Source organism: Poecilia mexicana, unplaced genomic scaffold (assembly GCF_051168715.1).
Source record: "Poecilia mexicana isolate PSO_F unplaced genomic scaffold, ASM5116871v1 scaffold_4, whole genome shotgun sequence".
Classification (NCBI taxonomy): Eukaryota; Metazoa; Chordata; class Actinopteri; order Cyprinodontiformes; family Poeciliidae; genus Poecilia; species Poecilia mexicana.
Genome location: NW_028263373.1, coordinates 20,436,021 through 20,508,109, shown reverse-complemented (window position 1 = coordinate 20,508,109; position 72,089 = coordinate 20,436,021). Strand labels below are relative to the sequence as shown.

General features: G+C 36.6%; 2 protein-coding genes across 2 annotated transcripts; both read left to right on the top strand.

Moving 5' to 3' along the window:
* Positions 1–14,992: 14,992 nt before the first annotated feature.
* LOC106909001 (BMP/retinoic acid-inducible neural-specific protein 3-like) lies at positions 14,993–64,967 on the top strand. Its single transcript, XM_088005266.1, has 5 exons — positions 14,993–15,246; positions 37,237–37,427; positions 40,659–40,843; positions 56,439–57,208; positions 64,190–64,967. The coding sequence occupies exons 1-4, from the start codon at positions 14,993–14,995 to the stop codon at positions 56,649–56,651; spliced, it is 843 nt and encodes a 280-aa protein (XP_087861392.1). The 3' UTR covers positions 56,652–57,208; positions 64,190–64,967.
* LOC106932440 (BMP/retinoic acid-inducible neural-specific protein 3-like) lies at positions 56,858–70,973 on the top strand. Its single transcript, XM_088005265.1, has 4 exons — positions 56,858–56,882; positions 56,972–57,208; positions 64,190–64,412; positions 69,857–70,973. Exons 1-4 carry the CDS (start codon positions 56,858–56,860, stop codon positions 70,971–70,973), a joined length of 1,602 nt encoding a protein of 533 aa, XP_087861391.1.
* The last annotated feature ends 1,116 nt before the right edge of the window (positions 70,974–72,089 follow it).

Genomic DNA, 72,089 nt, shown 5'->3' with positions numbered 1-72,089 from the left:
CTCCACACATTTTTTATTTTTTTATATTTTTTTTATTTTATTTTTTTCTGTTGCTGTTGTAGATGTATTCTGTGTGGTGAAGATGATGATGGCATGTGGGTAGGATACTATTGCTATTTCTATTATCATCTTCTTCATGTTTGTTCTTTGGTTGATGGTATATGAGCTATACTGCACCTCACTGCTACTTTTTTAACAAACCAACAAAAAATATTAAACCTTTCACTACATTTTCTGGTAAAACTCTGGATTTTCGTGACACCAAGCAGAATACTAATAAATACTCAAAATATCAAATCTGTTTTCAATAACATTTTTATGCCTCCACCTGAAAATACATCTTAAAATGTTAGACATTTTAAAGCTGATGTCCCAATGAATTTTGGCTTTGTCATTGAGTGGGTTATATTGGAGAAAGGCTTGTTATTGCCAGAATGGCAGCAAGGGTTCCTGGAACAGATTGTTTTCTGAAACCAGACGTTGACCTTGCCTGCAACAAGGACATCCAGATATTTATGCAAGATTGAAAATAAAAACAAGGTTATTGAAGAAGACACTTGTTTATGTTAGAATCTGTAATGTAAAACTATTTCATTGCCATCAAAATGACATTGATAAATGGCAAAATATAGTGATTTCACTTAATATTTAAATATGTCTGAGAGTAAGTCTTTTCAGAGTTATTTTTATATGAGAACATTTCAAAAGAATCTTTGGTAATTGTTAAATCTAATACATTTTACATTTTTATTATGAACACACCTTAAAGTGAAACTCACACCCTATCTTTAAGTTTCTTTGCAAATTGTGACATTTTAGTTTGACATTATTTTGAATTTAGGGACAAGGGTGTACAGAAAAGGGATGGATTATTTTTGCCTTAAACATGTCTCACTACTGGCCTCTCTGGTAAAACGTTTCTCAAGAAGTTGAATTTTCTTATTGGTTGCAGCGATACAACTTTGTGACTTTGGGTATAAAAGCACAGCGCTCATTCCCATCTCTTTTTGCCCCTGCTTGCCCATAAGTGAATATAGAATAGAGTTAGTTTAGCAAGTGTTGCCGTACATGGTGACTGGCAAGCAGTCCCAGTTTTACAAATGTGTGATTTATTTGCAATGTGGACACAGAGTGGGATGGGTCTCCTCTCCTCTCACTATTAGCAAAGGTATGGTGTTGAGTGGATGATTATGTGAGACTGACAGCAGTGCTGAGGAAGTGGGAGAAGCTAATGGCAGCTAATGGCCGCTCTTGCTGCTCTTTCAGAAGAGACATGCCGCCTGCAGTCAAGCTGCAGTAGAGCATTGTTGCCATAAAAGTCTCCAACAACACAGAAAAAGAGTCGTTAGATTTATCACTAGTTGTTTTGGGGGAAAAAAATCACTAGAGGAGTCTGAAAAATTGATAAATGTAGCGACAAAGTGGATATGTTGACAACAGTACTTCTTTGGTCCTGATTACAGCCCCACTCGCCCTCTCTTCTCATCCCACACTCGGCCATGTCTCTTGGCTCCGACCACTTTGCTGGAATTTTTCAAAATTTGCTAGCTGCAGGGTCAACGCTGTCAGAGGAGGTTTAGCTACACTTTAAGTGGGAATGAAATACTTACACTCACCCATCAGCAGCATTACAAGGAGTCTCCCAGGAAGGTTGTATTGAACACTTTATTTACTCTGATTGTTTGGTACTGTGTGAAGAAAAGAACTGTCTTGTAAAGTAAAGAACCCTATTAGTAGATATTTAATGCAGATTACATTTATTTTTGAATATAAATATCTGCCCTAAATGCTACTCATATTATAAATTAGATTTGCTGACAGTATTGAGACTTTTGTTATTTTTGCATTGACTTGTCTGAGTTGTGACTTTTGTCAATCACTTAACAACCAAAATAACAGAAGGGGCAATTTTATTTTCTATACAATTTGGAAAGGAATATATCAGTAGTTGTTGTTTAATCTCAGTACTGTGAGTTTGATGAACTCCCTCAAGTTTTGTTGCAGTCATGTTAGTTTATCTAGCACACTGATATATGCTGTAGCCATTCTGAGTGTAAAATGACACATCTTTAAGTGTAATGTTTTGCCAAAAGACATCATTTGTCCTGCACCCAGACATCTGAATTTACTCTATGGATTCAACAACTACATTAATTAAGCCACAAATATTAAATAGTCACAAAGTAAATAGTCATTTTTGACAAAAGTAAAGGAAATGTTATAAGTACAATTCTGCCTTTGCAAATCTAACTTTTTATCATGCTTATGAGACTAGACAATATTTAGGGTTTAGAATAATGTGACAAGAAAAAGTCAGTCCAAGTTTGACCAGTTCGTATACCGTGGCTCTTTTTATATTTGTCTAATTTTAAGTTAGATGTAATGCTGAAGCAAAATAGAAAATGCTCTTTTGCAATTTGAAAAAAAAAAAAGAAGAAAAAAAAAAGAAATAGACCCTTACTTCAGAGCCAATATGAAGCAAACACAGACTTTTGTATTTTTATCAGGTAGATTTAGCAAGTTAATGTGTTGTACACTTTGAATCTTTTCTCCCCACACTTGTAATTTGCTGTTTTATTTTCTCTACCTCTCTCTGGTCCTGGTTGTGACAGTTTAGGTCTCTGCAGTCTCCCCTGCATCAGTCATTCTCCAGCTACACCTTCAGATCGCAACATTCCATTTCTCTGGTAAGTGTTTGTGATCTCTTGTAATTTTTATTTTTTTATTTTTTTTTCTACACTGTCCCTTTGTTGATGGCAGCTGATGAGGTCTTACAGTGCCAAGGCTTTTATCCCCTTGAGATCAGGTCCCATAACAGCATCTGGCCATGCCTCACAGCTAGACTCACACAAAGTCTGCCATACAAGCAGTTACACACACAATGCGAACTACGCTTCCCCAGTTCAGTCCATCTTACAGCTGAATTAGTTCTGACCACTTGTCCATCTGCCGTCCCTTGTCCCTTTACCCTACTGTCCTTCATTGCCTGGTGCTGAAAAGTCCTGCTGCTGTGAAATGTTTTCATATTTTACAGTCTATTCTTGAGAAAAAAAAAAGAACATGTGCCAATAGTTTGGCAGAACTTGAATTTAAAGATGAGAAACACTGGAGCAACACACACGATGTGGTGATCATTTTAATTGCAGTTTCAAAGTTTTATTCTGCTTCTGTATTGTTCAAACTTTCTATTCCATTCCTTATTTAAGTCATCACATCTTAAACATAGCTTGCAGTAATAAAGAAAGAAATGCCTGCACCGTATGGAATAAAGAGCAAGCTTCTAGGTAACTAGAGAAGAGAAGAAAAGAGAAGAAAAGAGAAGAGAAGAGAAGAGAAGAGAAGAGAAGAGAAGAGAAGAGAAGAGACTCAAAGCCCTCGACTCAGGTGGAGTTTGCATGTCATTATAGCGTAATGAGTTAGCCGATGCAGCTTCTGGCCCAAAACAATGGTGACCTTAACAAGGTTATTCATAATGTGGGCAAACAATGACCATAAAATTACTGCAAACATCTTGTGCAGCATAGTCCAACAACTGAACATTCCAATATTTATCTCATTATAGCCAAGATTTCTTTTTCCACTGCACTACTTCTGAGGCTCTCACACCACTTCTCAATGGCTCCCAGGTTTCCTTGCTATTTCAAAATGTCAAGAATAAAGGTCTAAAGCTTAAAGCTACACAGCTTAAATCCATTGTGAGAGAGAGGACCATAATGGTATTTGCATTCATGGAAAATCATCAACATATTGATGTTACTTATTGGTGCATGCAATCAGAAGGACACTAAAATTAAAGGTGATCACTACTCTCTTTCAGAAAATGCTCAGATATGTAGCTCTATTTTAAGAACAGCAACACGAAATTGGCTGAGTTTCTATTTGAATCAATCTAACCAAACTAATGCAAGAATGGCTGCATTTTCTTATACTATAATAACAAGACTTACAGGTAAACATGCTTCATTTTAGCCAGTGGCACACAATGGGGAGATATGAACATGGTAAACCTAATATTCACATAATAGTCTACTTATGGCATGACATTTCTGCACATTTTGCACAGAAGTGTCTTGATTAAAAAAAAAAACAATAACAAAAACAATTACTAGGCCACCAGGCACCACTGTTCTGAAAAAATGGCAAAGATTTTTGAAATTATGTCACCCCTGGTTATTTTGTGTTTTGTATGGGGAGATGTTTTGATTTTCTTTTCATTTGGTTAAGGAAAGAAATATTTGAAACATGTACTATTTCCATAAAATATATTTTTGGCAAATTTAGATTTTCTTGTATTCCTTCCTTTTCTAATACTAATACTTTTGGTGTCTCCTTATGAATGAACACATGGGATAAGTTCTAATGAAAATGTGTCGTGCACTTTTAATTTCAGAGTCAATACTTACTAAATGATATAAAAATATTGTTGTGTTTATTTGCTGAAATTTGCTGCTTTTACGGAGACACCAGTCAGGGTGGAAACATATTTTAAGCACGCTTTACCTTTCAACAACATTATGCAAAATCTCTGGGGATAGATTCAATAAAACCTGATTTAGAGATGGCACATGAGTGCTTGAAATATGTATTATATTTTACAGCAACTCACTCTTTTAATTGAACAAAAAAGCATCTAGCCTTGGTTAAGACTGTGTTCCCAGCAATTATGACATACAATTGAAAGTTACAGTAAATGTGTTTGAGTTTTGGGTTATTGATTAAAATATGCATGCAATAGAAAATCACTTAAGAACTTCCCACTGCCAAGACAGAGTTATATACTAAACCGTGGAGGATTTATTTATACTTCCATGACAATTACATTGGATGAGCAATTTTCATACAATATGCACAGCATGTGGATGATCATTGGAGAACTGTTGGGTGTTGCTGCTGGACACTGCAGTCAGAGGACTCTTGGCTGGGGTCATTGATCAGTAGCCAGCCACTAAAAGCAGGAGCTGGGTATTTTATTCCTCTGAGTAATGTTCTCTATAAACCATGACAATGTTGTTATAATACTGTTTTTTTATTATTATTCAGCAAAAGTCTCCCAATGGTAAATTGTTTTCCTTTCAGTCTCTGGAGGGAATGAATTGTCCTTGGTCCACTCAGCAAACTCAGCATACCATCAAGAAGAAAAAGCATGAAAAAAAAAAAAAGAGATGAAAAAGCAAGGAAGTCTAGCAGTAAGAAATGTAGGTACTGCTAGCCAGGCAGTGCTATTAATATGACATGAAATAAGAAGAATGTGATATGAAATTTGTTTTCAATGTTGTTATTCTTAAGCCTGTTTATGTCTTCTGTGCATACCGTAATTGAAACTTATACTTAGCACTAAGTACTAAGACGTAGTACTCAGCATAAGCAAATCTTCTTGTTACTGATTTCTTTGCTTCCAGTAAACAAAACGTTTTGTTTCTCATGTGTTAACTGGCAGGTCATATGAGTCTTTCATCGATTCAGACCCTTATTTTGTAATCCGTTTGCTGTCATTTTGTCCTCTTTACTTACACTTTGTAACCATGACAGGTTACTAATATATGCAATTTAAAATGTATGTTTTATGTACATTTTAAATTGTCTAATTTTCAAAAGCTGTTGCCTAAAATATGTAATATTTTATCTATTTAAACTGTGGAAAAGGTGTAAGAAGAAAATCAAACATGGAAAAACAAGTGATAGGTAAAAAAATGGTTTGTAGCAGAATATTTTTGAAATCTCTGCACTTAAATTCTAAAAATAAATAAACAAATAAATACAAATATTGAATTAAAAAATGGCACTTAAAACAAAACCTAAGAGCTGCATTTAGGCTTTTAGTTGCTTCATCTTTTGTCAAATAGTGTCAAAAGAAATTATTTTTAATTGGTTGCCTGTTCAGAAGAGGGTCTTAAGAAAGGCTAATGGTTCTGATGTGTCAAATTAGGCAAAAAAAAAAAAAAAATTGCAAAAGGTTTTAGTGGTGAAAGCATATTTTAAAAGTCTTTTTTATCCATGTCAAAACAAAGAAAGGAGATTAAGGGAAAGATGCAAATACAATTGTCTATCCTCAGCACAACACTGTGGAGATTTCAACTTTGCTTGGGATGCCGTTTATACTTTTCTTTCAGTAACTGAATGGTCAACTATTTGTTAACAACAAACCATATATAAACTCAAAAGTCAAGAAGGGGTTAAGGTCAATTCACTGACAGTAATTGTGGTTCTTATGAAGTCTTGAATCATTGGAGCAAAATGTTAAATTCTTCCAGTGGAGCTCAGTCATACAGGTGATGAGATTCAGACCCTGACAGTGCGGAGAACATGGTTAGCTTTGAGCTTAATGAATAACAAACCTTGGCTTGAAATATAGAATATAATAGATACTTTATTGTTCCAATATGGAAATTCTACTCAGTGAGTGACTACATGACAGAGGCCATTTACATCAACTTATAAACAAACAAAAAATAATCAAATAAGACACGCAATCTCAATCAGACACATTTAACCATAGTCAGTGTGAAAACAGAGTCAGTAACAACAACGTCCTCTGCAGCTTTGCTTCATACTTCTTAATTATGTGTCAAGATATCCAATCTCGGGAAAAATGAAAAACAAAAACAGTGAGTACGTAACTGTTTTAAAAATGTTCATGTAAAAGAAAAATGAAAAATGAAAAGCCCACTGCTTCAATGCGTTTATGAAAAAAATTGCTTTTGGTATAAAAGACCTGTAATTTTTGAAAAGGATGGATAGCAGTCTAAAAGCGGTCATAAGTGGATGCTTCTGGTCAACAAGAAGGGATTTCTGCTTGTAGATGTTATGTCAAGTATATAACACATTTCATGAACAAAGTGTTCAAAGTGCTTTACATCATAAATATATAATGTTTTTTGAGTAGGAAATACATATATTTAGCAATATATATAATTGTGAAACAGGCAATAAACATTCCATTTTATCTAATACCATCATCAATACACATAAATATGTAATCAGTAGGTTCAATTTCCTATTGATTAAAAGCAACTCTAAAAAGGTGGGGGGTTTAGTTTTTATTTAAAAGAACTGAGTGTTTCAGCTGTTTAGAAATTTTCTGGAAATTTGTTCCAGATTTGTGGTGCATAGAAGCTGAATGTTGTTCTCTGTGTTTCATTTTGGTTCTGCGAATTTAGAGATCTAGAGAACTTGACCCATGGATCAAGTTCTCTAGATCTCGCTGAGACATTAGTCCTTCAATTCTGACTTTGTGACTTTGTGTTTGAAGTTATCCATACTAATGCCCAGCAGCTTCCTGGGAGGGGACACTGCTATTCCACCAAGCCAGAATGTGATTCAAATCCTTAAAGTTAATATCAAATAAAACCAGCATTTTCAGAAAGTAAAGCTTTGTTGTCCCGTAACTCGTGTCTGTCTGCCAATGATCCTGTGGTATCTAGAAGCAAAAAGTATTTATGTAGCAGGAGAACAAGATGTAGCCAACAACAGATGTACACACACCAGGGACTACTTCTGCAGCTCAAACCCTACAGGAAGGAGGGAGAGGAGGGGAAGAAGACAGTTTACAGTGGCTATCGAAGGATAGATTTTGGTATTTTCATGTACATGGTATGAGCGCACGTCTCTCTTTTTTTAAATTGCTGTTTATAATTTGGTATTTTCATGTCAATATTTGCATAGTCAGTTATTACTTGCATCAATAAATTGAAAGAAATGCATTGTATCATAATGAAGCAATGTACTATTCACAGAGTCAATGATTTGTAATTCAATTAACTACAAATGAGCTAAAAAAAAAAAAAAAAAAACATCCCACAGTGGGATGTATGGGTCATTAAAGGGAACCGTTCACTAACTTCTGCTGGAGTCCACTACAGAAAAATAAATAAATAAATAAGAAATCCATCTGAGATATTCCTGATTTCTGTGAAGGAACATAAATCATCAAGACAAAGTAACATTGTGGAAATGTATGTAAAATGTATACACTTGCTGACTGGACTGCTGGCTGATGCTGGTATTTTTCTGTGTTTATTTATTCATATGCTTTCATTTTTTTATGTCCAGTGGCAACTCAGAATCATAAATCTTGCTGTTCTAAGTTCCTTTCATTTGTTTTCTCCACAATCCTACTGAAAGATGTGACATGATTTCAACAACTTTCCTAAGAATGTGAATATGTTGTGTATCCAATCTATATTATACACAGTGATATGTGTTTAAACTGCAGCGTATTGGATGTTACATGTGCTGGAGTTTGCCATCTGCTAGAGAGGAATGTATTTTCCCACTCAATGAAAACCCAATAATGTTTGCTGTTTACTATGCAGCACAGTATATTTTTCAATCTGCGAAGCTAATGGTTTCTCAACTGAAGTGGCCATACTTGCAAATAACAATTTTGCTTGTGCAAATGAAGTCAACTCCCTGATGAGGTGAAAAGTCTACCAGCTCTGACAGTGGTGAATGATTTTACAGAGACCATCACAGGATCTATGCACATCTATGAGCAGACATAAAGAGACCCGCTGTCGCTGCAGTCATGACTAAAATTATGAACGTCAAAACCATTCAACTGTAGAAGCAACAAGAGGGAGACACCAGACATTTAGGAGCTTATGATGAAATTCTATGTAAATAATTTCCTATGTGTATAAACTAGGAAGAAAAAAAAATACATTACAGTGGGTTGCTGGAATATACAGTGAAGTAAGACTACAAGGCTATTAATACCCAATGAAGTTGCTTTTATTTTGTTACTTGACAATCAAAAATTTCAGTTGAGTTTATTCGCAGTTTTGTGATTTACTGAAGCAGAAATCAGCCTCTTGATGAAGCCATAAGAAAGACAAAATTTTCAAGATTTCTTACACATCAAAATCTAAAAAGTGTGGTGTGCATTTTTACTCAGGTTCCTTTCTATAAATAACATATTTGAAGGAGAAGAATATTATACATTGTTTAAATATTGTCAACTTACTCAAATAATGACCTACGTATATCATTTATTGCCAAAAGTAATTTTGACCTCTTTATTGCCAAAAGATGTCTTACTCAAAAAATGTACTTAGACCATTATTTTATAAAGGTAACAATAGGATGAGAGTAAGAGGTTTATCCATCCATCCATCCATCCATCCATCCATCCATCCATCCATCCATCCATCCATCCATCCATCCATCCATCCATCCATCCATCCATCCATCCATCCATCCATCCATCCATCCATCCATCCATTTTCTTTACACCCTTGTCCCTCAGTGGGGTCGGGAGGTGCTGGTGCCTATCTCCAGCTAACGTTCGGGGCGAGAGGCGGGGTCACCCTGGACAGGTCGCCAGTCTGTCGCAGGACAACACAGAGACACACAGGACAAACGAGGTTTATTCAATAAAAGAAAAATATGTCTGCTAAAAAATAGCTTATTAATTTGTACCTTCTGCACAGCAGTGTGTACAATGTGTAAAACACATCGCCGAATCAAAAACACCTGCAGCAGTTAATTAGTCTCTCTGTGTGTAATGCAAGTAAAAAATACAATACGTAAGAAAAAATGTAAGGAGGAAGTTAATAAGGCAGTTTATGCAATTAAAATAAAGCAAGCGTGAAGATGCTCCACAAAGAGAATGAGAGAGGAGAAGACTGGTTTCTTTAATTGATTAATAGAAAGTTTGGTGACCGAAATAAGCAAAGACTAATCAAGATTCTGATTAAAGTATAATCAGGCCTACAGTTTCTGCCGTAGCTATACATCTGACCCCGAAATGGTTTTCTTTACAGATGTCTGCAAACATTTCATACTTCACAAAAAAGACCATTATAATAACACATTGACAGAATAAAATAAAGTTTTTAGCATACTGTCTTCATTTAGATCCATTTGAGTTAAGTATGCAGAAATTGGAAAACGCTAAAGCAGTTTATTCCATTGTGTTTTGCTCACACTAAAAAAATGAACAAAAAACGAAAAACAAAAAAAAAAAAAAAAAAGCAGGTGAAGCCCACAGTGCTGTGACAAAGCATTGTCAAAGCCTGACAGGTTCTCTAGCTAATTAAAACCTCTGACTCATTCTGTTCCCTGATCACTCCTCACAAAGACTCTTGAGTGGCTTCAATAGGCACGCGCAGGCTTAAGTGAATGTTTACCTCCCCTAATGACTATCTGTCTCAGCGCTGAGCAAATGGAAGTGCTTTGGTCCTTCACATAACTTGCAGGGGCTAGAGAGCCACACAGATGAGTCCCCAGCAGCAGGTTTTTGGGGTCATCTACATAACTACAAAAGGCCATTTGCAGGTTGTCATTATTTTTTGCCGAGTGTAATAATTGCTGAACACCACTGGAATTCGCTGATTCCCTAACATAAGGAACGGTGGGAGTCCGTGTTCTCATCTCTTCTTTGCTGGGAGATAATGGTCTCTTTGGAAAAAAATCTGAAAATGGATGGATCTTGGGGGAAATGACAGGGGCATCTCTCAATAGATCATAAGACTATGTAAGTAATGGACATAAAAATTATTTTAAAAATCTATCTATGTACATTTTATTTTAAAATGTCCACAATGAAATTTGATTATGACATTCAGTTTTTTTTTTGTTTTTTTTTTGTTTTATATATATATATATATATATATATATATATATATATATATATATATATATATATATATATATATATATATATATATATATATATTGCATTAATCAAACCCTTCTTAAATTGCTGAACAAGTTTTTCCATTTCCCACCTGCATTGCATTGAATGATTTACGTTTGGTGCTCAAACTCAAAGTTCTCAGTGTAATGATCATGCTGTCATCAACGTAATCATTTCATTGGCAACAGATTCTGCATGAGTTCAAGGTGTGGGTCACTCTAAATAATTACTATTATTTTTTTTCAATAGTAATTAATAATATAATTACTATTGATTCCTTAATTAATAGTACTTAATTATGTGCAGATGGAAAGAAAAACCATCCATACACCCATACATGTTTTTCCTTGCAGGGGTATGGGGATGTGGTGCGTGTCTTCTCCAATCATTGGGTGAGAGGCGGACTGCATCCAGACACGTCACCAGCCCATCACAGGCAACACAGAGACACAAAACAATACATGCACACACTCACAACTAAGCACAGTTAAGAGAGACCATGTAATCTAACAGTCATGTTTATATGGGAGTCTAAAACCAGAGTAAGAATCAAATCTGGTCTTCAACCCAAGACCTTCTCACTGCAAGACAACAGTGCTACCAACTTTCCCGTCATTCACCCATACAAGTCCAAAGTCAAAGAAACTTGAGATGCACACAATCCACTAAACAAATTCACAATTCTAGATTAAAAAATATTACGGGCTACACAGTGGCACACTTGCAAAAAGAAGGTCTTGAGTTGAATGACCGTCGACTCATTCAATTCTTTCTGCATAGAGTCTCTGGGGTCTTTTTGCAGAGTTTGCGTGTTCTCCTTGTGCATGCAGGGTTTCCCTCTGCATCCTACAGTCCAAAAACATGACTGTTGGGTTAATTGCTGTCTTTAATTTCTCCTTTACTGTATTTGGTCTCTTGGGTGTGTGTATGCATTGGTGTTTGTCCTGTGTATTTCTGTGTTGCCTTGCGATGGACATGTGACCTATCCAGGGTGTATCCCACCTCTCGTGCAATTACCGCTGAAGATAAGCACCAGCCTTCCTGCAGTCATGCAGGTATAAGCGTTTATAGCCAATGAACAGATTGAAATATACATTTTCTAGAGTTGCTAACAACTGGATATACAACTTTTGCTGTATTTTCTTTCCAAAAGATTAGGTTTATCCAAAGAAATTCCAAAAAGTAATTTATCTCATGTGTACATTTTGGCAGGTATGTGGACAGCAGGGGTCTGGTTTCTATTTCCAGTTAACAAAAGCATTAAATGATTACTTAACTCCTAAATCTACCTGGAATAAATAATATTTAGGCTTGACTGTTTTTACATGGTAGTTAGTTAGATTGCAATATATCCCATTACTAGGCTAGAAAAACCAGAATTTAGTAGAATGAGCTCAAGAGTGTTGCTGGGAAAATTACTTTTTGGGTTTCACCCAACGACCTGTCAGCCCTGTGACTCAGTCTTGGACAAATGAAAGACAATTGTTGATGGATGAATGGATGATTGGATGGATGTTTCTTTCTGGAACGCAGAGACGTGCAGACACAGACAGAAATAGGTTTATCTAAATTAGGTATCTTCTCATTTGTCACAAATTCTAATCAAGAAAGAGTATGGACTTTGAGATTGTGAAGCTTTTAAATATTAATATTTTATAATGTGATGCTTCTTTTGTTCTCCGGTAAATAAGTTCTTTTGCGTCATGCTTACACATGTTTTTGTGCATTTTATTATCAGTATCTCTGCCAAAGTACACATCTTTTTTAGGAGGTAGAGAGAAATCCAATTATGTATGTACTGCTATGACAAACGTAGAAGTAAAATTCTTTCCCAGTTTACAAAATTCAAAGCCCAGCTGAAGAACGGATGTCAGAATACAGTTGCCAAGATTCCACTTTTGAGATATTTGGTTACCAGGGCTTCAAAAGAGCAAAGCATCGCTCCGTGTTACAGTTCACTGCTCAGCCACAGTGACCTGCACATTTTGCACACCTTCCTGGAGCCTTAATGAGCACTTTTCAGTGACATTGTCTTTGATCTCTCTCCCTCTTTGCACTTGGTTTACATCCACGTGGAGCAGGCGGACAACCTTATGTTGCATCAATTGGCAATCAATTCTCCTGCCTCGACAGCCTCGGCTGAAAAAGAAATAAACAAGCACACTTGCCTCTATGCACACTCCAGTATTCTACATATTGGGAAAAGCATATTCTACTCTTGCGCACCAACACTCTCAAACTGATGAAAGATTTATTTGAAATTGTAAATATGACGTGTGGGACTTTGCTTACACTCTGCTTATATGAGTTTTGGGACTCTGAAATCTGTGATGTTCCAAGAACTGCCTAAAATGCTGTGTGAAGCCATCCAGGTAATGAGCCATGACACTATCCACTATGTTTTATTCAAAACTTAAGAACAAGCAGTGTGTTTGGGGACAAAACAAGACCCGGTCAACCACCAATGCAGTGTAAAAATAAGAGGAATCAAATTCCCTGTATTCAGAAACAGCACTACAGACTAGAGATAGCCTTTTCCTATTAGTTGTCCTTCACAAGTCCTCATTGCTGCAAGGCAGGGTCAGAGGAAAAAGGCACCCAATCCCAGGACGTGATGATGAAACCGTGACAAATCAACTCATTCTTTCACTTCAGATTTTGCAAGTCGCTGCGCCACGGGATTTCAGCCTCTCTTTGAGTTTAGAAGCTGGCGAATCTGGAGACTCAATGGTGTTCATTTCTCTAATCCAATCCCTGTATAAAACCTCCCTTTGAACGTCTGCGGAGAAGCTGAAAGGCAGCACACATCCTTCCCTCGGTTCGCCTGCTCTCTGCCTCTCTGATCCACGCTCGGTGTCCGACGCACAGGCGCTCGAATAGAGCAGATCTAATTAAGTTTGCTGATGGTGAAAGTGATGATTATTCTGGAGCATATAGAGAGGAGGGACGACCAGGGCATTGAAGATACCGAGAACAACTCCGGAGTGTGTGCGCGTGCGGGGGTGGGGTTAATGTACTACGGCCATTCTCCCTTATAATCGTCCTCGTGAAGAGTGAAGAAAAAGAGTGCCACCTTTCTTAACGGCGTTATCCAACTAATTTTAGCTATATTTTTTATATGAAATAACATCAGTTTTAACAACTACTACTTCACTTCTTTTGTATGGTTTCTAAAGCAATGCCACTATAAATTATTTCTTAGTAATGACCTACATTTCTCAAGAAAGGCAGCTATAATCCAGAACTTAATTTATAGCAGTAACGTCTTTTTAATTTGCTCTAATCATTTTTACTTGCATTCCAAACAGACAAGATATTTATCCCCATATTTCCTCCCTGCATGTATTCTGTTAATGCAGACTGCAGGTGCCCTCCATCGGTTTTCTAAAACTAAGCACCCAGTTTACCGTTAACTGACCATCCCCGCATCCTGCCTGCCACCCTCTCTTCTGAGCGCCTCCTACTCTCACTTCCTCCAGTTACGTCCCAGCCAACCGGGAGTATTCTCGCTGCTGGAATACATTAAATTGCAGCGGTGTGGGTAGAGCGCGCCCTGAATGCCATTCACACATCCCGCGCGCAGGGGAGCTCGGTCACCGTCAGAATCATCGGCGGATCTCCGTGCGCTCTGCGTGCGCCCCGAGCGCGCTAGAACTGTCTCCAATCAAACACTGCACGAGTTAGAGGACGGCTGCTTACCCCGCTTCAGTGGACTTTGCTCATTTGTTCATTAGGAAGATGCGTTAAAATAATTAGCACACCTGGAAGAGCCGAGTCTCTTAAGTCTCACATCAGCGACTCACTTTGAGAGGACTCACAGAAGCCTCGCTTCTGAGCGTCTTGGGAGGTTTTCAGCTGGAAACATAACGCATTTTTAAGGGAGGAGATCAGGCTTCAGCTGTTTAGTTCAACTTGCGCAGTCTTTTTTTCTTCTTTTTTTCGTTTTTTGCGCGCAACCTTTCTCCAATGCCCCCCGGTGTATGCGCACCAAACTTCACGATCCTATGAGGGGATTTTGCGGAGATTGATTCCGAGCAGTCACGGACCAAAAAGACTTACAGAATAAGGTAAGGACACAACAGCTGAAGTACGAAAAGTGATTGCAGACGAGAATATGTTTAGTCTTAAGCGAAACAATAATTTATCTTAACAGTATGGATTGTATAATCGCATTCAAAAGTGGTTATTCATTTATTTTTGTCACTTATATATTCAAGGCGAAATAAAAAAAAGTAGTGTTTCTCTTTTTTTTTTCTTTCCTCGGTGTGATCTCGCTCTTCCTTTCTGTCTGTCCTCCAACAGGACTCATTAGGAGTGCAAGGAGAATGAAGAGTCACCGGGGCCGGGGCAAACACCATGAGTGGCCCGTGGACCTCCACTAGACTGACGGCCCTCATGTTTCTATGGAAGTGGTTGACATTAAGCCTGCTCCTAAGCTGGTTGTCAGGGGGGGCCAGTGCCGCGGACTCTGCCGGCGCTGGCTTCAGTGGCTCAAATGGACCCCTGGGCTGGCTCCTGTCGGAGAAGGGTCCTTTTCACAACTCGCAGGAGTTTGTTGATTTCACAGAGCGCTACCAGCAGGGATTCACCACCAAGTACAAAATATACAGGTAAGAGTTTGGAGATCTGAACTCTTTAAAAAATATTTTGTGAAACGTTGTCCTGCATCCTAAAAGGAATAAACATTAAAGAAGGTCTGCAGTTACTTTGGCTTCTTTTGTAGCCTTCCCCTGGGGGGCGGGGGGGGTTGTTCAGCAAAGCATAGGCAAGAGATGACACTATGCTTTTCTTTTCACCACAAAAGATGCAGATTTAGTAGGTGGCAAACAGAGGGATGAGGGACTGAGAAGATTACTCAGTGGAGTTTTGCATACAAATGAAAGCTCTGCGTGCCTTCTGCATAGATCTAAGCTTCTCTCCGTGCTGCTGCTCGCCTCCTTTTTAGTAGGTAGCAGAGGCATATGGTTGGAGTCTGATACAAACTCTAAATGGTGCATATCAGTGGAAACTTAAAGTAGAGATACCACAGGAGGGTTAGAACAAAGCAGTGGGATGTTACAGATATCTAACTGAGCCTGTTGATGTGTGACAGTGGGTAGACCAAGTGGCTTTAGAAGTGTGTGTGGTGATTGTGTGCGAAGACCCAGTGGGTTATTGTTTGAAAGCTGTATTCAATGTATTGTGGCATTTTCTGTTTGGACCAGAGCACGATTTAGAATGCAACAAGGCTTATTCACGTGTAAACTCATCAAATGTAAATTATGGTGAGTTGAATATTTCTTTCGTGTAAATGATTCAAAACAATTTCCAAAAAATAATAAAGGATTGTAAATTGTCAGATTGTTCAAGAATTTATATTTTACCATCTCAACCCTTGTCCAAAGTTAAAAGGAAATGTTCAGGACAGCAGAATATAAAACGAGCTGCATAAACTATAAAATGGAAATACTCCAATCAGTGGGCCTGGTATCAGAACAGACATTTTATTTCCTTGATTGACAGATCAGATAGTTGAGATGGAATTTTATTTCCGTATCTACTAACAAAAGAACAACTAAGAACATTGACATTTTTGGTGTATAAACACATAAATTAAAAGCATAATCCTTTGTAAATAAAAGTTTCAGAAAACCAGGTCACAGTTAGGGAGGAGGATGGTATCTCCCCTGTTCTGTTGTAATTAAAAGCATTTGCTTGTAAATAGGGGGAAAAAAACACTACATTTTTGTCTCTTCTATGTGTTTTAGTTCTTAGGAGAAATTGAAATCTGAACGTCTTATTTCAAAGAAAACCTGAAAACTGGTTTTGACCAGTAAAAAGCCTGAACTGTGTGTCTCTGCTGTGAATTTACTTTTGAGCGTTCAAATATAATAAGACAGTTAACACACTTGATGTGTTTGTCCCCATAGCCTTTTTTCTTCTTAGGAGAGAAAGACATCTGAGGCGTTTAAACATCATCCCTGAAACCCAGACTGATTAAATCCTTTTAGGCTGGTGGTTCAGCAAACATCTGTGTCAGTCAGTGTGACCTACACACAGTGCATACTGTATCTGAAAGGGCAGAATCGTGTTTGTTATTGTGCGTCCTGTTGCTCTGAGGGATGCGCGTTTGTATATAAAAACATTTAGTTAAAAAATAAAAAATCACTACGTAAAGGTTGAGAAATTCCTCTGATCTGCTGAACTCCCCCTCCCTGGAAAAAGCTTGTCATTTCGAATTAGCCCAAACCAAATGATGGTTTTCTTATTATACTAAAGTTCTAGTGTGCTGTTTACCCACCGACAATTTTCATCAGCGGATGCTGTGCAAGTTGATTGAGCATGACTGGCTCGGCATACTTGAGTGTCTGGACTCGTGGCTGTATGTGCAAGGTAAGTGTTTTGATGATCCGTGATGAGGGTGTCGCCACTGTTCAGGAGGAGGACTGTTGCCAGCTGAACAGAGACTTGACTGACACTGGCATTTAGCAGCTGACAGGGGCAACAATGCCAGGCAAAGAAAGAGAATGTAGCTCTGTTTGCTTCTCTACATCCATCATTTCCTCCCCTCTTCCATCTCCGCTGGGGTCCCCTTTTTGTTTTGTAGAACGGCTTCATACCTTGTTGCCCCCCCTCCTTACTTTTGCATTTTGCACCTCAGCCAGGACATGAAAAGCTGACAGATATTAGCATACATTAGTTAAATGGATGCACAAGATTAACTGATTTACATAACAGAAAACCAGATGTATTTTCTCATGACTTGTATTTGAAAAGCCAAGATGAAAGCTTTCCTAAGGACAAAAATAAGTGGAAATGTAAGCCTCATAAGTCTACAGTTGTCTTGTCCCTTAGGTTTTCTCTGGCCTTTGGAGTTTTCTGTTAAAAAAATTAAAGAAAACTCTTTCTAATTACAGCAAACTGCATTTGAAGTTAAAGTGAAAAGGTTAAATATTATATTGTTGAAGTAAAAAGATAGTGTTCCCACGTTGTCATTTGCTTCCCACTGCTTTAAAAAGGCAAACCTTTTACAGCTTTAAATATCTTGCACTTTTAACACCAGGCTCCATCAGAAGGCATTCAACGACATTGACAAATTAAATGGGAGCAATCAGTTTTTTTTTTTTTGGTATTGTATGAGGGGGAATAATAGACTTACAGTTTCAGAAAGAAAATTTGAGCCATCAAAGTATTTTAATGTTTTTCTTTTTCTTGGGCTTTCATAGTGAAGCAGTTGCTAACACTGCTGTCTTGCAGCAAGAAGGCCCAGAGCTCTGAATCCCTACTGGGAGCAGTGTAAAGTGTGGGTTTTCTCTTCCCACAGTCCAAAAACTTGCATGTTAGGCTAATTAGTTATGCTAAATTACCCTGGGTTGTGCCTGTGCGTGTGTGTGTGTGTGTGTGTGTGCGTGTGTAGGTGTGTGTGTGTGTGTGTGTTTGGTTGTGTGTGCTGGGTGCCTCTATGTTGTGTTGAGATGGACTGGCGACTTGTCTTGAGTGTACCCTGCCCCTCGCCCACTGGCACCAAGCAGTGTAAAGTGTGCAAGCACTTAACTGGGTGCAAATGGGAGGTACATGTTTGTTTTTTTCAGCAGTGTTGCACTTGTTGTATATATGATAAGCGTAGTTAATGCATTTTATACCATCACCACTATACATTTGAAATTCTGAAAATAAACCTGATTTCGCATTCAGCCTTTGAGAAGAGCAATCTTTACCATTTCTACACATTTTACCTGTAAGAAGAGAAACCAGATTACACATGTAGAGTGAGAAGTAGACCCTAATTAACCCAGATCGACAGCAAGTTAATTTAAGAAAATATATTAGTAACTAATCTATTTTCCGCTTTATTTGTATGTCTTACTCACTTTTTCTATCTTTTCTCCCCCTTTGGGAAATGATTTCAAACCAATTCCTTTCCCCTGCTCATAAATATTCTCCAGAGCTCAGTTGGCCTTTCCCGTCAGGGGGCAGGTGAGAGGTAGTTGAGGATTAAGGAGAGATCCAGAGGAGTTAGAGTACAAATGGGGGGGGGAGTTTTATCCCCACCTGCTGGTCAGTCCCTTCACCGGAATAACCCAGGGAATTATCTCTTTCTGCTAGTTTTTTATTTTATTTTATTTTTTTTTTGTTTTAACAAGTTCTGAATCTTCTTGGAGTCGTAATCAGAAGAGGAATGGCTACATCGTTTTACACTGGCAAACCGTCATTTGCTGCAAGGTATTAAGGGGAGATTTAATAGCTTAGAAATGTACAGCTCTCGGTTGCAGCGTAGCAATGTAAAGCACCTGAAAAGATGTGATTCTATAGCAAATCCTCTGAGTGAAAGAAGTTTTATAAAAAACTATTATTCTTTTTAAGCTCTTAAGTGCAGTAATAGCACACATAGATGGATTCATTGAGTTCAAAAGCAGTGAAAAACAAGCACAGACGCACTTAACGGTATTGCTTCCGCTGTGACTGCAGTAAAATCCACCTGTATGTCAGACATAATGGGGTTTTTAAAAAAAGCTATTCATTCATTCTTTTTTTCTGAACTGTGGGTTACAAACCTCCTAACTGCTTTGTTGCTTTTATTTCCCATTGAATGTAGCCAACCGCTTCCTTGTGTCCTTGTCAAGCAGATGTACTTGGCTACATTGGGAAACACACAGCTGAAGCAGTTAATACAAATTTAGATTGTCCGTATAATTCGTACCGAGAGCATGGGGCTGAATTAGAGATGTTTTCTCGAACCCGGTGCCAACAAAACAGAGAACTGGATGTGAAATGAAGAAAAGCATATTTCATTTAATGATTTAGGAGCTGGTGATGTTGTGAAACCATCTCCGCTTGCGAGAAGTTCTTACCCCATAATTTCTTGGGTGCAGTGGAGCCATATGAGGACAAAGTAGCATATTAGTCAAAATGTCAGCACCTCCCTTCTTCTTCTTCATGGGCCATAATTTTTAAATCACGCCTCATCTCTTTTGTTTTCTCCTCTCTTTTCCCTTGTCAGCCCACTGGCGATTACATTGACTTCATTTGATGTAAGGAGATGTCTCTTGTAATTATGGTCTGATTAGTGTTTCAATTATACAGGCATGTTTGTGGAGAGGTTGGGCTGCTGAGGCATGATTTCACAACACCTGTCATTTTGTGTTGCCTGTTGTACTTTATCTACCTCCTGTTTATTGCTTTCCCATGGAATTGTGAATGCTTTAGATGAGAAAGCACATTTAAAACAGATTATGAAATGGGATGGAATAAATGGGCATAGAGCTGCAATGAAAAAGCAATGAAGAGAACGGAGAGGGAAGAAGAATACTAGAGAAAAGCGATTAAGGAATGCAATACCGTAATGCACAGCAATGCTGCTCGATAAACCATTTAGAGTATAGATCTGCACAAATTCATATTTCATATTTAAGACTGAAGAATAAAATCTTACTTTTAAATTATGTGTAATTAACATAAATATGTAATGGATCACAATGAGACTTGGTGCATTTACATGTTTAATTTCGTTGTGATCTATGAGACATGCTGCGAGTTTCTATGCATTCCTAAATTAACTTTGTGAATGCTTGGGAGTCAATGCATCACAAGACATTTTGCTGTTGGGGCGGCGGTACATCAGAGATTTGTTTTGACTGCTACCACGGAGACTAGCAGTAATAAAGAAAAATACTACAACAGCCAAGATAAAAAGTTTTGTTCTGCCACCCCTGGCAGTTTACATTAAATTCAAATGCATCCAAAGCCATATAAATATGTGGCTCTCTAAAACACAAACTAAGGTTATCTTGTGTGGATAATGAATATTTATTCATAGAATTTAATGGTAATCAAATAAATGTGATTTTTATCAGTTAATTATTATGACTTATGACAGTCAAAGGCATTTTGCTATTTTTTTACACTAATGCTGGACTTTTCTCACATTTTGTCATGTTACAGCCACAAATTTCAACATATTTTATTGATATTTAATGTTTGTAAGACAAAGTAGTACATAATTGTGATTTGGAAAGAGAACATCTCACGGTTATATTTTTATCAATAATAAAAAAAAGAACCCTTCAGATTCTTTTTTTTTTTTTTTTTTTACTGATAAGAATCTGAATGGTGTGGCATGCATTTGTTTTCAGCCTGTCTGAATCAGTGTTTATTTGGAACCACTTTTCACTGCAAATACGACTGCCACAGTGTTTTTGGGCATGCTTTTCCCAGCTAGAAGAGCATCTACAGATAGAAGAGTTTGCCCAATATTTTTTTTTTTTTTTGTAAAATAGCTGTAGCTAAATCTGATCAGATGGGAGCCTTCTCCAAACAATCTTTTTTATTTTCTCAGCTGGATTTATGTTTGGACTTTGACACTTACAGCACAGTCTGGGCTTTCTCTCCTTGACTTGGATTGTCTCTAGTAGGTTTTCTTCCAGGCCAATCAGCGAACAGAATGGAAGGTTGTGAACAATGATGTTGATTTCTAAGCTGTTTTAGAATTAGAGTCTACTTGCAGTTTTTGCATTGAGCAATGAATATGGAGGAAATGAATGAAGCTATTCAGTCCTTGTTGGCCACACTTCAAAACATTGAATTACCATTAACTACTGCCTTGTTCGGCTCAGTTCATCTCTCTTCCCAGTGGAAGATGGCTGTTTACAGTGCAGGCAATTCCCAGTAAGCACAGGCAAACATTTGTGACTGGATAAAATTGAAAACCTCAGCACAATCCACTCCTCCAGGAGGCAGTTATTTCTCAACAGCCAAGTGGCCAGACACTCTGTATGAAGAAAATAGCATGAAGAAAGGGTTGGTTTTCACCAGGTTAGTGTAACTCAGTTTTTCTTCTAAATAATTAAACTGTAACTCTGATTGATTATTTGGAGTCAATATCCTGGAGGCAGGAGAGATTCCTCATATCTCTCTGGTCTCTTTCAGCCATTAACAGACTTTCATAATTGTCCAGCTTCTCTGTACTTACTAATAAAAGGCATTCCCCTAGCATGGCACTGCCACTACCATTCCTCTAAGTCCATATAGGGTGTTCTGAGTGATGTCCATTGTCAGTGTTTCGTCACAGGTAGGGTTTTGCATTTAGGAGAGAAATATTTCTTGACTGACTAGACCACCTTTCATATGTCTTTTTACTTTCTTCCTTGTACATGGCTTGTGATGGACTAGGAACTCACATAAATTATGTTCCGGCCAAATTTCCACAAAGGACAGATTTGTGTACTGTGAGTTCTCAAATCTTTTTCATGAGATGTTAAACTTTACATCTCTCCCAGAGATAGCGCGAGCCTCTTCACAGTCAGAGTTACACTTGAACCATACTCTTAATTTTGGATGATGCATTTGAGCTGCAACATGAGTGGTTTAAAACTTGTTTTTAAACCGGAGTATTTATTTCAGCATTTACTTCAGTATTTCTGTAACTCTTCTCATTAACCTTTTGGAACTTTTTCTTCCTCCACGGTTAAAAGTCAAGAAACTTTCTACGGTCTTATTGAATTGTTTAACATTTGATAAAAAAAAAAACATTATTTGTTTTAATAATGCTGCAAAACTTTAACTTGCTTCACTGTTTCACAATAATGTAGGTATAGTTTAATTTGGAACAGCAAACTGTGTCAAAATGCGTTTGAGCCTTTTAAATGTCCTCCAGATTCAATGGAGAGGCTCTCTAGTGTTACTATAACTAAAGCGAAGGAAACGTTTGTTGTGCTTTCAGTCTGTTGCAACAGATTTGGTGGAGTTCCAGGTGACAAGAGGTTCAATAAAACACTTTGAACTGGTTGATTGTTATGAGGCAATTATTTATTACCTAAGCCTAAAATTGGCAGCAGTAAAAATGTCACAGTCTGTAGATAGATCAGCTTCCTGCCATAGACTGAAAATACGTATTTTAAGGTAATTACAGATTCCGCACTGACAGTAAGGAGTGTGCATGTCTGATCGTCTTGTCTGGTAGATTGTGACCCATGTATGATTAACTTCACCTCTGTACTTTTTCAGTAAAATTTAAGTGGATTAGAAAAAGGAACATGTAAGCAAGTGAGCAGATGCTAATTGATCTGTCACTTCAGCCCTTCTGTTATGGATTTCAACTTTCACAGTATTTTTGAAATTCTTCCAAGTGACTCATTAATAGTTGTTCAGTTTGACCTTCATTGTTTAACTATTTTGTTGACTGAATTACAAGCTTCTTTTTATCTCACAAGAGAGAATAGCCCAAGACTTATGAGGGATTAAACTAACCAAATCTGATGGAAAGGAATTAATTTGAATACGTCTTTCTTTGGATGTATGTAAAGGTGTTGAGAGTATAGTGAAATATTTCTTGTCAGAAGACTGGAAAAGCTATGAAAAACCTTGCAAATGTGAGTTTTTAATCTGTTATTTATGCTTCTTTAAATTCAGAACACAGCTTTACACCACTTATTTTTCACACTTCAGACATGGGTTTGCAGAATGAATGATTGACCTTCAGTACAACAATCTTGCATGCTGTTTCCAAAGACAGAATAGATGTTATTTTATATTTCTTCACATATACACTGTTCCAAGAGCAGCTGGCTTACCGAGAGAAGAGATCCAGTGGACAGTGGCTTTCCATAGTTTCATGTTTGGAGGTTTAGGACAAAGCCAGAGAAGATTGTTCCTCTGGATCGCCAGCAGCAATGGCAGTGACAGGGAATTCATTCTGTGCAGGGCTTATGGTTTCTGACAAGTGGGTGATGAGGGAGTTATCAGGGCCAGAGGTTCATGAAAGTAGTCCTTATGAAAGAGAGATTCGTAGTAAATTAATTTATAAATAGAGACTGCAGGATACCATGAAGAGACACCTTTGTTACCTACTTCATTCAATTCTATTATTTTTATTTTTTTTTACTTCTTCCCATTCACTATCCTTTTCTTATTTACATTCTGTTGGAATTAGAGGGGGTAATTGAGGTTCATGCTCTTCACATTTAGAACTCACCTCGGCCCAGCAGTGCTGCCAGATTGAAAAAAAAAAAGAATCTGATAACAGCTGTGCTACAGGAAAACAAGCGAACACATAAACACATGGTAAACACTTAAACAAAAAATAATCTAAGACAAAAAAAGAAAACTCTTAAGTTGGTAAAGATGATGAGTGAAGTTTTACCAAACACGGGAAACAATTGCAATGCGATGACCAGCAGATTGGAATTTATTCAACCAATGCAAGTACATTCTGATTCATGTATGAAGATCTAGCACTGATGATTTGAAATTACACAGTAATGTGGGGAAGAATGCCAAATAAAGTTCTTTAACTTCTCATGATCTCTCTTTAACTTGTGTTTAAATTTTGGAATAAACCAAAACAAAACATCACCATCCGTCCGAGTACAAATATTATGAGCAGGATTAGCGTTTTTTTTTTTTTTTTTTTTTTTTTTTTGTTGTTTATTTGTTTAGGTCATTTCAGTTTTAGAGTTAGGATTTTAAGTATCAGAAACCTTCTTTACTTTATTTCGATCTTTAAAGTAAGGACGAATTCAGCAGACAACCTGAATATGTTGAACCTGCTTCATAGCTTATGGCCCCTGCTGAGACCGCCAGTCTCTTTTCAACATATTTTGACAAATTGCAGAAAAGAAGAGGTTTTAATATTTTGCGTGAAACAATTTTGTCAAATTGTTTCTGTTTTCTAAACTTAATCTATCCATCCATTCATTGTGTTTGCATTTATTTCAGTTTCTTCCCAATCAAAATGACAGCAGTATGTCTTGTGTTTTTTTTCTTTTTTCTTTTCTATTTTTATCATTCTTGGCTATTCTATTAACATAATGCATGAAAAATAAATCCATTGTGCGCTGTAAAATGGGATAGATGTAATATACACATTTAACCAAGGTTTATCATGATTTTTTTTTACTTTAATTGTCAAGATGTTAAATGTGCCTTTCGAGAAGTAATTGGCTGAATAAGAAACATTTATCCAGTTCTCAAGTCGTTATTTACTTAGATTCAGTGTTCACAGCAAGTGCAGTTGGAAAGAACCACAGAATCTCTGACTATAGCACATTATTGTCTTTGCTCTCTCTCTGTTATAATTGTATTTCATTTGAGACCTTATACAGGAAAGGTCGTAAATAACAGTTTTACTGCACCTGCTTAGCTACAAAAACAAAAAAGGAATGCAAAAATAAAATAACCTTTACATTTCATAAAGTGCTTGGAATAAGAGTACATTTTATTTCAACCACTAATTGTTGCTACGCAGATATAAGCATAGTGTTGCATTACTCCAAGTATCAATTTAAAGCAGAATGACTTGTTTGTTGACTTGTCAATTTGCCTCTCTCGTGAATTACTCCTACAGAATTTGGCAGTAAAAGCGTTTTAAACATCTATTATTCAAGAACACAGAAGCGTCTTACAGAATTTTTTTTTTTTCTTGTCGTGTGCTTAAAATAAACTGGTCAGAGCTTGAGGGTGTAATTATAATTTTTGAAGACTTAACATGTCTTGCCTGTTATTGACAGAAACAAACATGAAGTCTTGAAAAGAGGGATTTACTGTTACTGTTGACTCATGTGCGCATTGCTCTCTTTGTGTTTGCACGTGTGTGTGTGTGAAGTTAACTGTGTGTATTGATAGTGCACATCTCCCATTAGGAAAACAATTACATTCCAGGCATCCTATGTTTTGTGCACAGTGATCAATCTCTTGTCAACAGTATCATGATCAATTCCAGAACAAAAGAGCTTAGCAGCTTTCCTCTCAGTAAACAGAGAGAATCTTGCAGCTTTGAACCACCACTTGTTCTAGGGCAGCGATGATATTTGCGTTACCAACAAATCAGTACCATATTTTAAAATAAAACTCCTACTTATGTTACATTAAACTTTTTTTCCCCCACTTTGTAGAGTTACAGAATGTCACAACAATGACCTTTGCTTGAACTTCCTCAACAATCTTGTCAGAAGCTCAAATAAAAAGAAAATCCTATGTGGAAATCCATCTGTGTGCTTTTGTACAGCCTTATAAAAAAGCTTGGTAAAGCTGAACTGGAAAACATACCAGGTAACACTTTATTTGACGGGGTGTGTATAAGACTGACATGACACTGTCATAAACATGACATTACCAAATATGAAATATTAAAAAATTGTTTCAACTGGTAAAATGATGTTATGTTTGAGGGGGGGGGGGGAAACAAGTGAACAGACATTTTTATTATTTTGACGAGGATTTATTCTCACTGCATTCGTTGAAGATCTTCGCTAGAAAGAAAATACACGTGAATGCACACAGGATTAACAAGATAAAACTGTTAAAACTCGAGGGAATGGAGGAAGTAGCAGCAGTTCCACATTAGGTGTAGAGTATGAGTAACCAGTTTGAAGTGTATGAATATAAACGTCTCAATGGGCAGCTGTAGCATGAAATTTAGATGCAAAAATGTAAATTGATTTCTGTGAAATGTCTCCACATATTTTGCGTCTGTAAATCCACACTCTTCAATACGTGTAAGTATTTTTAGCTCAGTTGCGCTACAGCGATGCACTCAGAGAAATGCATTTTTCACTTCAGCCTCACAGGGCTAGTGTTATGCTGTTGTCAATGATTTGCTCCAAAGAGAAAGAAAAGTAAATAGCCAGACAAAAAGTGACATGTCAATAGCATATTAGGGTAGACTTTGGTGTTCCTGAGCGATAAATTATCCTATTATGTCATATGACAAAAAGGGACAATTCTTCTTACACTGTTTTACTTAGAAACAAAACTCACAGTTTTTACTGCTACCCGAAACCTGACCTTGAATTTTCCATTTTCTGCAGTGAGCTTGCAACTACGATTTAAATGTGTGTTTTCTTTTATTGCTGTCAGGGTGCACACATTACGGTCATTGCGGTCACAAAAATCCTAGCTGCACATGAAAGTCTGCATAAACTCCTGACAGACCCTATTGTGCAGGGACAGATGGTGAAATTTACATTACACAAGCTTTGTGACAGGACGCCTAGTCGAGCAGACAGAGATATATCATTGAGTTAGAATCATAAGTGAACATCCTCTGGAATTTATAATTCAGTCTAACCTAAAAAGATGCTTTTTTTTCCCCGTCTGAAAAAACAAGATATTGGGAAATAAAAATTAAAAGTGGAAGGGATTTAGGGTAAAGCACTGATAGAGAAAATCTTTCATCTAAAATAACCATATGAAAACATTTGCATTTTACCTTGAATCTGTGCTCTGTGTCCGTTCAGTGTGGCAGGCACTCCAACTGCGGATTTAGTTCACTTTACAACTTGCGGCAAATATGAAGCAGTGTCAGATATTTTTTGTTAAAACTCTGCAGTTCAGCTGCTGCTGTGATAGAAGTCTGAGTGTCATACAAATTGAGTTTTACCACAGCTGCCTCCTTTCCTTCGTTCCGTCCTCCTCTCAATTGTCACTGTCAAGATTTGATCATATCATGCTTTCACAGTGTGTTGTGTTCAAATCCCTGTATGATTTTTAAAATCACACTGCGAATGCTGTTCATGAATGAAGGTTATGCGGATCGGGAGATGAATAGACGGATTGAGGTCTCGACTACAGAAATGCAGGTCCTGCTCCATTTTTTTAAGGCAAAAAAGAGCTGATCCAAAAACTAAGCTCTTGATTTGCCAGATTATTTACATTCCATCATTCACCTGTAGTTATGTAATGTAGATCAGCCAACCCTAAGTCTGATCTTTTGAAGAATTTGTTAACCATTTCAGCAATTATGCTATTGAGAGCTGTGGCTCACCGGGCACAGTGGTAAGCTACATTGTGGTTGTCCTTCAACACAAATGCCAGCAATTTGATCCACAAGTTAAAGAGCCTCTGGGAAAAGCGCTGAACCCAACATTGTCGCTGACATTCTAATCAGTGCATAATTGCAGGTTGAAAGTTTTGACTTTATAGAGTTTAATGCATATTGTTACAGAAGTGGGGAGTGGGAAGTGTGTGTGTGTGTGACCTTGTTTTTGATACAGTGCAAGGGCCATTTTCCTAATGCATATTATGTTGTAAGAACTGACTGCTGCTAATGGGCCCCATAAGGAGCACAAGAAGAAGTGCTGTTTGGACTCCTTTACTCCAACTCCTTTAGAAAACTTATGTGTTTGTTTAGATATTTTTTCCCCCCAGATAAATAAAAATTTCATTGAAAAAGTTTTTGTTTTGCTTTGTTTATTTCCACCCATGCTTAATGTTAAAATTTGTTTGATTAATTGAAAACAACAAAGCCCCAACGGAAGAAATTTCTGAGGGGACAAATACATTTTCACAGCGATTATGCAAACATTTTAATATCCAAGTATTTTTGACTGACTTTACATGATTGCTGGATTAAAGTCAGTGATTGCTGGATTTGAGTGATATTGCATAACATTCTGTAAAATAAATGTCGATATTGAACATGACATTTATGCATATGCACATTTATATATTTTGGTAGCCTATTACAATAGCAACATGGGGTTAGCGGACGCTAGCCCCGTTGCTAAACTTAGCTAATGTCTGCCTTGAAAACCATTGTTGGAATTTCTGCTCTGGCCTTTCATTATGGAGCTTGCATGTCTTTTTTTTTCTCTATGCATGCAAAGGTTTACTCTGGGCAATCAAATTTACCTACACAGTCCACAAACATGTCTACTAGGTTAATTGGAGAATCTAAATTGCTCTGTGTGCATGTGTGTGTGTGCGTGTGTGTCTCAATGATTGTTTGTCTCTTCATTGAGCCTGCAGCTGGTTAGCTTTTCAGGGTGCATGCCGCCTCTTGTCCATTGGCAACTGGAGATAATCACCAACCCCCTAATGTCCATCTACCTGCCTAATAAAATCAGGAATTGAATGACTTTATGGATATATTTATGTTAAGAAATGAAATCTAAAAGAATTAGAAATGCAATAAAAATAAAATAGTATGTTCAATTGGCAGCAACTCTAATAAGCATATGCAATATGTTCGTACTCTACTACTGTGACATTATTACTATTATTATTATTATTATTATTATTATTATTATTATTATTATTATTACTATTATGTTGATGATGTAGTTTTTCATAATGGTATTGATGTGCAAATAGTATTCAATAAAATTCATGCAGTTATGATGTAAGGGTTTTGAATTGCTAAAAGAAATTCTCCAATAGCCATATTTAAAGTTAACAGGAATGGTTTAGAGTGTGCTTCTTAAAAAAAAAAATCAGATTTAAGGTGTTAGACATGGATTCTTTAAAAATATAAAAGGCTTGAAAACTTAAAAAAATGAGTGAGAGCGATTCAGTTGCCTTGTCGACAGAACCTCTCAGTAGGTTTTATAGGATTATTACAAATTAATGATCTGATGTTTGTTTGAAGTTGTTTTGATAAACTCCTGGTGGCAATTCTGTAAAGCATTCCCAACCAATGACTCTTCCCTGGATCATTACACACTTTGTTTTCCTCAGTGATGATCTTGCATCCTTTCCCACTGCAGTTTGTCTCTGTGGTGGGCTGATGACTAAAAGATTCAGACAGAGATTCCATCTTCTTTTCCACCCTCTCAACTATTTTCTCATTTCTCTCCTAAACTCTGTTTAGTTGAGAGAGAACCATCAGCAGTATTAGTTTAAAAGCTTGACAGATGCTATACTGAAGGCACCTTTTAAGAAATGCTTCCTAGATGGCTTGATTGTTAAGATTTCCTCTTAATCTGAGTAAGAAAAGCTCTTTGCGTTTTTATTTTTTCTAAATATGCTGGTTTCAAATATGCATATTGGTTGAATGAAAGGTAGTTGCTGTTAAACAATAAAAATGTCAAAAGAAGGTTAATGCTGGAAATAGATCATTTATAAGTAGGTGAGAACTGCTGCTTTAAATGTCCTCCAAATCCCACTTTATTTTTCTATTAAATGAACCATCATTGACTTGTCTTTGTATGCCCTAATCTCTTTGAAGAGCTCCTTGAAATACTTTTTCGTCCACTTCAGTCAGCTGTTTTCCAAAGTGGATTATTGTGGTATGTACTATTTTGAGCTATTACTGCTGAACAACAAAGTACATACATTCATTTAGAGTATTTATTTTATTTAAAGAATATTATGCATAGTATCCAGTTTTTTTTAGGATTATTTCATTGATTTTCTGGAATAGTTTATGAGACATGGATCGTGACTGAAAGAATGAGATCCTCAATAGAAGCAGCAGAAATGCATTTTCTCCTTTGGGTGGAAGGGCTCATGTTTGAAGATAGGATGGAGAGTTAGTTCATCTGGTGGAAGCCCAGAGTGGAGCAGCTACTCCTTCACATCAAAAGCAGCCAGTTCAGGTTGTCTGTGCGTCTTATCGGGATCCCTCATGGAGGACAGTCCATGTAATACCCAAACTGCCCTGGAGGGATAATATATTAATTCTGGTTTGGGGAAACCTTAGGAAAACAAGAAGTACCACAGGTCAGTCTGGGGGATCCTAACTCCAACCGTTTCTTGGATTGGAAGAGAAAGATAGATGAATTTATGAATGGATATTTAGTACTCCTGAATTAGCTGGAAAATGTTAGGCTTAGTGACTTTTTTTTGTTTGTTTGTTTTTGCATGGTGCATGTATAACTTTCCACAATTGTCTCTTTGGTATCCCCTGCTATCTGAATCAAACTTTAAATCCCAGATTTTCTTCTCAAGAGCAATGATCCAGACATATTCGTGGCAAATTTATTACACACCATATGTGTGAAACAGTGAAGAAATGAGCATTGGAAGAAAACACTCTGATGATAATCAGCTCTCTGTTGGAGACAGTGCATGATTTGAATAGTCAGAACACCTGTGAAGACAAGTCAAGCTCTTTTAGCTTTGCTTTTCGCTTCCGCTCTCAGTGACAGTCAAATATTCTTGAGGAAAGAATAAGTGAAAATGTAGCTTGCCATTTTTAGCACAGAAAGGACAGAAAAAGAACTGTGAGGCGATGCAATGTCAGCCTAATTATCCAGGAGAATTCAGAGAATAAAAATATATCTTCACTTATAAAGATGCATTGTTGAAAAAAAAGGCTCTCTGGGAGATGAGCACCAGCACATAAGGCAGCGCTGCATCATCAGACACTTCTAAAATAAATTAATACATGAACAGATGATGATTACAGAAGATGATGATTAAAACTCATTTCTAGTACATTTTCTGAGAAACCAAGAATCATTAAAGACTGGATTCGTTTGAATGACATTCTCCCCTTTTAAGAGTATTTTTCTCAACGATATAGTCTCCCGTTTTTTTTGAAAGAAATAGAAGTTAGTTGCTCATTTCATCAAAGATAGCTTTTAAAAAAATCTGGAATATATTTATTCAGATCAATATCTAATATTAGTCATCCATATTCCAAAACATCAGAACACAAATAGTTTTTGAAGTGACCTGCTCAGTATTTAAGATCACAACATGATTCAGATTTTACAAAAGCTGTGAAATAGCCCTTTACTCAACCTAGTAAAAATATCCTAAGCGTAGTTGGTCACTTCCAATTATACAGTCTCAAAAAACATGGTGAAAAGTGCGCTATAGGCTTCTGGGAAATCAATCTGGCTGCTCGACTGTCCATCCGTCCAATAAACGTTAGTATTCATAAATCAATGTTTGTGTAAATTGTTGAATAAAGTCAATTATTTTCATATAGAAATGTATGTATAAGAGTAACTTATACGTACATTAGATGTATAATTTAAACAACTTATTCTGGCGCTCTGAAAATGTCATTACAAAATCTTTTAACATTTCAGATGCGTTTTGATGCATAAACACCAATCCCTAGAGTGATGTTTATGTGATTTTTTGTTTCATGAAAGTGAGAATAACTTTTAGAAATATGATTTAGAGTAATAACGTTGAAGTACACGGAAAACTGCCTCTTTCAGAAGCTAGTCTAGTTTCACTTTTCAGATATTCAACTGAACCATGGGGTTTGTTTTCAATCTCTTTTCCTTTTCTTAGTCATTTGAACACATCAGGGGAAGATTGCATAAAAAAAGAAGAAAGCACTGTCTTTGCTTCCCCTACTTAGACACTAAACTGAGCATAGCCTTCACAGTAGTGCTCAGATGCAAGTTTCAACTGCATCAGCAGGCTATTCAGTGTGTTGATTCCCTGATTTGCTATGTTGGGCACTGAGAAGAGCCCTCGGGCAGCTTGTGCTCAGTGATGGATCTGAGACAGCTGTGCTATGACGAACAGAACGAAAGGTACAACTCCTGTGCTCTGATCATAGCCCCTGTAGCTTTGGCATCTGCTCTATAACTCTTCTTTTACCTGGCACTGCACTGACTTTCTCAGAGGGGGGCTTGACAGTAAGAGATGAACGTGGGGGTTGGGATCTTCTTCGCAGATATGGGTGAAACAGATAAATCTGCATGTATTTCAGTCACTCGGTGCCTCACCGAAAACAGTGGATGATGATACAAACGTTCCACGAAATGCAGGACCATTTGCGTATGTGTCCAATGATGTTGTAGTGGAATTTATAAAAATCTATGTATGTGCGAGTCCAAGCTGGGACACCATTCATAAATGTCCATCACAGTCACACAGTGTGCTGATCACAGCTAAACTCTCCCCTTTTATCCATACGCTGCTCCTCTCCCCAGCGGATGGACACAAACACTAATGGCTGCTCGTTAAAGAGAGACACCGACATGAAAAAGGCCTTAATGAGCTGTTTTCTCTTTGTAGTTTTCTTTGGGGGGAGGCATTGTTATTGGTGAGGAATTGATTGGCAGCAGTCCCACACCCATGGGGGGTGTCATATTCTGGGAAACAGCAAAGTTTTTTCTGCTGCTTTGTTTGGATGTTTGCCGTTGGACGATGTGTCTGTGTGCATGTTTTTTTTTTATTTTTATTTTTTTTTCCATGAGTGACATTGAGTGTTTTCTGTGGAGTTTGGAGAGGAAAGAGTCAAAACAGATTTGTTTCTTTCGTGAAAATATGTAGCTATAAGAAAGACAAATACGATTTTACTGGTATGACTAGGTTGCAAACTACAGAAGTAAGTTTGACTGATGCTGGTTCCAAAATGATGAACAAGAAGCGAAGGGATGATGAGATTTGGCACTACTACAGAACATGAGTTTCAGTCATGAGATAAATGAAACTCGTGTTCTTAGATCATTAACCTCTGAGAAAGTTCCTCAGTCCCAAAGTGTGAGGAAGAACCCCGAATGCAGCAGACGGACAGCTGTGAGCTGTCTGTTGCATGAGCTGTTTTGGACATGAAAAGTGCCCCTCTGAATAGGTTGTGTGGGGTATGGTTATGCATTTGTTAAAATATTGTGTCTGTGAAAATATGAATATGTTCACAAGTCACAACATTTCAAATTTATTTGTCATAACTAGTGGGTTTTTTTAAGTATGACATCACCTCTTTTTATTTGGCTCTATTTTTTTTAACAAAGTAAAATAAACAAGGTTGAAAAATGGTTATTAAAATATTTTGTCATATATTACTTAACATTGTACATTGTGTATTAGTATTCTTGACAAATTAGGTGGTCATTGTTCAATTTTTGTATTATCTTTGTTTTTTGCTAGTTCTTATCTGACTAATGATGATGAACAGCTGACTTACATGAATTGTTTTTCCTTACGAATGCATGGCTGTATACGGGTCATGGAATATTGGTGGTCTTAGTGTTAGATTTTAGTGCCCTTGAATGTCCACTTTCACGGTGTCAAGAAACTAATGAAGCTCAAGAGCCAAATGTTTGATAAGAACTGGTGAAAAGACAAGACTTCACAGGAGAATAAATGTTAGATTTGAAGTTATTTGGCAGAAAAAGGCGAAATCTAATGCAAAGAATTGTATAGCATTCAAAAGCAAGAGATGTAGTAAAGCATCAGCATTTTGGATCTACAAAGTAGCTGCATAAAAATCTTTCTTAACAAATAGTTTGTTTACAAAAGCATCTAATGGTTGTGTTTTGGCTTGTTGGGAGCATCCATTTATTTTCTACAGTTCGGATTGTCCATAGTTGTTCTGAATTAGAGAAGACGTTTCGTTCAGATATTTTATCCAATGCGTGAGATGGACAATTATGAAATACAACAATAAACGATAAAGCCCCCCACTGAAGGCAATCAAACAGCGTATATTGATGATCATGGTCAGCACTTACGAAGGCTGGCCTTGTTTCAACACTAGCCATAAAAAACACTCTTGCAGCTGTTGAATAAAGTAATGTATTGATTAACGTGATGTATTGTTTGAAAGAAGCAATAAGAGATAGGCGCAAGTTGGTAATTCTTTTTACTCTGAGGTTGAGATCACAGAGGTTTGCTTATTGAAAAAGAAATTGCTTATTGCTAAATAAAAAAATAGACAGAATCTCAGAACACTGCTAACAGGATGTCTGTATATTAAGATATGATGTTCCTGGTATGATGACTTGGCCACGAATTGTTTACATCCTACACATTTGCCTCATATGCAGTCATTGTGGCGATCTTTGCTCAATGATATTCAATTTTCCACGTGAAATTACATTTTGAAGTCAAATGTAAGCTGTGTCCTGTTTGTATTCATGTATAAGGTCCAAACTGATTCATACCAACACATTTCTTGTATTTGAGGGAAATATTAATATTTTGGAGTTGCCCGGACAGAGTCCTGACTTGATTCTGGTAGAGAGGGAGCAAACATATTACCGTAAAGCATTGGCGTAGGGAGCGGGGGGGGACGGGGGGACATGTCCCCCCCAAACATTGGAGAGAGTCACATTCATCACCCCCCAATAATTTCACCGCAGTTGCGAATAATTTAAAAATCTTCCACTCGCATGCTTTTATTTTGAAGGCGCACGACAGCGCATTCAGCAGAGTGCTTGCTCCCTCCTCCCCCCTCTGAACGGCTCAGAGTAAAGGCAGCAGCAGACGGAGTCAGAGAAACTCCGTTTGAAGGAGGTAAACTGTCTGTCAGGAATGTTGCCTTACATATCGCTCATTTATAACATCTTGTTGTCAGTTTACTTTCATATATATAACTGCATCTTTTTGGTTAATTAATTCTGGAATAGTCACATGTCCAAAATTTTAAAAGTTAGCTAGTCTAGTCACAATGATTTAGAATGAGACTGAAACAGCAGCAAAATGAGCCTTTTTATTATTTAAAGTGAGCAACACCTGATCATACTCGACCACTTAACATGTATTTATATAAAATTATATTATATTATATTATATTATATTATATTATTTAGATATTTAGGAGAACAGCAGTGCTAGAATGATGTTGAAGAAAGGTGAAGAAGGTCTGGTGAGGTCTTCATTTAGTTTACTGAAATATGTATTAATTGTTTTTAATTTTTAAATAAACTAGAGCAGGTCAGGGAAGACATAAGAGAGCCAGGTGGAGTTTCAGAGTGTGAAGTTATAAAAATTATATTAATTAATTATATTAAAAAATTATATTAATTACAGGAGACAATAAGGAAAGTGCTTGAGGAGAGGTTTAAAAATAAATTAGTGAATCTTTTTGCTACACAGTAAATAGAGTTGAGTCTGAAAATTAAGTTGTGCAAATTCTCATTCTGTATGCTAAAAACTTTTTTTTTTATATTTAGTTCACATTCTGACACTGCACATTACTTAAGTGTTTGTTGTAAATACATGAATCCATGCAGGAACATCAGGCTGCAGAGAGTCAGAGGGAGGCAGAGACAGAAACACATATCTGTAGATATTTTAGTTAAATGTTTGTGGCTGAAAATGACAGGGAAAAAAAACAAAAAAAACCATTTAGGCTTTTTGCTTCAGTGTTTTTTATGGCTCATGTTTGGTAAGTTACTGAATGCAGGGCTGGAAAGTGAGACTGAGTTAACAGTGAGGAGCTAAGGTGTCTATTAGACATGAGAAGTATTTTTATTTATTTTGTAGATCAAACTGTTGCACTGATGTAGAGAGTTGTTAAAGAAGAACACAACTTGTTTTTTAGATTTTATTTTTGTTGGTCAAATTGCTGTATTGAGTTTAAAACTGCCGAGTCCTATTTTATGAGCTGGTATCTACTTTGGTTTTAGAAAGAGGTAGAACCTGTTCAATTGCAAGACAATTTATAACAGTGCATTTTGACCAATAATCAAATGTCTTTTGACTAATAAGATATATCAGAATCTAAAAGCCTGTCTGTGCTACCAGAGCTTGCTAGTTATGAGGCAAATGCTAAGGTGAGTGTTCATCCTGGAATGACAGTCATTAAACTATGCATGACTTTAAACTGATTATTGGATTGTAAATAGGAACATGTTAGAATACTTGTTACTCAGATTAGAGTAACTCATTACTGATGTGTTGATGGCATAATTGTTTGACATTTCTGCTCAAGCTAGTTACTGCTCTGTCAGGTTTCCGATATGCGTCCCCCCCAATGACAGACTCGTTCCTACGCCTTTGCCGTAATGGCAAAGAGGGCTTTCCGACAATGTTCCAATACATGGGCCTCTTTCAGATAAATTGTGTAGACATGCAAAAAGCTGGCTGGCCATTTAAAAAGTATACTTGATTGCTGTAATTTGAATACATTTTTTTCTCCATTCATTAATTGAGAAGGATATAAAATTTTGAAATGCCATTTTTTTATAGTGTAAAAAACCCACAACTGATCATATCTGACCGATGCTCCTTTTACGTTGTTAAATTATTTTTCAGGTATCAAAAATTAAACTTAATGGTTGAACAAAAATCATTTGTGAACTAAATGTAGCAGGGTTATGAACAAATCTGAGCTCAATTTGTGCGAGCCTCTCCAACAAGGTTTCTATTTCTATAAAATTCCACCTTTTGAAAATGTACAAAGAGGGGACACTTGGAAAGATGTGATATGTTATTTTCACGTCTTTGATCAAAAGCTAGGTCATCTTGCCAGAACCAATTCAAAGGTCGGGGATCTTTCTTCTGCTAGGCTGAAAGGACCATATTTGTTACCGGCTGTATTTGAATAGTGCTAATCTACGCATCAAGAAGCAGCATTCAGTCTGCACTTGGATGATAAATGCAGTTGGCATACACCAGGGCCAGGCTGAATTTCAATAAACCACATATGAAGCCAGCTCAGTCCAAAAGAGGCCCCCCAAAAGCAGCAAGGCTCCATCCATGATTGCAGCCTTTTCTGACCACAATGCCTCAAAATCAAGATGAGAAAGATACAGCTATTATTTAAAATTGGTTCAAAACACTTTTTTTTTTCCCATCATGGTGCAATCCAATTCCCTGAGTGGCAACTTGAAACTACATTGGATTCTTCATATAAAGTTGTAGCACATGAGATTCACTTAGAAGTCATCATATTTTACACCTTGCTAGATCAGCTCTTGAATGCAGGATTCAGTGTGATCAGCTTTCACCTGCTCATTTCAAAAGTAAAACAATACACACTGGACTCCTTCTCAGATAAGCACAAAATACTCTTCATTGTTTTTTTACAAGAACGGCCATGTAACCATTGTAGCTTTTGTTTGTGATTTTAATAAAGAAAACTGTTTTGTGTAAGCCTCCATCCGACATTTGCCTATAATCTCTCTCAAATCAGCCTCCATGCTGCATTCATAAAATTTGTGTGATGCATCCTTCACTCACACAGAGCATGCGTTTGTGTGATATTGCAGGGAATTTGGCCGTTGGAAGGTGAACAGCTTGGCCCTGGAGAGACAAGAAAACAATGGCTTTTCGTTGCCGCTGGACCCAGAGTTCCTCCAGACCATTAGGCAGCTGGGCAGGAGGCCCAGTCTCAGGGCCATCACTGACAACCTCATCAGGAAATACGGAACCCACTTCCTGCTCTCCGCAATGCTGGGAGGTAAATAAAACAAGACGGGTAGTGTTTTTCTTTGCTGTTGCTGACCTACCTTAACAGACGGGGAGAAGCAGATGGGGATTTTATATGGCTGAGAAGCGGCAGAACTTTACAGTTTTTAAAGAAATACAGTTTGATAATTTTATACATTTCACCACTGCTTGAACTTGAGAAACTGACATAAACATGGAAACAAATAAGCACAATACACACTAGATGGAAATTGCCAATTGAACTGGATAAAAAAGGTGAATAAATTACATTCATAGCAATTGATAGCATTGTCAGTTCCATTTCCTCTTCAACTTTAAGATAAATGATTTTACACAGAAAAAAAAAAAATCTTTTAAAAATTATTTTAATTTCAAAATGCTACAATGGACAAACTGGAACAGTTTTCATTGTGTTCGTAGAAAGAAGAGATAGCTCCGCCGGTGTGAAATTGCCTGGGCTCATATTTTGTTATTAAACATGCAAAACAAATGTCTTTGATGTTTCTGTTGAAATAAACTGCCACTGGATCCTTTCCAGAACAACAGATCCAAGTTGGCCAGAGTGCTGCAATGTTCAGCGCAGAGTCTGAGGCCATCGTGTGCATCGTCTCCTCCCTTTCACTCCTCTGCTGACTCCTTTCATCCTTTTACATTTGTGCGGAAACTCTCAAATGATGAATACCAGCAGTATTTAAATAAAAAGTAAATTGAAATGTTGCCCATTATCTGCTGGAAAATAAGAGAGATAAACAAATTCTGCCGCGTGACAAACGGCTCACCTCTGTCCTGTTTTACAGATCCCCTTTAGAAGTTTGTTAATATTTCAAAGTGACTTGTCAAAAAACATGGTGTGTTCTTGTGACTAAAAAGATGTTACCTCTATTTTCATTAAATATGTACAATACTAAACCTAATTCATAATACACAAGTCACATCCCTTTGTTATTGCCAGTTATGTGCCTTGCTGCAGGGTTTCTTCTCCAATGTGAATTCAGTTTCCAATTCTTTAAAGGTAAATTATTGGGGCTGGAACTTTTAATGCTTGGGATTTTGATTAACTGTTGGAAAAGAAATGTGACTAAAAACCTGCATGGTGTAATAGTACTTTGGTATGTAAAACCATATACCATGTTTAATTAAATATATATGATTGGACGTAATTGCAGAGATAATGATCTGTGAAGCACTCATCCTTTAGCTGGTGGTGGGGGGAGAGTAGAGGCCAGTGGTCTACAATCACCAGGTCATGTGACTAAAGTGAACTGATTAACAGGATTGTGCGTAGAGTTGAAATGTGCTTGTGAGAGTAATCTTCACAGACGATTTTACTCCAGACTCCACCAAATATGTGGTGGAGTGACACATCCTGACAAGGTGAAAAAACAAACAAACAAAAAAAAACAAAAAAACAAAACACTGGAACATATGTCAGTGTTGATAACTAGGACCAACTTAGACTTTGAGTCATATTTTACTGAAATTAACTGAATTAAAATGAACAAATTGGAACTGAATTGGATTATAAGAAATCTGCAACAAAACACAAAAATAAAAAATGATAAGTACAAACATTTAAGCGTAAAAGATATGCAGAAGAAGATGCTATACAACCTGTAATGATTATGTCCAGGCTCTGAACAATTTGCTCCCTAATTTTCAGGATCCAGTCCCAAAGGAAAGATTCTGGGATTATTTTCTTTTCTCAATATAAATTCTGGAAACTTTTACATTTAACATTATTTGATAATTGTGAACGCTCCTTTATGTCACATCATCCCAGCACCTTTGACAAAGCAAAATTTTCGGACACCCAGAGAATAAAGTAGATCAAATGTTTGAAATCCTGCATATCCATCCAAATCTGCAAGCTCACAGCCATCCTTTGCTGCTTGTGTTGCTTCATTTTCTGGCACAGAACCACCACTTGCAGATCAGTGGAACAGCATGAAGCTGCTGGCTTCAGTGTGCAGTTGTGTTTTTGCTTCATAAAGAGGATAATTTAGTTCCTACAAAACAAAAATAAATAAATAAATCAGCGCTACAAAACTTCAAGTTGTCTTTGAAGAGCAAAGTCAAGTCTCATAATGAGCAACAAACACAATTTTTCAAAAGAACTTTATAATACATATTTCAGGATGCAAAAAAAGTAATTTTTAAATACACAAGAGCACAACTGATAATTTCATGAAATAAATAAGTCAATCAGTTAGCCAAATTTTGAAATAGGACATTTTTCCTCTGACTGAATATAGGCAAGTCAGACACACACACACACACACACACGCACACGCACACACACACACACACACACACACAAAGAAATCCTTTTTTTCCCAATTCCTCTAAAAACAGTAAAATTAAGAAGTCCCACAATTTGGGCTTTTGAACTCTATCAACCAAAAGCATGCATTTGATGGTGTTTTTCTTGTTCATTAAAAATAAAGTAGATAGCTGCCACTTCTCCTTCTCTGCATCAGAAGGGAAACATATTGTGATTTCTTCATTTTAAATTTTACCCACAATTTCTATCTCTGTCAAAGAACCTGCAGGAAATTATACAATAATGTTTCCTAAAATCAGAAACGATCAAACTTAGCATCTTCAGGTTTCCCTATGGAAAGCTGAAACTGGTATCGGCCTTGCAAATCCTACACTTCACATTTACAAGAGATTCTTCTACAAAGAAATGTGTGAAATAAGGAGAAATACCAAAACCACACTACAAAAAATCATGAGTAAAATCATATTTCATTAAATGCATACATGTTATTACACATGGAAATAGTATTTTAAATGAGAAGAACTGTTTTGCCGCAGACATGTTAACAATCAACTATCACCAATAATCTGGTGTCTCTGCAAACAAAAACCACTTTTCCCATAAAACCTAATCCCATTAGAACAGATTTTTTTCTATCGATCCTCCACTCCTTACACAATCTATTAATGCACTGTCCCCCCGAGAGCTTTTGCTCATTTTTATTGAAAGACATGTTCCATAAAGTGTCTTGGTTTATGCATTTCAGCAGCACTTTTTACATTGACATTTAGGCTGAATTAAAATGAACACATGTGGCTTTTAAGGTGTTCTCACACCCTGGTGTTTCTATTTCCGTATGACGGCCCGCTAGATGTGCTCAGGTTAGTTCATCTACATTAAAAACATTATGCGTTCAGAGGGTTATGACTCATAAAAGAATGAAGCTAGTGTATGTGTCACTGTCTGTGTCTGCGCCTGTAGGGGAAGAGTCCTTAATGATCTTTGTGGACAAGAGAAAGTTGAGTCGGACGTCTGAAGCCAGTGAATCCAACGGCACAGCTGTGACGCTGGAAGCTCTGCACCAGCTGGCTGCCTCCTACTTCATTGACAGAGAGAGCACCTTGCACAAGCTGCACCACATCCAGATCGCTTCCACTGCCATCAAGGTAAACGCTTTCATCTCCACTGGGCTTCTGTTGAAGACAATAACACAATTAGTTTATGCCAGCTTTAAATTACACCCATTGTTGGATCTTTTTTTTTTTTTTTAACTTGTGATTACAGTCTTTGAATGAAACCAGCTTCATAAGTAGCCTTTGTATTATTTGTACATGCTTGTGTGTTTCTTTATACATGCCAGCTAGTCAGAATCAGCTCCTTAATAAGAAGCACTGAAAATCATGGCCAGTGTGAGGGCATGAGGTACTTTGTCACTAACCCTACAATCAGCAGATGTACCTTTTAAAAAAAAAAAAAAATTCATAAATTCACTTGTTTTTCTAGCCATTTGAGAGCAGTACTATAACTGTCTTTTTGTATTTAGCCAAAAAAACTTCTTGTGTAGGCTCGACTCTTTGAACAATTATATTTTAAACGATATTACCACTAACTTTCATAGACTGACATTACTGTTATCATAAAGTTGATCAAAAATACAACAGGTTCTAGTCACATTTTGAGTTATGCATATCACTAGACTGGTTAATAGTCATGCTTCTAATTGTGTCCCATCTCTTGAGGAAGAATCAAAACCAATTAAGTAAATCATAAACACTTTAGGACAAACAAATAAATGATAGGCAAACTTTGACCTGCTCCAAACATTTTAGTAAGACTATAAAAAATGTACCTAATCAGATTTTGGGAGACACATTGAAATTCTGCGTCGTACACACAGACTAATAAACTAGAGCTACTTTCTTTGTGCTTTTGATTAATTAACCACACGCACTTTAAGATCTCATCTAATGTTCTTGCTTGAAATTGGAGACAACACCTTTAATGAGGCAATCAATTCATTACTGCATAAATTTGCCAAGAAAATTGTGTACAGCTGCAGTGGTCATGTTTTTTTTTTGTCCTTGATACAAGATAAATTTCATCTATATACCTGACTAAATTTTATAATCATCGAAAAAGAGATGAAAGTGAAAGTATACTAATTGGCTGAATTTATTAAGTACTTACTCGTTTTACCAAATCTACTGCTTAGGGTTTCTAATTTATCTGTTCGTTGCTTAAATAAAAAAAAACATATATATATTCTGTTAATTAAACAAACTCATGTCTCAGTGACATCTCCACAAGATGGTCAGACCACTTTCTCTGTCAAACATTGAATTACGATGTGAGAACAACTTTCAGTAAAGGGCAAAAAATGACGAAACACCATAACAGCAATGGGCTCATCAGGGGTTTCCAACTGTTCCAGGCAACGGCCTCCAAAAATGGCAGTAGCTTGTGACTGGTGACCCTTTTTTCAAATTTACAGTCAATTCTACAAAATTTATTATGACTTTAATAAAAATATTATAAATATATATAACCAGATTAAATTTTCCACTACAAACCCCTCTAGAAAATAGGGGATTGTAGTGGAATACCCTATTTAGTAGAAACATTTTTTTTTCCGATTAGTAGAAGCATTTTTTTCTACTATTCCCATCACATTTTATTTAGTTTCCATAGTTCAGGTTTTTTTGCAGCATTGTCCTCCAAACCAAGGCTGCTGGACAGCTCCTTCTATCTTTTTCTTGTCAGAACAGTTTTCCATTTCATGCTTGTTATGCTAGCATGAGGTGCAAAGCAACTTGATACATTTGACTGCAAATAACATTTTCCTGAATTTCCCCTCTGTGGGACAATGAAGCCTATTTCTATCTTCAATAATTTATTTCAACATATATTTTATAATGATGATCGAAAAAAAAACATAACTGATTACATTTGTATATTAAAAAAATATTTTAAAATGTATTGGATTCCATTTTTTTTTCTTCCCTCCAACTTTCTGAGGTAACTTTCCTGTATTCTTTCAATAAATCGGATTAACTCACATTTTGAGCAGACCCTTCCTGGTCAACACAGGCTTAGACATCATGTAGAGGAGAAGAGATAATATGTGTTAATCTCTATTAACCTGCATAAGCAACATCATTTTTAAGCATACATTTTATTTCACTTTCCATTACTTTCTGTTTTTCTGCAGAAGCTGTGTTTTTCGTTACAATAGCTTTGCTAGTCTCCTTACAAACATCACATTACCTAACCTTTGTCATATTTAAATGTATCTTAATGTGAAGATATAAGCATGCTCGGTGAGCAAGCTTCTCTTTCATGTGTGCTTTCATAAGCTCACATATGGCACAGCCTGCTTTGCATATAACATTATGCTTACGATATAAATATCACTACATCTTTTACTGCTTAATAACTTTGAGATGAGTACATTCATCACTGTGTCAGTTGTTATCTACCAACATAAACAGAATAAGCTGAGTTTGTCTTTCTCACCAGCATTTTTAGGCATTCTGAGGAAATGTTTCTCGCACAGGGCTTCACTGTGCTCACACTTGGCTTGCGGTAAACAACAGATTAACGTCACAGAATGAAGATAATAAGAATAACCCTCTGCCACACCAATCTGAAGCACTGCCGGCTTCCTCTGCCTATTTCCTTTCCCTGACTGTATCTGCTGGTGCAGTGACAGTTTGAGACTGGATGATGAACAGAAATATTCTCTGGCCTCACTGAATAATCTATATTTATACTCTAAGACTTTCTCCATAAATATTCACTTATTTACTGGATTTAATTGGTAGTGAATGCAATAGTTGCGCGCATTAGATTTTTATGTCTGTGAAGCACTAAGCACGGATGAAAAAATTGTTATTGTGAAAATACATGCCATCAGTAAAGATTTTATGAGGTGTTAGAGGAGGAGACACTCTCTAGTAAACGGGGCTGTTAAATAAAGAGCTCAGATCATTTTTACCTTCAGAATGGCATTCAGACTGAAATCAAAGACAAAAAAACAGTAATCATTATATGTAGAACATTCTGGTGCTTTCAGCATGGGAGTTTCATTTGCTGTGACATACAGCCTACCACTTATTCGCTTTGAACTATACACGAAGTTTCACCCTATTTAGACAGTAATGTCACATTGTACCTGTATAACCTCTCTTTTCACAGTTTATTTACCAGTGTTCAATTCTGTTTGGTCAGGAACTTACTTTTAATTTTGGCCAAATTGTCTGCTTCAAAGACACCTGTCTTTAATAATCACCGTCTGGAATATTGACGGAAAAGTGACAAATTAAAACTAAATTTTTATATGATGACATTTTTTTAGTGTACAGTGAGATTGATGTTCTTTAAAAAAAACAAAAAAAACAACTATGTTTAAATATAATTTGTTTCTGCTTGTGAGATTTCCCGCCCAGGTATGGGGCTGTTTAATTGTGCCAAGGAGGGTGGCTCTTTGCTTTTGTATATCATTTAAAAAAAATATTTTCTCCTAAATAAAATGGAAGAACTTAATATTTCTCCCATTAACATTTGCTCATAAATATGCTCATTTAAACATGTTTGTGCTCAACTCTTAGATTATCCATGATCATAATCTCAGCTTTTTGGTCAGCTTTACATGGACTTTGTGGCATTTATATTATTGAACTTTAACATGTGACTGTCGTTATTCATGCTTATAGCTTTTTAAGTTCAGTGCTGTTGCAGTGCAACTACTATTGGTCTGTTTTTTTATTTGCTTTAATTTGTCTATCTCCTTCAATACAAGCAGCTCTGTAACATTTATGTTTGATATTTAAAAATAGTTGCTAAGAATATACCATCAGCAAAAAACAATACACTTTAATATTTATACCATGTTGTCTAACTACTCAAACTACAATTAAATGTTTATTGTTGTCCATTTGAGGTCAGTATTTGATTATGGCTTAGGTATACATTTCTAATCTTCCAGCTGAAAGACCAGAGTCTACATTAATGTAATAAAGAAAGCATAAATGGCACTACCAACCCAAAGCCATTTTGGGTGAAACCTACATGCTGGAATGTAACCGCTCTTAAAATTATGGTAGCACTTCTGGTTCTGCAACGCCCACATGCTATTTGAAAGCACACAGTGGGATGGCAATATGGTGCCTCAGTGTGAGGAATAAGTAAAAGGGCAGTTTTTTTTTTTTTTTACAGCAAAGTTCAATTTCAAAAATTTGAGGTTTACCTCCTCTGAACTGGTGTGAAGCCAAAGTTACCATGGTGATCTGCGCAGGCTGAAAGACCCGCATTGGAGACACTGAAAACTCGAGCTTTGGGCTTAACATACTGTGCTAACCCATTTATCTTGCTCTGTAGTCGCCCCTTCGTTTCATTCTACTTAATACTCTCACATTTCACTTATGACCTGAAAGGTAGGCGAGCTGGTCAGACCTTAATACGTTCGATGCCAGAGTTCACATGCAGGATTTTAATGGTATCTACATTTGTATTGGTCCTGTAGAAGAGCTCGTGGATTAAATATATGTCTCATATTTAAATAAGAAAAATAAACATGATCAGTCTAACAAAGGAGTGCATATTTTTTTTCTAAATGCTACTTCATAGTGTCAACTGTTAATCGACTGATTAGTCTGTCAATAAAACACATAATGATAAATAAACATTCATCAATTTTAGACTTCAGCTCTAAAAAAAGATTAGAACAAATTAAAATGGAAAGAAACTTTATGTTCAGTTCTAACATAACACTGAAATACGTAGCACATACACATGCACCTCTTAACGTTATTCAGTATTCCATCATCGTTGGCCATCATTTTCTAGTACGCATAACAGTACATTGTTGGAACATGATGTTGTGAGTGGGTGGAAACATACATTAGGATCTCTTAGCTTTCTGTTTGAAAAGTAGACACATAATTCTATTCTCCTCTTTCAGACTCAGCTATACGGGGCTTGAAAAACTAGACTGTCTGCTTTTTTTTTTTTTTTTAAGCTGCAACCCATTTTTCATTGATGTATCCTTTGTGACGCTCCACTATAGAGTCCATCAGAGATAAAATTGTACTTTCTCTAAAGTGACTTGGGAGGGGATGGTGAGCTGATTTGGCTGCCACCCCTGAACCAGAGTGCTGCTAAAACCCCCCTGATTAAGATAAATAGAGAAAAAAGCCCTTAGCGGTGCATTTGTTTTACGGCATCTTCAGGTGACTGATGCAAGATATTCACAGCATCAGCTGCCACTGTTATTCCAAATAAGACTCCCTTACTTTACCCCAATAAAGTCGGATGCCAAAAACAAAGCAGCCTTTAAGGAGAATGTGGGTCCTCTGGTTGTATGAGATAACATATTTAAATAGCAGGAATGCCTGACCTCAAACCCTTCAGGACTCAACACAGCGGTGGAAGAAAATAATCAAGAAAGGAAAAAAAAAAAAGAGATAGGAGGGCTAAAAAATGGCACTGCTTTTACACAGTGTGATGAATCAGCCCTTCCATTTCAGTAATTTCCTTTGAGAGCCACCGTCATTTGTCAAACATTGTGTGGTATGAGTGAGGGTGTTGTATGCAACTGAACAGAAGAGATGAGACAAGGACATGAAAAGACTTTATCCACGGGGCCTTTTTGCCGAGGTTTTACAGAAGCTGCATTTCCGCAGGAAAATTTTTTTGCTCACCTTTATAATAGACAGTTAAGAGTCTAGGCTCTTGTGCATTGAAGATGAATTAAATATAAAATTTGAAGACAAAGTCATTGGCAACGAAGAGGTGTGAAAGGGAATGTCTATTCTAATTTGCAGTGCCATCCTTGAGTGTTCAGTCAGTCATCTGGTGTCACACCTCATTTGCCTGAGTCAAAGTAAAACTCAAGCAGAAGAAATTAGAGACCTGCTGAAGCACACTTTCAGGGAACAAACATGTATGCCGAAAAGGGAACATCTTAAACATGCCTGTTATCTGAAAGATGAAGTATTTTAAAAAAATCTTTACAGATATGTTTCGTTTTCCATCTCACAGGATGTTAGACAGATGTTTCTTTTTTGTCCCTGAATCTTCTACCTATTTACATTTCAGCAAGATTTACAATTTAGGAAATGTTTTAGATGTGGCTCCGCACCCCAACAATTACATGGTTGAAATAGCTGCTTGGTATCTTATAGCATTAATCCAAATTTTGACATTCAATGTCACAAATTAAATTCCTCCTGCTATTTGCCTCTTAAGAAGGTAAGCACAAAATGCAACAACAAAAATATACACTGTTAGATTTACTCCCATTGCACCTTTTCAAGTCACTGGTACTTCCTGAAAAATTGAGGATTTCTTTTCCTTTGCGATTATAAGACCACATACAAAATTAAATTCCAATATGTGCTGGCATTTTTCCCCCTTTCTTTATCTATTTATAAGGCAACCAGCAACTTCTATTTTCTTTCTCTTGCTTTTTTTTCCCCCTTTCTTCTCCTTTTCTCCTCCGTGTCGAGCATAAGCCGTGGCAACAAAATAGGTTTACAGCTTGAAAAATTCTAAAAGGAGGAATAGACTGCCAAAACATATCACCAATGCAAATGTGGATTTACCCATCTCCCAATTCTGCTGTGATTAAGCGAACGGCAAAATTCTTGAAGGTGCAGCAAATGAGGCACTTTTGAGATGAGGGATGATTACCATGGAATATTAATGCTGTCTTGTTCCTTTTTTTTCCTGCAGTAGGCATAAAAAGCAGCAATTTCAAATCCATTGTTGCTTAAACATCCAACAACAACAGGCGCTCCCTGTATCATTCCATGTCGTACTGTGGAATTATTCATATGAGGAATTTGGAATGGTGCTGAATCTTCATCAGTAAAATCTTCTCGTCTAATGGGTCTTATAATAATATTGAGGTCCTTCCATTGTTAAATAATAAATGTCCCTGTGAACCATCGATATCAGTCAAATGTGTTAACGGCCAAGTGATGTGTTGCCTTGGCAAGGCACACCATTAAGCTATCATTCGTTCACTCTGACTGGTGAGAAAAGAACTTTGCTGTGATTTAAGATTTTTGCATTTGCTATTTAAAGCCAAATGGCTGCATCATTTTGTTTCATTGAGTTTTATTTGACTTGTTAGCCTTTCACTTTACATTTCAGCTCAAGCTCAGTGAATCTAATGAACATATACATCACATTAACTTACTAAATTCTAACATTTGAAATCAAAGCTACAATTTACTCTAAATATTAAACAACCAGCAGATAAAGTAAACATACCTGAACTCATAGGGAGAAATGTTAGCGTTCATTTCGGTGTGTCTGTAACCTTTCTGATGGGAGAACTGTGCCCAACCGCAGGTGTATTTGCATCAGCAGGAGAAATGATGTATAAACCCCCCCCCCCAAAAAAAACAAAAAAAAAAAAAACAGCTGTGCAATGTTCATTTTTTTAATTTGTGGGGGGAAAAAAATCAAGTACAACACATCAAGGACTGTAGTATGTTGGTGCCTAACTGGGAAATATTCAAAAAACTGAGGAAACTGTCACACTCCAGCTCCATATGCATTCCACTTAATTTAATCAATGTTTCAGCCCTCAGGCCTTCTTCATCTTGATTCTGAGCTTGATCAGTGTGATTAAACACAACTAGCAGAGGGAGGCCTGAGGGCTACATCAGAAGAAAAGTGCAGGTTAATTCACTTTACTGTATCGAGCTTTGCAGGCATTTTCTCTGTTTCCAAGGCGATGGCCCTTTCAAAGGTCCAAAATATATGCTTTTAAAAGTCATCCCTGTGTTAAAAAAAAAGAAGAAAAAAAAAGTTAAAAAAGCAAAGTTTGTTCATGGAAATACATCAGTTTAAGACAACTGATTTTAAAAAATGTGTCGCATTCAAGTCGTACTTGAACGCTGAAGTTAAATTTAATTAGTGGATCTCAACATTTTTTTCTTCTGTTAAATTTTCTTAAAAACAAAAGCAACTGGGAATGCCATCACTAAATTAGCACAGGACAAAGATTAAAATTGTTGCTTTTGTTGGTGAAATACTCCTCGTCACAGATGTGTTTTTAATTTCACAGTCATTATCTGTGCGTTTTGTAGAGATAAATCTAACTTGTAAAAATGACTAAATTAATGTTCACATATCCTGGTTGCAACTGTAATTATTGGATTATTGGAAAACAGAAAAGTTCAGCATGGGGTACATTACCTGAAAAGGCATATTCATAGTTTAATAGCACATTGACATGGACATTATTTCTGACAGGGACGGAGTAAAGTTGGAAAAAAATATAAATTGCTTTGTAAAAAGGATACATAGAATTACCGACTTTTCCAAATTGTGTGTCAACAACAGACATATTTGTTGTTGTTGTTGATGTCTTGGAACATAATTGTGAAGTGGAAGAAATATATCAGTGGCTTTTACTATTTTTTCAAGATCCTAATCTTCATAACATTAGTGCTAAGACAGAGAAACACATGCATTTAGTAAAATAAGCTGGAATGTTTAAAGTAATAATTTCTGAAGGCATATTTAAACAGTAAACATACATCACACGGCAAACCCTGAGGACAAACTGTAATTCATTGACATACTAAACAAGTCACTTCCATTTTATGGGCATCACAACTGCTTATTCTAGGAAAGCCTTTAAGTGCAATTAAATGTTCCATTAAATGCAGCTGTTACTTATTCCATCTCAGTCAGCACAATTATGTTGTTCTCAGTTATGGTACATTAATAATTCCCCGACCATCCGATCAATGTCTTTTGTTTATCATGTTGTCAAGATAACTTCAGCATTTGTCCCTTTAAAAAAAAAAAAGAAACAGCTGCTCAAAGAGGAATTAAGAAGTTCTAGATGATACGAGGAGGATTTAATGTTTTATTCTTAATTCTAGGGTCGCTTTCAAATTGAGAAGGCTGACTGTGCACACGTGCTCTGCTCCACTGGGTTCTTTTTGCAGATGGTCTCATTGCTATGCATAGAGGAGACATCTTTAGATTTGCATTTGGTCAATTTTCTTCTTTAAGTTGGACATCTGTCTGGAGTAGAATTTAATCTGCCAGTGCCCATGGAGGCTGCTTGAATTTTAATTAATTGCGTTAACGGACTAATAATAAAAAAGAAAAAAATGGAAGTCGGTTTCTCTCCCTGCAGGACTCTTTCTCTAGCCTGTTCTGTTAAAATGAAAAAGGCGCAATAAGTACAATTAAAGATGAAGAGAAAAGAACTTTCTGTGTACAGAAGCTGGATAACAAAAACACAAAGCTGCCAGCTTGCATTATTTCTCATGCCTATGTGCTGTCAGTATTTTCAGCAGTGACCTTGTAGCTCTCAAAAGTAGATGACAAGTAAAAGGTAACTTCTCTGCATGCAGTGGGGAAAGTCTTCTTCTTCCTTCTGGCTGGATGCGACTGGATGCTTGTTGTCATTAAACGAGCAAGGTGGGCGTTGTTACTTCTTATTGACCTTTGAGAAAATATTAAAAACAGACCCTGTTATGGTGTTTGGCAATAATTTGCTACAGACAGCAAGGATGATGGATTTACCTGCAGGATGGCGGTTTATCTTAGCCATGCAGCCTGGGTTTATGGATCCTCTACATCAAATTTTTCTGTCAAGAATGATTGAGCTCAGTTTGTGAAAAATCTAAATGTGAGTTCAGGGCAAAGGAAATATATTAGTGTTTTAATAAATGTGTGCTTGTGATCGTGTCAACAAATCTCTTTGCCTTCTTTGGTCCTTGGGTTTGCTGTTGCATCTTTCAAGACTTGAGAACGATATTAAGTGATCTGCTTTGTGCCAGTGTAAAAAGAAAAGCATTTTTATTTAAGCTGTCTTACTTCAAGGTTTTGCTTTTTTACTAGTACAAATAAACAGATTTAGTTTTTGTAGTCTTGTCAGTTTTTAAGCTTCTTTAGAAAGTAAATTTCTGGCATATATCCTATGCCAGAAATCCTATGCCAGATGCTCTGTTTGTGGGGTCATGCTTCTTCTTTTCTAGATTTTCAGGATGTTTAGCTCACATACCTTTGTTTTCTTTAATGCATATGTGTATATGTTTAATGCTATGAATTCTATGGAGATACTAACTAAAGACGGCTTGATCGACTTGTTTTGAATGCTGTCTTCCAACAAGAAAATGTACACTAAAAAGTTATCCGTAAATATTCTGTAGACTAGTGGTGCATATAATAGGATCTAAACAAGTACTAAAAACTAATAAAGCATCTATGCTGGGTCTGTTGCTTTTCCAGTGTGTCCAATGTTTTATGCATGTCCACTAATTCGACTTATTCATGTGGCAGCAGCTGATCTTACCTCCCATTGGATCCAGGTTAATGGAGACCTCTGACTCATGATTACTAATTTAGCACAAACATTCAAATCTTTATTATGGGTAATCTAGAAACTGACCAGCACTAGTTCGAATTTCTAACTTGCATGCACTGAATATACAAGAATAAGTAAATTTTTGTACAAAATGTTGACAGAATAAAGTTTTCTCCTAGATAAATCCTGTATGGATTTTCTGGCTACAAATGAGCTTGATTTTGTCCATATCTGACGGAACATTAAATATTCTATTTATGTCAGTGTATCAAGACAGAATCAAACTGTTTTTAAAATGAAGGCACAGGAATTGTCAAAGAGAACAAAGATAAATAAAACAGTGAACTGCATTTAACAGGAGGTAGATAATCGACCCCTTACATCTTTGAAGTCTGTGCCTATAAGCAGAATAAATAACTACAGCACAAAGACATTATTGCAGTAATATGCTATGTATCTGCTCAACTCGGCAACATTTACACACAAGATATTTAGTGCATAATCACTCAAGTTTACAAAAAACCTCGTAGGTTTTTCACTGTGCTATAAAATAGGACTATGTGCCTACATAATCCAAAATAATGCCTCTTTAAAGCCAAAATTTTGTGCAGTTTTTGGTTTCTTCTTAAATTTCAGAATATATCACAACATGCAAAATTGTGACTACAGAGCTTTTATTTGAAGTTATTTGAAAATAAGCAGTCCCTCATAAATTAACTTGCTCATTCCTAGAAATAAACAGTTTAAGCTTGAGTGGAACTGACCGTCATTTATCTACCACAAGTGTCATAATGTTAATTTTACCTATCATTTTCTCTTGGTAAAGCTGGAGATAATTACAAAAAATGTAAGTAAAATACAATATAAAGAGTGTATGCAAGTTCAGAGGAGCAACAGTTGCTAGATCAAATCTTGTCAGATTTATTTTGTCACTTATTTCTTGTTTTAAAAAAATGTTACATTATCATTGGACACACTTCAGAAATTCCACATCTGTTACCAAAACTGCCACGATTCCTTCGTCTTGTACTTCAGTGCTCCTTGTGTTCAAGGTTTATCATCATTCCGGGTCCCGTAACAGATGAGCTACAAAGCTCTGACTACAAATCACAGGTGGTGGGAATTTTCGGAGCACTTATTTTATTGGTTCTTCAGCTCAAAGAGATGATTACACAGAGTGCTTCTCAGAAGAATGCTTGTCAGATTGATCTGCACAACATTAGCACAGTGTGTTGTGTAGCGCCACAAATTTCTACCACAGTTCACAAATGCAAACTAGAAAACAGGGCACAATCATAGTGCGATGTATACGTTTTCCCTCCTCTCATACTCCTACACATTCAAGCCTTCTCTGAGTCAATTAACATGACTCCAAACTAAATGCCCTTACCACTTCCAGATGGAGCTTCCAACACTCCTACACATGAGAGAACACTCTTGTTAAACACGTCTTGTTAAATGAGTTAAGTATCAATAATTGAATGAGATAAGGATTTGCTCCATGTACAAACAGTTGTTTGACAATGTGTCTGTGACGAAGAAAAACAACAGTGATGGTCATAAAGTGGCCGTGACACTAAATTAGAGCCAAAGGAACATTCTATGGCACCAAGTTTGTAGCAGCGCATTATTATACAAGTATTATCTCTGAGTGAGTGAAACTTGCACTACATGTGTTCTTTTCCTTTTCATCTAAAATTTAAATCAACAGCATACAGATGGAGGAACTTTTCTTCACTCAGTCACAATTTTTTTTCTTCTTCTTCTTCTGTTCCCCTTTTTTGTGGGAAATGTTTGTGGCATAAACGTACCTCTCTTCTCTCGCAGCCGTCAAATCAAAACAAATAATCTTTAATTGTTCTGTTTACAACTGTTCCACAGACAAGCCAGACATTACAGGAAGTCACTATTTATCCACTTACCGACACCCACGTAGGCACAAACATCTAACATTTAAAATGGTTCAGATGAAAAAAAAATGGCACTGTGACACATCAGATTATCAATGAACATACTTCTTATCTTGAAATCACTATTTAATTCTGTTTAATGTTCCTTCATGCTTTTAAAGATATTTTCATGAATTGTTTGTTGCTGCCATACATTTGAAACTGACTTTTAAAACAGCACAGGATTTTGTTTTAGGAGCCATCTATAGTATTTATTTGTCTTTTTTGTTTTGTCTTTTTCTGTTGCAAGCTGAATTTTAAAAAAATCATGGCCTGTTTTTCTGTGTGCGACTTGCAAAACCATTTTTTTTTCTTTCACTAACAGTCTTCTTCAATCCTTATGGACATTCAGAGTGAAAAAGCAATTAAAAGTATGAGCATATTAGTGAGTGACTGCAGATCCCCCTGTCTACATCTTTGGGCTTCCAACAAACAGCACACAACTCTGTGTTGTGGGAAAGACTTTGAGGTAGCAGAAAGCGCAGGAGTATGTTGTAGTCATCAAAAATGTCTAGTTGGTGAAGCAGGAGAACATTCTCTCTTTGGAAAATGTTGACAAATCGTTAACTGGAGTCATAAGCTAAATAACAGGGAAGAAAGCAGGACAGTATTCTTTTTTTCTCCTGTCCCATCAAGGTATTTTAGAAATACCAAGTGGAGAAACTTGTTGCCAACATGTGCCAGGGCAGATCTGTTGTACAAAAAGGATATATCCAGACGGTATCTTAAATGCTTAATTGACTGTAATAACATTGATCTGGCTTCTAGATGCAGTTAGTCATTGTGGTGCTCACCATTGCTCATGCAAGACCCACTTGGTCACCTTCTCACCACAGCCTCAGCAAATGCAGCAGGCCCAGATGTGGTTAACAGTGAAATCATGCAGGTTTCCAGGACGGGTCGAGAACAGGACAGTGGAGTTGACTAAATTGGTTCTCCTTGTCTATCCAAGATTCATTTCCATTATCAAATCCTGCATGGCGTAGCGCAACTCTTCTCCATTTTTTTGAACTCACTTCAGGTTCTACAAGCTGTACCAAGCCGCGCAAGCGATTTGATAGCAGACTGCATTTGTTGATTGGCTCATGATTTACATCACTGCAAATTCTAAACTACATTTCAACCACCTCAGTAGACAGGCCGACATGCTGTCTGCTATCAGGCTGCTGCTCAGTGTGAAGGAGGGTAATTATGAGTTTAATCTTGAGGAGCACGAGGATCATAGGCGTCAACTTTTAGAGCAGAATGACGGTGATTTAGCAGCCCTGCAAACAGCATAGCGAACAACCACGCATTGAAGAAGCTAGAAGCTGTGCAGCTCTGGTCAGCTATAGTTTGGTGTTCGGTGCTGGCAGGTGAGAAACTCCAGAACTACATAATATTAGTTTGGCATGATGTGCATTTTTTTCCTTGTTTGGAATTTTCTTTTAAATAAAGTCATTGCTTGGATATTGGTTTACTTCTGTTGACTACATTACCTAAATCCAAAAGGTTGCACATGTTTAAAACATAAAAATAAAGTGCTAAATTATAGATACATGTGTTGTCAAATAAAAATAAAGTCTAAGTTCAGCTAATCTGAACTGCTTTCATTATTTTTGGGCCAGCAATGACAAAATAAGACAAAATGAAATATCTTGTCATTTAAAACCAGATCCTCCAGGTTCTCCTGATTCAACTATAGCTCCTGGTAACCCATAGCCTGCCCACATTCCTACTTATATTCACGCCCACAATAATAAGGAACACACTCCAACAGATATTAACCAGTTAGAATGAGACTTAGTAATGGAGAAGCAGCTTAAATGTGCTGTTGTTTCTTTGTGGTTCTCAGAGAGTGCATTTTACATTAAGGGCACCTTGAACTCAAGGTGCCTTGTTGGTGGGTTACTACACCTTTTTGGCAGTAAAAAAAAATAAATGTTGATCCCAGTAAATACTTAAAGTACAGCAGGACTAATATGACTAAGAATAAAATAATTTTAAATTCAAATAAATGCTTATACATCTTTGCAATTGCAACATTACTAAGGTGATTTTGGCTCTAAACAGTTGGTTATTAAATACTGGTTTGTAGGCATAAATGTGCCCTCAGACGTCACCATTTACCACAATTTTATTTGGATACAATAGATTTTTCCTGGCATATCAATGGCAAACACTATTTTTTCCATTTTCTAGATAAAGTGTTATTTGGCAAAAACCCAGTATTGACGATAGTATATTTAAAGGTGTATGCCGTTATTTTAAATGAACCCTTGGCCGTGCCCTAACATGGCTTGTGGCTCCACCCACTGTGGTGGATTTTTTTCTAAGTTTGTTAGGGGAGGGGTCTGCTTACCCAAAAGGTTAGTTACACTTTAAGTATGACCATAACAAAATAAACGAGACCGTTAAGACACTGCTAAAGCGTCTTACCTTGTCCTGACACATGAACTATATGAAAGTAGGGGACATTAGAAGCCACACCCACACTTCACAGATGCGAAAGGACTTGCAGACTGGAGCGGGTGCACATCTAATACAAGAGAGAGGGAGAGAATTTCATTTAACCTGAGTACAACCATAACGTCAGCCACTCGCCGCTGGGCAGGACCAGATGCTCTGTCCTTCATGCTTGTTTTCCAGCTCCTTCTTCAAGCATGCCAGTGGACGCTCACAGACTTGTCCAATTTTTCAAATGAAAATCTTACACCCCTGATTCTGTGCTATGTACTTTGCCTTGTTGCTATTCAATTTATCTTGACCATACCAGTTTTATGGCTATGACATTAAACTTGGAATAAATTGTTGCCGTTTCTTTCTTTCCTTCTTTCTTTTGTTCTACCTTTCTTGCTGTCTTTGCCTTCCACATTGACCTACTTTTTATTTAATCCATGCATAAAAGGAAATAGATTTAATCTAAGAATAACTATTATTATCTGAATTAATTGAACACATTTCAGATTGGTTGTCATGTTCGTCTAATTATTGTTTTGTCAGTCCTTGCATCAACTTTCCGCCCAAATAGTCCAGTAACAATATTGCAAATATCACACAGACATCTGCTTTTTTTCAATACACAAACCCTGAGGTGGATGTAAAACTGAATAGGACATGCTTGCCTCTTGCATGAAGTGGATTTTAGCACATTAAAAGTGACAGTGTGTATTGTAGTGTAAAAAAAAAATAGAGACGAATTTTAGAGATGACTCAAATTATCTCATCATGATACACACCAGAAATATTTGCCTCAACATAATTTCAAGCTTAGTAAATCATAAAGTCACTATTCAAAAACAACTTCCTCTAGCGAAAGTCTAAATAGCTTGTAATATAGTTTCATTTTCTGAAGAGACAATTTTGTTGTTTATATTGAAATCAGATTCCGCATTCCCTTTCATAATTGTTTTCATGTTTATTTCTCTTTGTTTGCCATTAGTGAATTTCTTTCTCAGTATGAATTATCATCTGGCTCTGCTTTGCTTCTTTTAGGTGACCGAAACAAGGACGGGCCCACTTGGATGCAGTAACTATGACAACCTCGACTCTGTCAGCTCTGTTTTGGTTCAGAGCCCTGAAAACAAGATTCATTTGCAAGGTTGGCCATCCATAATTGAACTCCCCCCAATTTCTGAAGGAATTGTCACAGTGTCTGTTCCCTGGCAAGTTTATAACTACAGCGCAAGAGTGTCAGAACAAATTTAGCTTCAATCACTCTCTTTTTTTTTTTCCCCAGTGCATGCTTGCAAAGTTTTGAGGTAAATCTCAACCAGCAAAAATCCGGAACGGAAGTAGAGTGACTGTGGAGTAAAAATAAAATTGAGTGAATCTTTGCATAAATGTTTTTGTTGCCAACCATGTGCATTGTAAATAAGAAAGTCACAATCAGTCTTAAATCAATTACTCTACAGATGTTGCACACAGAAGTGATCTACAGTATACTTATACTACAGTGCTTAAAGGACGTTTGTGCAGTTCTTGTTTTATTCATCTATATGTTTGTCCTGTTTCTTTTATTGCTTCAGGCCTCCAGGCCATACTGCCAGGATATCTGAGAGCCAGGTTTGTGCAGGCTGCTCTAAGTTATATTGGCTGTAATGAAGAGGGCCAGTTTGTGTGCCGGGACAACGACTGTTGGTGCCAGTGTGCTGTCGACTATCCGCAATGTAATTGCCCTGAGGTTGATCTGAGGGCTATGGAAGGCAGTTTACTGCAAATCAGAGATTCATGGAACATGGCCAACCAAGACTTTGAGGCATCAGGTCAGTGTTATTCTCCTGTCTCTCCCTGATTGATGGTGGTACTTTCTCTGGGGAAAAGAATGCAATCAATTGTCAAAAGAGGTGAAAAGGATAGAAATGATTGGTTGATAGGAGAAATTAGCAGTGATGTATTTACTTTGGCTCTTCTCTTGATGAAAATATAAATTAGATATATATCTGGTGTTGTGCAGCAACATGTTGGTTTGGCTACAAATTATTATTGATGAGGAGCTAAGACAATTATGAAAGTTTGTCATTTTAATCTAAACTACTAAATTAAGGCACTGCCTGATTATACTGAAGTAATAGTCAAACAGCTCTGTTGCTGTCAGTTACTGTGTAAGGTTGTCTGCTTTGTGAGATACAGAATAAAAACATTTCTCTAAAAGAAAATATTTTAATAACAAAATACTTCAAGATTCAGTTAAAATACTTTTGTCCAGATACTCTAAGTATGCTAGTAAGATTCAGTTTAACTACTAAGTAAAAAAAAAAAAAATGAAGAAAAACAAACTATTAAACTACTATAGGGGGAAATTGAGGCTGCTGCCAACTCATCTAAGTCCCATATTTAAGCACCACTAATACATATATTAATGTGTGTGAGTGTAGGTGGTGTGCTCTGACCGACCGCGGCACGAACACAGTGAGCTGCGTAGTAACAACATCAGGACTAATGGTGGATCACTGCTTAGGCAAGAGAAGTTTATCTGTATAACACATTTCAGAAACAAGTAAATTGAAGGTGATTTAAATTATGAAAAGATAAAACAAGAAGCAAGGAACACATATTCACTTTTCTCAAATGCCATCATCAAAATCATCACCATAAAATATTTCCATAAAGACTAAATAAATTAATGTTCTACTCACTAATAATCAACTCTTAGCAAATTATTTGAGCTTAGATTTAAAATGAACTCATTGTTTCAGCATTTTTCTGGAAGTTTATTTCAGATTAGAGGAACATGCTGATTCTCCCTGTTTGGTTCTGATTCTGGGAATGCAGATCAGACTTGAACCGGAAGAACTGAGTGGTCTGGAAGGCTGACACAATGGGACCAGGTTTATAATGTATTTTGGTGCTAAGTCTTTCAGTGATTTCTAAATCAACTAAAGTATTTTAACATATATTCTTTGAGCTACAGGGAGCCAGTCTAAGCACTTTTAGAATGGAGATGATGTGCTCTATTTTCCCAGTTTCAGAAAGGATGTGAGCATTAGCAGCTGGGATAACGGAGACAGAATTGCCTGTATCTATGATCAGATTCTTTCTGCATGAGCTGAGCCAGCCAGTTTCAGACTCCTAGTCTTATTTTCGGTTGGGTTACAGTCGTTGATTATACAGCAGACAGCAGACCATATTTTACTTTGGATCCAAGGACTTTTTTGTTCAAGATATCGTCTTGTTCTCAGCCATCAAGACTTTCACACGCCTGTCCTCCATAACGCAGTCTGTGGAGAGCTTCAGGCAAAGAATTTGAACATTGCTCTGCTCATGTTGCTATACCTCTATGACATCACGGAGATTACAGCTGTGGGGAACTCCTCCTTCCAGCAAGCTGTCATGAAAACGGGTTAATACTATGCTTGGTCGAGTTCAGAGTTGTTGCCAATCATGTAGTCCATGTTTCTATGTGGCTTGTATTTATCTCAAACTGGTTTTACAGTCAGCCTTACTTCACTTGTAAATCTTTCTTTTTGTTGAATCAAAGCTCTTGTGCAGAACCATAACCTTAGATGTGAAACAGCACCAAAATTGACTTTCAGATATTTATTTATTCAGGAATTATATTAGACTATAGCATGTCAAGGATGGGTTGCATGTGCAGGTTGCTATACTATGTTCTGCCAGAACCATGCATTTGTATGTGTGGTTTTGGATTGGCTGAAAAACTCCATAAACATGAAACCTGGTATTAGGACAAATTTTACATTAGATATTAGAACTAATATAAAGCTGAAAGATGATGTTTTAAATTCAGAGCACACTACAATATACAACCCAGGGTTACCAAAACAATTTGTATTTACTAATTGCCAGAATAATGAATGAGATAAATGCATTTATTTATTTAAATATTGTCCAGAAAACTGTAATTGGTGCAACAATATCCAAAACATAAGGCTGCTATCTTTCTACTTCCCAGTTGGGATGGCAATCTCAAGTGTCTCGTTTTCGTTCAAATGTAACAGTCTTCATTACAGCCCAACACTACAATTTTAGTCTCATCAGACCACAACACATATCTTCAAAAGTTTAGGCTGAATCCCAGAGTGCAAACCGTAATTAGTGTTTTATGTAGCTTTTTTTACTAATAGCTTCTTCCTCACTAGTTTCCCTGTGGATAATGACTTTCTGACACTAGCTTCAGCCTCCTCATGATGACTTTTGCTGCTGTTAATTTGCACATTTCACACCAATATATATTTTATCTCTGAGGCACACAGCCCCTCTGCTTCCAATGGTAAGATGGCCGGACATGCTCATTGTGTTTATTCTTTGTATGAACCAGGGATGTGGTAGCTTTAGACATCTGAGGCTTCCACCTAGTTAGCCATTACATATTTACCCTTATGGTAAATATGATATATTTTCAAAATAATGTAAATCAACTTTTAGCTCATTTTTTGATGGTAAATTAAATGTTAAATGATTATAAGTTAACTGATGATAAATATCTAAAGGCTGAAATACAATTATCCAACATTCTTATGGTGATTTTGCAATAAAGACAAACATTATAGGTGTGGAATTGTAACTTGCAGGATGCAGGGTAGAAGGTGCACTAAACATTTTGGATTTATTGGGAAAAGGTTTTTAGTTAAAGACTTGAAACTTGATCCTGAATTGGAATAAATGACCTGACTTGAGATTTGCCCCTTAAAGACATGAAACTCTGAAAAAGAAGATTTGTCAATATTTCTCTTGTAGGTAGATAGGTCAGTTTTAATAAAAAAAAATAAAATAAAACAAAGTTCTGTGATAATTCTGCAGACATGAATTGTTGCAAAACCACTGAGATGATTTTATTATTGCTAGCTGTTTTCAAAAGACCTGTTTCCTTTCTACGTGAGACAATGTCCTCTGTGTATGTCATAGGAATTTCTCCTCATTAGTTTGCACTTTATCAAAGCGATGATGAGATAATAAAAATCTGACAGTGGCTTAAAGCAATGCTGTTTAACAATTGTGCAAGATTCCTATGTGACCTAACAGAATCTGAGACATCGAAGAGTGAGCTGACTCGGTCTAAGCATCATTGAGTATTCAAAGCACATCAACCTAATTCTTGACATTTATACATGTATCTGATGGTGGCATTTTTGCCTCTGTGTTTGTATTTAGATTGTTTGGTCCAGAAAACAAAAGTGCATGTGAATTGATGTGACTGGATCAACAGTGAATCAGTCAAATGGAGACCCTCCAGTAGCCTGAGGAGAATGTGTCATGCCCTAGAAATGAACCACAGTTGCTATAATCCGTTAGGAGCACATGATGTAACCCCTAATATAATACTTCACGGCTCAGTTATTGCCATTTTGTCTGTTAGCCTTATTTAATGTTTCTTGATAAACATGACAAAAAAGAGCACATCAACAGATTTTAGATTATCATTTTTAATTCAATTTCCATTTATGATCTGACAAACTGTCTCCTGTAAACAATTTGGAGGTTACGTCAAACATTGCCTCCATTCTGTGAATTCTTTATTTTTGTACTGCTCTCAACTTGTCCGTTTCTCTGTGTTATTTCCAAAACTTAGCTGCATTCACGAGCACATCACTGTTTGAGACATTTCCAGCTTTGCCTTGAGCCGTTTTCAGAACACCTTGCTGGTTCAGACCATTACTACTGGCTACATGTTTCTTTACTGAGAGCGACTCGATTAGCACATTCTTGGCAATAACTTAAGCAGCAAGGTGCACTGAAAGCACAGTTTCAGTGCAGTATTTATTAAAGAAAAATAAGGTCCTATGAACCCCCTGTGGACCTACTTGCACATTTGATCATATGGAGAACAACTTACGGCCTTACTAGAAAGATTAATAATCATAACTCTGATTGTTAAATTAGGTTTCTGCTGTCAGCTGATGGTAGATATGATTTGCTTTGATCTCACGCTGAGCGTTACATGTTTTATTGAAGAGATTATATTTTTTTTCCAGCTAGATCAGTTTCTCAATTCATAATGGATAGCAGGATTTTTGTTTTCTGGTGCTCATACACAGTATTGTGTAGGAGAACAGAACTAAAACACAACAACCCAGACACACAACAACCTCTATACTGGAATGTACCTACAAATCCTAACAAAGTCACACTTTAAGCGAGAATGTTGTCTCTAAAAAATAAACACAATTGTCTGTACACAATCCATCAATTGTAAACTGTTTGAGGCAATTAGGAGAACATTTAGCATATCTTAGCTTAACTGGCTCATAATTTCATCATGGAAATTAGACTAAAATCTGACAAGGTTATTTTTATTATGCCTAATAATTATTATGTCTAATTATTATGGTAAATTGACAGAATTTATATAGCACCTTTCCAGTCATAATGACCAGTCAAATCACTTTGCACAACAGATGCATTCACAAATATATTGGAGTTAAGCGCCTTGCGTGGAAGTAAAGCAGCCTTCCAATTGCAAGACGACTACCAGAGTTGCCTCAATTATCTATATGTGCTCCACCCAAATCGCTCTTTTGTCTTACTTCTCCAGTTAAAAGTGCCATTACATTTTTCAATTAGTGGCTGATAAGATAATAATGGTGTGTAGATAGCAAATTTCAAGCGGTGAGGTTTTATTTCAATGACTGTTAAATGTCTTTAGCTTCATTTCACAATTCTGTAGTTTCCTGAACATACACAATTTTAATCATCCTAAAGCTCGCAAAAGTTCACTTCAGTGTTTTAAGTCAATATGTTGGCATGTACCATGATGCATTGTTTTTTTTTTTTTTTTTTTTTTATCCTTTCAGCCTTTACTTGCAGTTTTTTGTTCATTTCTTTTAATAGCTTCTGTTAGATCTATTTGCCTCGCCTCGGCACACTTGCAAATAACCACTGAGCTTTTTTTTATTGCATGTCATGACAAATGGTGTTTCAATAACTCAAACAATGAAAGATGATGAAGGGTGGATGTTGTTTGCCATCCAAAAGCATGATATATTTCATCCCTCTATCGCTCGCAGGATCATTGTTGTTGAAAAATTAAATAGACCACAGAACCCTGCTGCTAATGTTGATATGTTCAGTGCACAAGTGTAGAGCATTTGAACAGAAAGACAGTCATTTTTTTCTTGTACTGTAAGACGCTGTTTTTTTTTACATATTATAAGACAAATACAACTAAATCTGCCTAAAATATGGACTCTATATGGCATTATTGAATGATTCAGTGCCTTTGAAATATGCATATCCACTGCACCTTAGAACATGTCACGTTTAAATGCCATACTTCCATATTTTAAAAAGGATTTCATGTGATAGAACAGAAACCAGTGCAAAACTGAGACAAGGAAGGAAAATGATAACCACATTTTCTTTTACAAATAAAGATCTGGGAAGACTAATGCATTTGTAATTGCCCTCTTTTCTGCTATCCCAAAATAAATGTTATCCCTACATAAGCTCTAGTGCAACCAGTCATTCAAATGCACATAAGGATTACAGTTGTGAAGAACTTTAAAGTAGGGTTGGGTTGAACATCGCAAGCTTCTTTTTACACAAAATCAGACACACAAGGGCAAGGACCTTCCACTTATAGAGACAGACTGAGGAAGATTTGAATCAGATGTAACTTAAGTGGCCATGGTAACGATTAAAGGGTTGCAGAGATCCACAGCTCAGGTTGATTTGAGTTCATTATATCAGAACATATTTGTTTTACTGAAAGTACAAACTTACAGCCAACTGTGAATCTGTGCCTTTAACAAAAACATTTCTGTTCAGTCTCTTTCAACAAAATGACAGAGTTTAAATTATTTAGCAAAAAAAAATAAATAAATAAATAAAAAAAAAATGAGAAGGTGATGGAAATCCACCACAAAATACCTACAACTACAATGATTGGAGTGACAGGCCATTCTGCATTATCGACTCAGGTTACAATTTCCAGATATTTATAAAAGCTTTGTGAAATCCATTTCTTTTTTGCTTCCACTTCCCTACTTTGTGTCGCTTTGTCAGAAATAAATTCCAATAAAATTCTAATATAGCTTTGTAACCTGCACATAAAGGAATTTCCAAAAGTATCAATACCTCTTGGACGTTCACACTTTGTCATTGTTCATGTGGACCCAAATGCTCATTTACACAGAAATATTTCCTTACAATCTTGTTTAATCAATACATGAGTTTCCCAGGACAACAACACACACCTTGCACAATCACTTGGGAAGCTATTGACACCTAATTGGTTTTCTAATCAGCTGCCTCATCATCACGATAGCGTTAAGTAATTACAAACAGTAGCACGGTCATTTTCTAATCAGTCTTGCACATGTTTGATTTTCAATACATCCAATCATGATGATGACGACGGTGATGTTGTTATTGAATGCCTGGAAATCTAATCTGCTTTCTATTCAGAATGCATCCAGTAAACAGTTGCTCTGAATTGCTGACAGATATTATCCCCTGAGCTCCATGTCCACCCTGTTTTTCTCCCTGACTGATTTGCATCCAGAGCATTGAAAGACCTGTAGGCTGTTCATTAATGAAAGGGGGAAGAACCCTACCCCAATCTGTGTTTAGCCCTGCCTTTTCCCATTAGCATACACATCAACCAATATTCTTCTCATTTAGCCCTGCAGCACTTGAAATCCCACGACCCTTAAAACGAAATGTTCTCATTTGCCATGTCTAAACTAGCCAAATATAATTAGAGCAACGTAAAAAGAAGTTACCTCGGCCTGAATGTGACAGGAAGAAATTGAGGTTTTCATTTTTCACATCTTTCTGCTTTCCAGAAGAGTTTCAAAATTTTGTTCGACGGCTTCCCACATTCTACGCCCTGAACTCGTCTGCCATCCAGTATTTCTGGAAGACGGAGCCGTCCATTCACCAGCGCTACAAACAGCTAGAGCTCAGCACACAGCAGCTTGCAAGCAAAGCACGGCGCATCATCAACAAGATCTTCACCCTCAGCAAGAGATGTCAAACTCAGCCAAAAATTATTATGCTACGGGAAAGGTGAGAAACTGAGAAGTTTTTCTGATGACCTTTTTTTTTTTATTTTTATTTTTACACAGAAGTGGATGTATGTGTTTGTGGAAAACTCATTTAATTTTTCCATTCACCGATTTGTGCAGTGCTTTTTTTATCAGACGAACGAGGCATCGCGTAGTATGGACACACAATGAATGAATTCTTTGACATTAAGCTGAGCTCCTGCTGAACTAAGCTGCAGTCACACCTGATCTCTTGGCTGCATTTCCCATCCATATCTTCTTTACTTTCACAAAATCAGAACTATCCTTCTGTGAAATTAAAGTTTGCTGTATTTTAAAGAATGATACAGAGTATAAGGGATTTGCCTATACATAAATGAGAGCATAGGATTGTTTTGTTCATCTTTAGATCATCTAATATTTGTTTTCTGTTTGGATAATCTTATTTTGAAATATAAAGTTAGCAACAAAAAGTTTGTATGCATGCATGGAATTGTTGTCTTGATTATTTTTATTATATGTAGGAGAAAATCTTGGCTTTCACCTTATTTTAGTAAATAAACAACATAAGACAATGAAAAAAAAGACTACTTTACGAACCTATAATTTATCAAAAAAGGAATAATGAATTGAATTAAGGATTATTAGGAGAAAATCTAAATACATCTATATTAAAATGAGATTAATTTTATTCTTCTTTATGCAATAAAAACATTCCTTTTGCAAAAGCAGAACTCATCAAGACTGCAGATTTTTCATCTTAATTGTTAAAAGAATGTATGTTTTCTTTGTCGCTGGTGGAGTTTTTAATGTTTTGTTTAGACAGAGATTTTCAATCCATATTTATGTGGTAAAGTTGTAGCTTCAGGCATAATAGCCAGTGAAATATAGAGCTGATGCACACTTTGCAGTTTTATGAGAATACATTGCTTTTTTTTCTTTTTCTAAATTACTTTTTTCCCCCTCTTACGTTCAAGAGTTTTGCTTCATTAACTCTTTGCACCCCAAGCAGTGTTTTGGTATTGTTTGCTCTGTCACACATTCTGTTCCTCGACACAAACATTGTTGTGTTGTTGCTGGATAGAAGAGAGATGATTCATGTTTTCAAATGAACTTGTCAGTGGAAATGGAAGATGTGTGGATAATTTGACTGCTACGTAAGCCATTTCTGATGTCCAACATAAAAGGTAAAAATTTCTGAAATGATAAAAGTTTCTCATTTATTTTCACTTTGTTAAGAATGTCAGCTTTTACATGATGTTAAGAAATCACATGGTCTCTTCTGGTGTAAAAGTTAGTGTAATTATTTACATTTTTAAAGGAAGCATTATTTGAAAAAAAAAAAAAAAGTCTTAAACCTTGTTGAAGTCCTACCTTAATAGACATTACAGAAGAACTAGAAATTCTGAATTCTTAATTGTAGTTTGCTGCAGTGAGATATAAATTTATAGCGCTCATTATTGCTTTACTAGATGGAGTGAAGAATAAGTTGGAGTTGTACTAAGCAGGATGTAACAGTGCAGTTATTTTTCATCAGTTTAAGCAGGTCTCCATTTAGGACAATAGTTTCAGTCTGGGGTTTGGGAGGTTTGAACTACAATCCTCAGTAATTGTCTCGTCTCAAGATCTTCAAAGATAACATAGCATTTGTTTCCCATTGGCTACTCATCTTCAGAATGTGCCCTGGTAGGTTCTCTTTGTAACACAAAACACTTTTGTTCATACAATTTCCTTAGTAAACTGTCTTTAAACTTAAGTAAAACTAAAATTGTGCTATTCAGAAACTACAATTAAAAACAAGGGTGTAAAGGTTCAAATAGATAGGATTCCAATTGAAAAAGTTAACAAAATTAAAGTTTTTGGGTGGTAATAGACAATTAGTTAAACTTCAAAAAGCATATTAAGCATTTAAAATCTAAACTGTCAAGAAATATTTCAATCCTCAATAAAGCAAAAACATTTTCTGGATCCTATTACGCTCCATACTGCATTGATCTTACAATACTCAACTTACTGTTTAGATGGTTGATGTAACAATTACATTACTTCACTGCTGCTGTTGATCATACTAAATATAAGAAAGGAGTGCTATGCATTATTCACAAGGTTAGATATCCGCATCATACCAACTCACTTTTCTTGCAGGCCACATTACTTCAGTTTACAGGTTTGGTTACATTTCACACAGTGCAAGGCATGTTTTGTGCAGGATACAACACATGACCAGATACTATATAGAAAATGTTTAAGTTTTGAGAAGGAGGATATAACTTAACGAGTAACTTAAATTGTAAAACACTACAACACATACCATAAAGAGAACCTTTTCTGTCTTCATATATAAAGTTCAGCTGTGGGATAGTTTAAATGTGAAGCTGAACCAGTGTGAAAACTTAAAATAACTTAAAGCAAAGTATAAAGAAATGGACTTGGATCAACGTACAGTGGGAATGAAGGCAGAAATTGATTATTAATGGGGGTATATAAGATTTATGGTTGGCCATAAATTGATTTTTCTTTGTTTGAATCTTAGAGTTTTACTGAATTTGCAATATAAATCAGTGGTTATTTACAGTTATCATTTTTTAACTGTCTGGGATTTTGTTTGAGTAAAGAAGAGATATGAATCAAAACTGACTGACCAAAAAAAAAAAAAAAAAAAAAACTTAAAAGGAAAAGGGAGTGGAATTATATAAGAGTTCACTCTATCCACTCCTTTTTGGACACGGAACTGATGAATACGGGCAGAGGGGCTCAATTATTTATTTATGCTTATTTGTTTGCTCCATCTGTATTTATTTTGTTGATTCCGCTTTGCTGTCTTGCTATCTGATTGTTTTGTTTCTTGAAAATGGTCTGAAATAAAATAAACAAATGGAAAACTTGATCTCAAAATATTATCAGTAGACTAACATCAACAGTCCACAATTTTTACATCTTTAAAACCCCTACTGAAACTGGCATAGTGGACTGAGGGGACTTTAATATTACCACAGCGTGTTTGTGATCTTAGCTTTTCTTCCTAGCTTTCTTTGTACTGACAAAGATGTGCAACATGTCTAACATTCAACATCTCTTCAGTAATCATAGAGAAATAATGATTTTCATTTTACACTTTGAGGTCAAGATATCACTGTTGTATGATTAGAACAAATAAAAAAATGTGTTTAAAACATTTCTTTATCTTGTTTTTATAAAACATCATTGGGAGACCTAAGCAGGGATACCGACTCTACACGATCTGCGATTTCTTGTAGGTCCAAAGTATGTGGTTATTAAAACAGGGCAGAATATTATTGTTATTGTTGCTCTGTCATAATGTTGGGAGCCTTACACACTGATCAAACTTTTTAGGACTGTTTCACAATACATTTTCTTAAATTGAAGGATTCTCTTCCAGGAAGAAAAAATAACAACTTTAGGGTAATTCCCTTTGGAATGTCTCCTGGTGTTCCCATGCAAATTGACGGCACACTGTGGTAGCGTTCAGAGTGATAATGGTAGTCAAAGTACTGACCTCCATATGGCTGTGGAATAGCCTGTGCCGTCTTTGGCATTTCAGGGTATTAAAACTGCATGAGGACAGTGATAGAAATTTTAAGTGGTTTGACTTCTTTTTTAGTTTACAGTTTAACAGGAATCAGGCTGATGGTTACGCTGAACTAAAGCATCTGATTACATTGAAGACTATGTGATAAGATGAAGAAAGAGAATAATTCTTATGCAATTTCTATGAAATCTGCTTTGATATTTTTACATAATCACTTTAATTGGGGTTTTTAATGCATTTCATCCAATCCCTTATCTATATTAGGGTAATTCTCTTGATTCTACACAACCCTATCAGTATTTTTTTTAATAGTAATTTTAATACTTGAATTTTTAAAACCATCCCATTTAATTCCTGGCATATATTCTAAAAAACATATTCATGGTTCAGTGCTATTATTTTAGTACTGAGGCATCAGGGGCCTTTTCATACGAGGACAAAGCAGGAAAAAAAGTATCGTAGGCACAAAAGCAATATGCACTGCTTTCTGCTGCGCTGTTTGTGTGGAGGTGTCAGAACAGTCATAATGAAGCTCTGCAGAAGAACTGGTGTGCTTTTTTTGTCAAATGAATGTTGCTTCTAATGGAACAAGCTATAGTGCATCTTCAGGGGAAAATCTTTTTTTTCTCCCACAGGTGTAAACTGAACCTGAGGCAGAAAAAGTTTATGTGTGACATTGATCCGAGTGAAATAAACTAATAGACATAGAGCAGATTGCAGAATGAAAACACATTCTCTTTGGCCCATATTGCATGCATTGTCTCCATGACTTTACATGTCCTACTGATCCAATGCAGTAGTAAGACAGCTTCCTGTTTACTGTTGCTGTACACAGTTTACACTCTGAAGCCCGGATATGTGCAACGTGAGTTTCTGAAATGCGAGGTATTTTCACATTCAGTTCTTAGTTACCTATTAAAAACTCTTTCTTAAAAAAACAGCACACACGTGTGCTTAATAAAAATAATACCTGCTTAAACATTTTGTACAGGGTACTACTTTAAATCTGACAAGACTTATTCAGATGTAGATTTTAATTTACTGAATATGATTGTTGTTTATGCAACTTTTACCAACTCTTACTTCTAATTACTTGTATTATAATTCTTACTAAAGAACACAAAATTACAATTTAATCCTCTATCTAGTGTCAAATAAAAAAAAAAAAAAAAATATATATAAATATATATATATATATATATATATATATATATATATATATATATATATATATATATATATATATATATATATATATATATGGACTAAACTTATGCCAGTAAGATATAACCTACACAGGAACTGCAAGGGATCAAAGGAGATTTCTTGAACATTAGTCTTGCTTTGCTGGTATAATACGCATTACAAATAAAGGCAGAACTGAAGAAATATGTAGATCCTCAGCCATAAAAGTCGCCTCCCCCTTATTACATTGTTAGATCAAGGAATGATGTTAGAACTTGCATGGGTTTTGATGTCAATATTGAAGCATGCAGCCCTGACTTATGTCATCACTTTGCTGGCTTCAGTGATGATCCATATTTTATATTACGATGGGCACCATAAATCAGACTTAATTAGATGGATTTATGCATACACTCAGAAGTGAAGGATATGTCCTTAAAATTAGGTTCATGTTTTACAGGATAGAAGATCTTTTTATAAGGGCAACATGGTTCCTTAATAGATCAGACATATCTCATTACTGTGATCTCTGGGAGTGTAAAACTGGCCCCACGTAGTTTGTATTCTAAATTCTATGATTTGACTTAATATGCACTGTCCACTATAGGCAAAACACAAGTATGTATCCAAAACGAGAAAGTGGGTTATGTTTGTGCTTGAATGTGGTTTCTGTTGAAAAATAATAAGCTCTGTTACCCGTGTATTCACCTACTGCTCTGGTTCTGTTGCAGGCCATTTGGGTATTGGCTCAACTACATCCTGTCCATCATGTACTGCAGTGAAAACAACCACCTGGGTTCCTACATGGAGGAGACCCGGAGCTGCTCCTGCCCGTACGAGCATCCCCCCTGCCAGAGTGTGATCCCATGCACAGTAGGGGAGGGCTCCTCGTGCGCATCCTGCTCCTATGAAAATCGCTCCCGCTGTGCCACATGCAATCAGGGCTACATGCTGAGCCAGGGCGTGTGCCGCAACGAAGTGCCAGACTCCACTGACCATTACATCGGCTTTGAGACTGACCTGCAGGACATGGAGTTGCGCTACCTGCTGCAGAAAAGAGACAACAGAATCAGCATCCATGGGATCTTTGTCAGCAATGATGTCAGGCTGAATAACTGGTTTGACCCATCATGGAGAAAGAGGATGTTGCTGACTCTAAAAAGTAATAAATACAAATCAAACCATGTCCACATGCTCCTGGGCATGTCTCTGCAGATTTGCCTTACCAAGAACAGCACACTTGACCCCATGCTCTCTGTCTACATCAATCCATTTGGGGGGAGTCACTCAGAGAGTTGGATCATGCCCATTGACCAGAACAACTACCCAGACTGGGAGAGGACTAAATTAGATCCTCCTTATGACTGTTTCAACTGGACTTTGACTTTAGGCAATAAATGGAAAACATTTTTTGAGACTGTCCACTTCTACCTACGGAGCCGCATCAGAGGGCCTTCAGGCAATGGAAATGGAAGTGTATATTTTGAACCACTGGAATATCTGGAACCGGGCCAAAATCTGGGCTACATGAAGATCAACAGCATCCAGGTCTATGGCTACAGCATGCACTTTGACCCAGAAGCGATCCAGGACTTAATTTTACAGCTGGACTACCCATATACTCAGGGATCGCAGGACTCAGCCCTACTGCAGCTGCTGGAGATCCGGGATCGGGTCAACAGGCTTTCCCCACCTGGAGCTCAGCCTCTGGATCTATTTTCTTGTCTGTTGCGGCACCGGCTCAAATTGTCCACAACAGATGTTACCAGGATCCAGGCAGCACTGCAGACTTTCAGTGCCAAGCAGCCAAACTCCATTGAATATGAAACAACCAAATTATGTAGCTAGTAAGTTGGCCGGCGGCCAGACGCACAGATGGAGCAGTTATCACACAGGCCTATCAATTGCGAGGAGCAATTCTAAAGCAGTGCAATGGACATTTTGGTGGACTTTGTAATTGACATGAATCTCAACTCCATGACTGAGATTCTCATATCAACTTTTCCTATAAATTTGTATAACATCTTAGAATTGAATAGGTTTTCACCATACATGCCTCATTACTCTTTATGAAAAGGTTTTGCCATTCATGTTATGAATTCAAAGCTTTGTTGTCATATTTTACCAATGTGCTAAAATTTGTAGATTGTAGAAACCTGATTCACATGCACACATAAAACAGAAACATTATGTTGTGAAAGAACAATCCAACCAGTCTTATTATTTCACAAAAATAATCTCAATACCAGCGTGGTTTCATTTGGCATTAATTTGTTATTTATTTTGGTATTTCCCTCATCACATGTATTTAAGACGAAAATAGTAGTTTTCATTTCTTATGCGTCGATGGGGCATGTTCTTCTTACTTCTTTTTTTTTTTTTTACTTTCCAAACAAGGATCGTCACGTTTTTTCTAGTCTACAACACATTTTTGTAAGAAAATGCTAAATAGATGCTGTATAGTGCAGATTTCTTGAAAGATACAATATAACAGGTTCACAATGTGTTACATGTGCTTTTATTTTTATAATGCTGTTGTTTGTGAAGCAAATGATATGACAACATTGTCTATAAAATGTACAGTAAAATTTGTTAATACACTAAATAAAATACATTTTTATGTGTGGTCTATATCCATTCTGCGTGTTTTAAAAACTGGCTTTTGCTCCATATTGCTAAAGAGAGTAGAGATAAGAAGCATGTAAATAGAATAAGACCAAGTTTTTACAAAAACAATACATTTGACTTTGACTTCACTTTGCCATCTACAGACATTTCAAATATGCAACTCGCACAGTACTGAATGTCCTAACTTGAGGTTTTCGAATAGTGTTTTTTAAAGGTCATAAAGATTATAGAACAATTGACTTTAAGTCTTAAAAACAAAAAGTCAATTGTTTGTTGTAAAGTCATTGAAGAAACACCTTTGCTGAGGAGCTGGAGGCGGTGGCTGGGGAGAGGGAA

What these genes read in the sequence shown, in the direction of transcription:
- LOC106932440 (XM_088005265.1), top strand. Translation starts at nt 56,858, where the DNA reads ATGTTGCACACAGAAGTGATCTACA. An exon ending in CCAAGACTTTGAGGCATCAG is followed by an intron (nt 57,209 to 64,189) that starts GTCAGTGTTATT and finishes TCTGCTTTCCAG; the next exon opens with AAGAGTTTCAAAATTTTGTT. An exon ending in ATTATTATGCTACGGGAAAG is followed by an intron (nt 64,413 to 69,856) that starts GTGAGAAACTGA and finishes GTTCTGTTGCAG; the next exon opens with GCCATTTGGGTATTGGCTCA.
- LOC106909001 (XM_088005266.1), top strand. Translation starts at nt 14,993, where the DNA reads ATGAGTGGCCCGTGGACCTCCACTAGACTGACGGCCCTCATGTTTCTA. An exon ending in ACCAAGTACAAAATATACAG is followed by an intron (nt 15,247 to 37,236) that starts GTAAGAGTTTGG and finishes GTGATATTGCAG; the next exon opens with GGAATTTGGCCGTTGGAAGG. An exon ending in TCGCTTCCACTGCCATCAAG is followed by an intron (nt 40,844 to 56,438) that starts GTAAACGCTTTC and finishes TGCTTCTTTTAG; the next exon opens with GTGACCGAAACAAGGACGGG.